The 70,049-nt window shown below is 39.9% G+C and overlaps 9 protein-coding genes across 9 annotated transcripts; 6 read left to right on the forward strand and 3 right to left on the reverse strand.

Moving 5' to 3' along the window:
- The first annotated feature begins 20,226 nt into the window (after window positions 1-20,226).
- K441DRAFT_90724 (uncharacterized protein) lies at window positions 20,227-21,137 on the forward strand. Its single transcript, XM_067654528.1, has 2 exons — window positions 20,227-20,388; window positions 20,521-21,137. The coding sequence occupies exon 2, from the start codon at window positions 20,692-20,694 to the stop codon at window positions 21,127-21,129; it is 438 nt and encodes a 145-aa protein (XP_067504379.1). The 5' UTR covers window positions 20,227-20,388; window positions 20,521-20,691; the 3' UTR covers window positions 21,130-21,137.
- Window positions 21,138-21,279: 142 nt separating this feature from the next.
- On the reverse strand, window positions 21,280-23,549 carry K441DRAFT_659318 (uncharacterized protein). Its single transcript, XM_067648507.1, has 7 exons — window positions 23,157-23,549; window positions 23,054-23,105; window positions 22,950-23,000; window positions 22,412-22,904; window positions 22,057-22,362; window positions 21,852-22,004; window positions 21,280-21,802 (listed from the first exon to the last, which is right to left on the reverse strand). The coding sequence occupies exons 1-7, from the start codon at window positions 23,347-23,349 to the stop codon at window positions 21,599-21,601; spliced, it is 1,452 nt and encodes a 483-aa protein (XP_067504380.1). The 5' UTR covers window positions 23,350-23,549; the 3' UTR covers window positions 21,280-21,598.
- Window positions 23,550-27,685: 4,136 nt separating this feature from the next.
- Window positions 27,686-30,220, reverse strand: K441DRAFT_90733 (uncharacterized protein). Its single transcript, XM_067654529.1, has 8 exons — window positions 29,812-30,220; window positions 29,697-29,757; window positions 29,229-29,645; window positions 29,072-29,170; window positions 28,966-29,022; window positions 28,820-28,919; window positions 28,476-28,772; window positions 27,686-28,421 (listed from the first exon to the last, which is right to left on the reverse strand). The coding sequence occupies exons 1-8, from the start codon at window positions 30,132-30,134 to the stop codon at window positions 27,784-27,786; spliced, it is 1,992 nt and encodes a 663-aa protein (XP_067504381.1). The 5' UTR covers window positions 30,135-30,220; the 3' UTR covers window positions 27,686-27,783.
- A 1,784-nt stretch (window positions 30,221-32,004) lies between these two features.
- On the forward strand, window positions 32,005-33,711 carry K441DRAFT_90749 (uncharacterized protein). The gene is made up of 2 exons (XM_067654530.1): window positions 32,005-33,431; window positions 33,497-33,711. The coding sequence occupies exons 1-2, from the start codon at window positions 32,127-32,129 to the stop codon at window positions 33,515-33,517; spliced, it is 1,326 nt and encodes a 441-aa protein (XP_067504382.1). The 5' UTR covers window positions 32,005-32,126; the 3' UTR covers window positions 33,518-33,711.
- On the forward strand, window positions 33,562-34,205 carry K441DRAFT_659324 (uncharacterized protein). The gene has a single exon (XM_067648508.1). The coding sequence runs from the start codon at window positions 33,657-33,659 to the stop codon at window positions 34,071-34,073; it is 417 nt and encodes a 138-aa protein (XP_067504383.1). The 5' UTR covers window positions 33,562-33,656; the 3' UTR covers window positions 34,074-34,205.
- A 13,105-nt stretch (window positions 34,206-47,310) lies between these two features.
- On the reverse strand, window positions 47,311-48,057 carry K441DRAFT_686943 (DUF1770-domain-containing protein; the record flags this gene model as incomplete). The annotated part of the gene is made up of 4 exons (XM_067652038.1): window positions 47,311-47,349; window positions 47,441-47,461; window positions 47,497-47,634; window positions 47,746-48,057. 4 exons carry the CDS (start codon window positions 48,055-48,057, stop codon window positions 47,311-47,313), a joined length of 510 nt encoding a protein of 169 aa, XP_067504384.1.
- Window positions 48,058-62,716: 14,659 nt separating this feature from the next.
- On the forward strand, window positions 62,717-63,114 carry K441DRAFT_718295 (uncharacterized protein; the record flags this gene model as incomplete). Its single annotated transcript, XM_067654007.1, has 1 exon — window positions 62,717-63,114. A coding segment is annotated over one exon (177 nt), but the record flags the coding sequence as incomplete, so codon positions are not given.
- Window positions 63,115-65,793: 2,679 nt separating this feature from the next.
- K441DRAFT_659327 (EF-hand) lies at window positions 65,794-66,836 on the forward strand. Its single transcript, XM_067648509.1, has 6 exons — window positions 65,794-65,946; window positions 66,024-66,106; window positions 66,156-66,165; window positions 66,205-66,423; window positions 66,527-66,657; window positions 66,683-66,836. Exons 1-5 carry the CDS (start codon window positions 65,895-65,897, stop codon window positions 66,655-66,657), a joined length of 495 nt encoding a protein of 164 aa, XP_067504386.1. The 5' UTR covers window positions 65,794-65,894; the 3' UTR covers window positions 66,683-66,836.
- A 1,762-nt stretch (window positions 66,837-68,598) lies between these two features.
- K441DRAFT_559157 (uncharacterized protein) lies at window positions 68,599-68,751 on the forward strand (the record flags this gene model as incomplete). The annotated part of the gene is made up of 1 exon (XM_067643438.1): window positions 68,599-68,751. A coding segment is annotated over one exon (153 nt), but the record flags the coding sequence as incomplete, so codon positions are not given.
- Between the last annotated feature and the right edge of the window lie 1,298 nt (window positions 68,752-70,049).

Below are 70,049 nucleotides of genomic sequence, written 5' to 3' on the forward strand. Positions count from 1 at the left end.
GAGGTAGAAGACGGTTAAGCGGATAGGGTAGCTAAAGGGGAAGTTAGCTATAAGGGCAGCTGTAGGGGCAGCCGTAGGTATAGGGGAGAAAGCTATAAAGGAGGAAGGGGAGATATAGGACGAGGAGGCCCTAGATGCCCTATTTAACAAAATAGTCCAATACTTGGTTATAAATAGCTACGTCTCCGCTATTACTAAGCTTTATATATAGTAGTTAGAAGGTAAGACCTTACAGCCGCTGCGGGGGGTAAAGCTCTTAGTAGTACTAGATAGCGTCCGCCGCGATAAGGACCAAATTTAACGCGTTAACTTTATTAATTAAGGCCTATTTATAATTACTAGCGGCTATAATATTAAAGGGCTTAAAAAGGCAATTACTTAGTACTAGGAGACAGGCTTTAAGATACTAGGTTTAGTTAAGTCTTACCTTTAAACTACAGCTAAGTATTTATTAGGTTTGTATATACCCTACTTAATCTATATAGCTGCCGTTTTCTAACCCATTTCTTAGGCCATACTACTATTACCCGTAGTAAAAGTAGATAAGATATTTAGCTTACTAACCTTATTTTTATTAAACTAGAGAATAAAGGGCCTAAACTAAATAAGTTAGCGCTGTATATAATTATATTAATAATATAAGGGAAGCAGAATTAGTATGGTAAGGTTAAGTATATAGGCTATATACGGAACGCTAACCCTATCCTCTACCCCCTCTCTATAGTAGCCTTTTACTTCTTTAACCGCTAGGGTAAAGATAGCGCTAAAAGCTTCCTATCCTTTCGGTAGCTGGAGGACTACTATAACCTATACGTCTTCCCTAGTAGTATTAAAGTACCGCAACAGCCGCTAAGCTATTATACGCAGTTTAAATAAAATAAAAAGATGTTCTAAGGGGTAGGAATTTACTTAAAAAAGAAGACCTATAGCGCCCGTAAGCAGAGCGTCCGGTATACTAAGCTTAGCGGCGTTAAGAAGACCTAAATTAGATAGGCCAGATGCTAGAATACGGACGCGATAACGGGAGCCTACCTTAGCTACCTACCCCGTACATTTATATGGTCAATTACCGGCTTCCTAAAGAAAGGAAAGGGCTACTTTCTCTCCCGCGCACGGGAGGTGCTAGAGGAGGCCGTCTGTTTAAAGATATGGCCTAAGACTAATATTTAGCTAAAACGTATAGAGGCCTACTACCTAGGTAGGGCTAATAATAAGGTTATACGGCTTAACCTTACGGGCTTTAAATTTTACGCCTCCTCCATGCGCTTAGGGTAATCCTATTATAGGACTTAGTAATCTTATATAAGCAGTTCCTACTCTACCCCCTATAAAAGGACCCCTTCTTTAGCTGCGAGGAGTACTAGAGGTTCGCTACGTGGGTAGAAAGCTTGCTAGCTAATATAGTTACGCCAAATAAGCTAATAATGCGGAAATACTGGCCTACCTATAAAGCCGTAGCTAAGCTAAAATATAAGGCCGCGATCTCTAAGATAAAGGGGGTTTAATTACACGTATAGACGATTTTAGAGCGCCTTAGCGAAATAGAAAGATTATTAGCATTATTCGCACCTATATAGATTTAGTAAGGGAAGACGGGTATCTAAATAGGGCCTACAGAGTCTATACGTCCACCTTTAGGCAAGCCTACGCCGTCTATTATAACGTCTACTATGTCCGCGCCGCCTGCTTAGCCGTCTATAATATCTATACTGCCCACTTAACCGCCGTTTACAATATCCGCACCATCCGCTTAGCCGTCTACAATATCCGTACTACCTGCTTAGCCGCCGTCTATAATATCCGCACCGTCCGCTTAGCCGTCTATAATATCCACACCGCCCGCTTAGCCGTCTACTATATCCGCATCGCCCCTATTAGCGCAGGCATAAGCTAATACTTAACTATCTCTTCTATTTATCCTTAACCTATAGGCGCCGCTAAGGAAATATAAAATGCTTTAAGGTGGTAATTTAGTCTTCTAGCTCTAGACTAAGTGGACTTTAGGGCTAGCGGGTAGGCCGTTAATTAAAGCTCTTAATTGCTGCTAAGGGGCACGCTAGCGGGTTAACGGCGAGGCTATATTCTATAGCCGTCGCCGTAGGATAATTAAGGATATAAGACGGCGCGTAGAAGGCGGTACGGCAAAAGATAAAAGATAGGCTATTAACTAGCTGGAACAGCTATAAGGTCGGCGTTCTTTAGATTGGCTTTATAAGAATATTTAAGTAGTTATTTTACTGTAGTAACTAAGACGCCTTAATATATAACTGCACTACGGTAACTAAGACGCCTTTATATACGATTGCACTGCAGTAACTAAGACGCCTTAATATACGACTACACTGCAGTAACTAAGACATCTTAATGTAGAACTGTATTAGTAACCAAGACGTCTTAATATAGGACTGCACTACAGTGACCGAGACGCCTTAATATACGACTACACTATAGTAACCAAAACGTCTTAATATAGGACTGTACTGCATTAACTAAGACGCCTTAATGTAGGACTATACTATAGTAACTAAGACGCCTTAATGTAGGAATAGAGCCCGTTTAGGTGTTGTAAATTTAGAGCAACATTACGCGACCGTCCAGAAGTACCGATCTAACACAAATTATGTACCTTTTCGCCCAAAATCGCGTGCGAAAGTACTCGGGGGCGGTCGCTGCGCGACCTCGTGCGGGGTTCGGGCGCGTTATTAGTAGGGGTAGCCCTAACCTTGTATTAACCCGGGTCGTAACCGCGCCAAATCAGCCCCCCTAATATGTGATAGATATTTATCTAACGCTTAGTTAAGAGCCTAGTAGAAAATATAAAACTCTAGCTACTTAATAATCTAGAGTAAAAGGTTTTATATAATAATTAAATTTATAAGAGCCTAGTTAATAACTTCCTTATTAAAGACCTTCTTATAACGGAATCCCCCAAGAGGTACATATCTAATAAGATGGTAGGAGGTTTTATCTATATCCCATCTATATTCTAGAAGATATAGTTAGACAGGTTAGGGGCGAAAGGTTTTACTAGCGTCTTAGAAGAAATATATAGGAAGCTAGTTCCCCTCTAGAGAAGAACTAGCAATTAGTCTCTAAATAAAAGTAGTTAGAAGCATTTATCCTTTAATATATAAAACTTATTCTACCTTTAACTTACTTTTAACTTACCTTCTACTTACCGGTAACACTATTAATTAGATAATTATATATTCTGGTTAAGCTGGCCTCTTATAATTCTAATCGCTTACAATTTGTTAGGAATATACGGCTATTAATTAATAATAACGGACTATACTCCTATACCCTATAAAGCAACGCCCTTACCGTAAGAGGCTTAAAGAGTCTCCCTAAAGGAGCGCATTCCCTCTTCCTATAAAGAAGTTACGGCTGGTTTATCTAACCTTACGAGACCCTTAGGAACGATTACCGCTGGGGAGTTATTAGAGCGGTCGCTATATAAGACCCTATAAAAAATAAAGGAGTTAGAGATATAATTGAGATAAGTATATTAAGACTACTAAGAACAATTATAAGGATAATTAGGGGAAGTATAGATACCTTAGACACGAAGCGGACTTAAAGGGGTAACGCTATACTATACTATAACGTTAGAAAAACCTAAATTCCGTATAAAGGAACCTAATAAGTACTATAGTGATAGTCTTCGGAACTATAATCGTTTTATCCAATAATATAAAACTAAGTTTTGGCTGGATCTAAAATGTTACTCTAATAAGTATAATTAGACACTAATTACTTCTACCTTCCTACGTAGCACTGTTAAGAGTTTATGGATACGCTATAAGAAGAAACTTACTATACCCCTTAAATTTAGCAAACTTAGGACCTAGTTAGTTAATTAGGTCTAAGACCCTACTAATTAAGGAATAAACTATAACTAGTAATACTATAACGCTAAACAACGGAATAGTTAGACTGTGGTCTAGTTTATAAACTACTTAGAAGAACTAGAAGACAATATACCCTATTTAGATCTATAGGATAACGCTATATAACTTTACTAGCTACTCGCTAAGCTATAACCTAAGATTTAATAGGCCATATAAGAGAAGGGCGAAATTCCTACCTCTTAAGAAAAGCTTATCTCTAAAGCTACTCGGATTAAGAGTATTAAAAGAGACTATCTAGGCAAGTGAAAGGAATAAGACGCCAATAATAAAGAGCGTAGGACTAGACCTAGCTTTAATAATAGGGGCAGATTCTGACCTAACCGCTCTACAGAAGGATAACGTAAGTAGGCCTCGCAGCCCTAGAGCAACGCTGGTTAACTTTAAAATAATAATAGGCAGAGACCTAATCCGTAGGAGGGAAACTAGGAGACATATACCTATTATAACTGCGGTAAGAAGGGCTATATAAGCCGCTTCTGCCGGTAAAAGAAGTAAGAGTCAGCCTAATTGGGAAAAGAGATAGCCTAGTAGATCTTTACTCCCTTATACTAGGCTAGTAAGAGAAGGAGGGAGTAAACTACTGCATAGTTATTCCTGTCTCTATTTAAGTTAATGATGAATAGGTGACGCGAGACTGCCTTGTGGACAGCGGCGCGAGTATAGGGTTTATTTCTTAATTAAAAGACGGAAAATAGCATCCTGTGGCGTTTTGGTCAAGGAAAATGACCCCCGTAGAGCAGCGTTACATGACGCACGACTAGGAGCTGCTCGCGATAATCGCAGCAATGAAGCACTGGCGACATTATTGTATGGGAAGCAATTATTCTATTAAAGTCCTCACAGACCACAATAACCTAAAATACTTTATGACTATAAAGGTGTTAAGCGGTTAATAAGCGAGATGGGCAAAGGCACTATTGTAGTATGACTTTAAAATTACGTACCGCATAGGGAAGATAAATCCTGCTAATGGGTTGTTAAGACGTCCGGATTACAAGATAGGAAGGATCTAGGACAGTATAGGGGAAATAATCCTCATATTATAAAATTTGCTTAGAAAGAAAGAAGACTCTTTTTCTAGAACTATAGAATTTCGCGGCAGGGCAGAGGTCCTAATAATGCAGCTGCGAAGCGATATAATTGTAGAGCCATAGGATATAGTTATAGACTAGGTTATAGACTAAGTAGACGTTATAAAGTTGGCGTACCCTAGAATTAGCGAGAATTCTATAGGATATGCTAGAGGTATCGCGGCACCTTTAACTTAACGGCGTATTAGCTATAAGTTTTCGGATCTAAGGGGGATAGGTAAGATGCCTATCCGCAGCGTAGCATACTATATAATAGTAGGAGAATCTACTAGCACTAATAGTTTAAAACGTCTTATGCTATGCCTTAAGTTTATAATAGCGGCAGGTGAAATAGAAGTAAGTAATTTATATAAAACCTTTCCGGACCTTCTTCTTTAAGCTTAATAAAGGGACGCCTTTGCCTCTAGGGAGAGGTAGAAAGATATAGTAGAGACTAACTTAGCTAGAGTTACTAAAAAGCTATAGTAGTAAGACTAAAAGGGTCTGTTGCGCTTTAAGGGTGCTGTATATATACTAAAGGACTATGTAATTTAAGATAAAATTTTAAAGGTCTTCTATAATAACCTTTTTAGGGGTTACTACGGTGCTAATAGAACCCTTAAGGCTGTTTAAAGGAAATACTTTTAGGATAGAATGTCTAAAGAGGTTAAGGACTATATATTAAGGTATAATATATACTAAAGGATATAAATATCTAGGCATCGCCTATATAGTAAGTTATTAGTGCTTCCTATTCCGTAGGGACCTATATTAAAATTAATAATAGATTTTATTATAGGCTTACCCCCTACTAAGACAAGAACTAAAGAGGTTGCTAATGCTATCTTAGTAATCGTTAATAGGTATATAAAGTTTTTAGGATACTTTACTATTATAATAACAATTATAGTAGCAGAACTAGCAGACCTATTTTTAGAATAGTAGCTCTTATTTAGTACACTAAGGGAAATCGTGTTTAATAGAGGTACTATATTTAACAGTGCATTTTAGTCTTTATTCTATCTCTTATTAAAAATACGGTAAAGGATAAGTACTGCCTTTTACCTATAAATAGATGGGTAAATAGAGCATCTAAATACGTTATTAGAACACTACCTTCGCTACTATATTAATTATTAATAGGATAATTAGACATTATAGTTGGCTTTAGTGCAGTATATATATAATATAAGCATTTATAGTAGTATAAAAATGACCCCTTATAAAGCATTGTTTAGGGTAAAAGTAAATAACCCCTAGAACGTTAAGGACATTATTCCTAAAAGAAAGGCACTAGCAGCGTTTAAAAGAATTAAGTAAATAAGAATTCGTAAAAAGGAACTTAAAAAGTACTTACTAGACGCCTAGGCTATATAAAAAAGGTACTATAACGAAAAATATATGCCAAAAGAATTTAAGATAGGAGACGAAGTCTTACTATTTATGAAAAATATCTAAATAAAACGCATTAAGAAGAAGCTGGATTACCGGTAGCTTAGACCCTTTAAGATAGTTAAAAAAAACTAAAGGAAACTAAGCCTATAAATTAGAATTACCGAAATCTTATCTAATATATCCTACATTTTATATTTCCTTACTAGAGCTATACTGGAGAAGAGATAGTACGGAACTGCCCCTACCTAGTAAAATTAATAGGGAACTAGAATAGAATATAGAAGATATTTTAGACTAAAAATAGCGCCAGAAAAAGCGCGAATTTTTAGTTTATTAGAAAGGATACTCTTAGGCGTATAACAGTTAGGAACCTAAGGAGTACCTTTAGCTAGGATATAATACCGTAATTAAAACTTTCCTAAGAACTAAAGGTAAAGACTTAAAAATGGTTCCGGATATACTATAGGTAAAATAATAGGGAAGACCCCATAAATTAAAACTATAGGATTAAGTATAGGCATTAAGAATGGAAATATTTCGCCATTATAATAGGGATCCTAAAATCCTATAAGAGGAAGCCTATAGGGATCTACAGGAGAACTACTAGGGATACTATTTAAAGAAGACGCTATTTAAGAAGAAGTAGTAGTACTATAAGAAGTGGCCTTAGGGATTTAGAAAGATCCCTTAGGGATAAAAGAAGAGTATCTGGCCTAGCACCGGAGATACGCAGTAGAGTTAATAGTATAAAAAGGAGCAAAAGGACAGCCTATAAAGAATTAAAAAATTTAAGGAATTATAAGGCACCTATAGGAATATTACCCGTTTATTATATATAGGGATTATAGTAGTGCATTATATTTATATAGATTGTTACTAAAGCTTAAAATAAAGGCATCCCTAAAGTATAAAGTTAATTCCTAATAATAGGGCATCCTAGAGGTACCCGAGAGGCACTATATAAAGCTATTTTATAAGAAGAAGGAAAGAGCTAGGTAATAACTTAAATACTAGCAGCAGTAATAGGAGCCTCCTCTTCTATCTTAATATTATTATTAACGGTATTATTAGCTCCTCTATCCTTAAAAGCATTAGCACTTCTATTAACATTCTTCTTAAAATAACGGGTACTAGAAGAACTAGTATAGGCGGGAGACTAGCGAGAAGAACGTTTATTTTAACCTTTATTGCTATTCTTAGTATTCCTAGGTTCTAAATTGGCGTCTAAGCAGGGATTAGAGAGATATTAGCTAAAGGAGTTAGTACAGTTCCTAAGCGAGTTACTAGAGAAACTTACCTAGCTAAAGTAGCCCGCGTAAGAGTATAAATGTTATTATTAATAAGGATAAGCTGTTTGCATATACGCTCCTAGACACTATATATCTAAGAATATTGCGTCTTTATAGTAGTGGAAACCCTTATAAAATTAAAGAGTCTATAAGTAAAGGAAGACACCTTCTATCCCCGCCTATTACTATTAGAATATTAGTAGAAATCTTAAATGGCGTATTAGAGCCTATAAGTCTTATACGTATAAACAGCGGGGATTTAGTATAATTAGCGAAATCTAAAATAGGACGGAATGGGAAATACTAGGATATAGGTCTTTCTCCTGCTATAATAATAGGAGCACTTAGATTTATTTTTGCTAGAGTAAGGCATCTTATAAATATAGGAAGGATTCTATGTAAGAGTATAAATGTAGTAATGACAGCATTTTAAGGAAACTACTGTAGAAGTAATAGACGCTATCTAGGGCGTTACCAGGAGATTAACGACACTACCGCCGGTTTGGGGACGCGTAGAAGGACTATAAGCTATTATAAGAGAATACTCTAAGAAGTTAGCATTATTATAAGAGATAAGGTAGGGATCCTATTGCTTATAAACGCGTTAAGAAAAGATAATAAGGTAGTAATAGAAGTACGGCTAAAGATACAGAAGCTAAAAGGCGAGATATAATAAAAACAGCCTATTTAAGAATAAGACGAATAGTGTTATTAATGGAAGGATAAGGAAGAAATAATAACTTATAAATAGAAAGAAATTAAAATAAAAGACGTTATTATTAAGGCCTATTTAGGTAAATGGGAATAATAGTTAGTTAACGCGTCGCACTAGATAACCTCTAGATCTATTTATAATAAATTCCCAAAATTAGAGAGGTAAATCCCACTAAATTTTTATTATTATTATTAAAATCCTATTATAAAAACACTATAAGGAGCTAGGGTAGGAGAAGAGCAGAGGAATAAAAGATAAAGTAAAGTTCCGCGCTAGTAAAGAGCTGGCGATAAGTTGTATTATAGAGTACCTTTCTACTAAGGGTTTCCCTAGTGGTTTTAGCCGGAACTCTATAAAAGCTTAGTAGAGGTAAAGTTTTAGAGGACTAAAACCCTAAAAGGGGAGGTAATTATAACGGAATCCCCTAAGAGGTATATATCCGATAAGACGGTAGGAGGTTTTATCTATATCCTATCTATATTCTAAAAGACACAGTTAAATAGGTTAGGGGCGAAAGGTTTTATTAGCGTTTTAGAAGAAATATATAGGAAGCTAGTTCCCCTCTAGAGAAGAATTAGCAATTAGTCTCTAAATAGAAGTGGTTAGAAGTATTTAATAATAATTCATTGCTTAACGTCTAATTCGGATCCCTATTAGGCCCACGCGGACTACTCCTTATTTACATATGGGGAGAAAACTCTATTTAAGAAAAATGAGAAAACCCCGTGATCTATCTCCCCGCCTTTTAGGACTCGCCTACTTAGCGCCTGTGAGTCGCCTATGGTGCTCTACTACCTTACTGTTTAACCTCCTTAGGAACCACTACTGCCGTAATAAGCCTACGGATGCGCTAGTATTATAAACTATTACTCTACTACTGTAGAGTTACTAGGGGGCACCTGCTGCTTGCCCCCTTGCCTTTTATTACTATTTCCCTTATAACCCAGAACTAATTTAGCACATTTTAACTAATAAGCTACTAGGTAACCGCCTTAAGGCCTTTTTATATTAAGAGCAGTGTATTATAGTTCTCTGTACTAGCTGCTAAGAGTATTATTTCTTAATTAGTGCGTAGGGGGCATAGCAGTATTACGTGTTTTGGTGTCTATCTTAGCCAGCCATATTTGCATCTTAGGCTACCTACTAGGATACCCACCCAGTAAAGCCAATCTTTTAGTCCTATTATTCCTGTTCTTAAGAGTATTACTATTATATTTTCTGCCTTTGTTAGGCCTTCTTAGAGCCCTTAGGTATTTACCCCCTATAGCGTTAACTATGCTATGGCTTAGGTTCGTCTTGCCTAAGTTAGCCTCTATACCTTTAACTCCCATTCGCCTTTTTAGTGTTAGTCCAACCAGTATTATATTGCGGTAGATGGTTTCCTAGCGTTCTTATATATTCTACTTTAGCTCCTTTCTTTGTCTTGCTGTTATCTTTACTAACCTCTTATACGTCTCCCTTCCTCCTCTATATAGGCCTGGGCCCTAAAGCGGTACTATTCTTCTTTTGCTTTCTTTACCTGTTTCTCTAATATCTCTTCCCTACTTTAGGGTTATTGGTTTATTCTCCTATGGGGCACCCTAGGGTCCCTCTATAGTTTACTTAGGCGTGTCTTAATATACTTTATAACATTAGAGTTACGTTTATTTTATATCCTTTATATTATAGCGGCTTTAATATATAACTATAGGGGGGGAATATTAGATTCCTTCTTAAGCAGTACNATNGCCGTTNGCTTNTACCNNCCTNTAATNCTCTANAGGTAGGCTATTTAGACCTTTTAAAGTGGTTTAAGGAGTAATTTAGGGGGGCCCTTTTTAGTTTCTCTAATGGCCCAAATACTGGATCTATATGTCATGGTTGGCCGGACGACTGCTATATATAGTAGGCGTGACCTCTAGAAGTATGGACTCTATGTAGAATTAACAATCCTAAATAAAGTAATGAACTATACTTGGCCTTTACGGGCCGCTTACGCCGCATATGCGCTTTACTAGAGCTTGCTGTCTACCTATACTCCTAATACCCTTAGGCCCTAAACTGGTTAACCCCTAAAGCCTTAGATGCGAATTATATGCTAGAGATCTGTAGATTAGTTACGTTTTCTTATAAAATGGATTAGCTGGTATTTCTCTAGTGAGAATTAAACTCTATAACGTTTTGCCTATTCTATATAAGTGTTATAGGCTTTCTCTAGTGTTCTGTAATTCTCTACGGCTGTTAGCCCGTATGTGATTAGGTTTGTGTTATTAACGAAGCCTATCCCCTAGGTTGCCCCTTTCTTAAAGAAGTTAAGCAGGTTGCTTATAAAGAAAAGAAAGAGTATAGGTAAGAGGGGTGATTTTTGTAGTATTCCTGTTGTAACTGTAATGGGGGGGCTCTAGTACCCGCTAAAGACCAGTGATGTTTCTTTCTGGCCTATAAACCCTTGGATAAATTGTATAATCCATTCTAGGAAGCCCTTTACCCTAAGGATATATAGGAGACGCTCGTAGGGTATATTGTTATAGGCACCACTAATGTCTAGGCTAAGCATTAATACTATAAAGTCCTTTCGCATCGCCCATGCAGATTTAATGGTGGCAGTGAGTAGCGTAAGTGCTGATAGTGTTGAGCGGTTCTTTCTTGCCCCTATTTGGCTTTGTGGTAGTAGGGCGTGTTCCTCTACCGTGTCTGCTATGCGTTCCGCTATTACCCTTTCTAAGATCTTGCTAAGGGTGTTTTCTAAGGCAATAGGGCGGTAGCTTCCTGGGATTAAGTAATCTGCTTTGCCTTCTTTTCGTAGGATAACTGTCGTTATAGATCTTCCGAGTTGCGGGTAGTAGCCTATAGTAAAGTATGCTCTAGCTACATCTACAAGCCAAGGTGCTATAAGTGGCCTATAGGTTTTTAGGGCCTTATTTGGACAGGTAGTTATATAGTAGAGTTTAACGTGCCTGCTTATCTAGGCCTCTACCCCAGTTTTCTAGTATTTATCCTAAACCTAGGCCTAAAGGCCTAGGGGCTTTCTATAAGCAGTTGGCTGCCACTACCTTAACGGGGGGTTTCGCCAGTTCTTTTAGATATCTTATAATAGGTTAGCCCAAGTACTAGTCTGCCCCCCCGCAGTCTATATAAGAGTCTCCTCCTAGAGTTAGTACGCTTTTGTACGGCTTAGGAGCCTTCTATAGCCTCTAGTTTCACACCTTTTCTATTATTTCCGCTAGTATAGGCATAAGCTGCCTTTTCCAGGGGTTGCAACTCCCGTCTTATGTGCCTATTAGCGTAATCCTATAAAGGTGTCGTGGCTGCATCCTACAATATAGAAGCCTTGGGTACCTTCTATAGTTAAGGCCTAGACTAAAAAAGCCTCCCCTGCCTAAGTAACTCCTATTTACTCCTTAAGCGTATCTCACTGGCGTACTACCCTAGAGGCGAACGGTTCTGTCTATTAATATACTAATACGCGCATCCGTTTTCTCGAGCCACGTAGTAGTCTCTCTAGCTAGGGCATAATCCTACCTACCTATTAGGTGCACTAGGGGTCAGAGCCTAGCTAAGGGGTAAGGTCCCTAGAGCTAGCAGTGGCTACTACGCACTACGCCCTATGGGAGGCTAGTAGAAGTATAAGGGCGCAATACCCTATACTACTACTAGTTCCCGTTTTGCGTTGCCTATAAAAGTCTTTTTATAATAGGCCGACCGTGTCTTATAGGAGGGGGGCTATAGAGACGCTAGGTCCCGCACTAGGCGACCTACTCCCCCCCCTCCTACTAACTAAGCTTATGTCCCCTCTTTTTATAAGCTATGCCTATATCTCTAACTATCAAGTCCTCAACCAACTGGCCTGTGTTTCCCCTATAGCCTCCCCTATATATATACATTAGGTCGCGTGTACTATGCCTATTAAGACCCTCCTATAAGTTGCCTTATATATATACGCATTAGGTTACATACATTACGCCTATTAAGACCCTCCTATAAGTCGCCTATAAGTTAACTATAAGTCAACTATGAGTCGACTAAGTCGTACGCCATGGGGCCGTTAAAGCTAGCCTATATTTCCGCTGCCTAGAGCTTTGCCCGTGTTTCTACCTCGTTAAGCCGTCTGGTTGCCGTTGTGTTGCCATCGCGTTGCCGTCGCGTCACTGTCGCTGTACTAGGTCGCGCGCACTATACCTATTAAGACCCTCTTCTAAGTCACCTAGGTGTAACCGGATACTAGATAGACCCTCATAGAGGGGCCTTAATAAGTTCTTTAGGTAGGGCCTTAATAAGTTCTTCGCGGTAGCCTTAGGGCCTTAATAAGTTTTATATAAAGTATCTGCGACGTGTTAACCTTAACAAGTTCTTATAAAAAGAGGATCCCTACGCCCTTATCGCGTATACTTTATAATCTCAGAGCTAGTGCAAGCCTAAGGGTGTCCTGTTATACGCCTAGGACGCATCCACATTAACTAGCTGGATAAGGCCAGTTTCGGGCCTAGCTGCGAGCCAGGTAGTTATATATCGGGCGGTTTTCGTATCCCAGTTTCCCTTAATGGGCCTCCCTAGATAGTAGAATAGGAGCTCCAAGCGGAGGCAGTGAGGCTCCTGGTGTTGTTAAGGGCGATGCTTTGCACGCGTCGCGGGCTCATCACCATAGAGTTGAACGACAGCGCTGCACGCGCTGCGACGGCTCTCTACCATCGCCTCTGCACTTGGCCATTAAGAGGAATAGGATTCCAGATGATGTTTCCACCCGCGGCGACGTGGACGCGTGCAGTAGGGCTTCGCGGGCGGTTAGAAGTATTTATCCTTTAATACGTAAAACTTATTCTACCTTTAATTTACCTTTAACTTACCTTCTACTTACCGGTAACACTGTTAATTAGATAATTATACGTTTTAGTTAAGCTGGCCTCTTACACTTCTTTAGTATATAGGAATTAAAGTTATCCGTCTTATTTTCGGCCGCTGCTTACTTATAGAGTTTCTCTAACTTCTAACTTACTAATGCTTTTATATAACTTTATATTGTCTTAATAATAATTTTATACTTTAACTTTAAGTGGTTTTAAAGGTTAGTCGTTAATATTGCACTATACGCGTAGTATTTATAGTAGATATATTTCCGTTTTTTTAAGTTATATATTAGCTCTCCTTTATCTAGTTTACAAGAGTGCTTATAAATTAGAGATCTTTTCTAACTAGCCTATTTTACGCTAAAAGTATTAATTATACTTATAAGAAGGGAGGAGTCTACTTTAGAAGCTATAGTTTATATAATACTTTATTAAAAGTAGAAAAAAATTTCTAAGTGGGGTATGCTAAGAAATTATTGAAATAAAAGCGATAAATACCGATAAGCGAAAATTATGATAATTTATCTGTTAGGTGACGACAGGGACGAAACGTATATATATTAGTTACCGAGCCCGTCGAACCATTCGGTTCGACACTGTACCTTTTTGGCCAGTTGCGTTCGTTTGGCTCGGTGGGCGATCGTCACATTATCGATCTTATTAGATAAGATTTTATTTTTGCCTACCCTGGGGAATAGATATAACATCGTTTGTTGTATATAAGGTATATGCCAGAATTATAGGCTCGATTATATTGGCGCTCAGGTCATCTAAAACGTGGTCTACGGATAATATTTAGCATATTAAAAATGCGCTTATATATTTGCGAAAGTTAAACAAGATTCTAATAATACAGAACTCAAAATTAGCTAAGTTTAGCGCAAATTTTGTATATCGGCTGTACCAATTTAGCTGAACTCTATCCACTAGTGTTATTAAAGCTTCAATTATCTCTAAAAAGCGCAATAAGTTTAGGAGCTTGGGTAAAGATTTTCTAGTCGGTTGGCGGGAGCCGTCAAAGGTGCGTCTAAGAAGCTTGGAGGCGGCGTAATATGCTAATATTTTTCTTAAGGAGGCTGCGCAGTAGACATAACCGTGTATCGTGCATGGGAAGGTCCGCATCGTGAAGTTAAGCGGTGGTAGTCGCGAGAACTGGTTAAGGTTCCGCAGGCTTCAATTAACTCAGCAACTGCGCCACGCTAAACAGCCAAGCAGCACGCAATAGCGTTGATGAGGACTGCGGCAGTGCTTCACCGCCACCACGCCAGACTTAAGAGTGTTAGTTCCTACGCTAACCAGTTACCCGTTTACTCTATATTCTTAATCTAGAAAAGTACACCCTTAACGTATATATGTATGTATATATATTCTATTATAGCCATACACTATATAGGGTATAGGCCGTTATAGAGCGCTAACTAAATACTTCCTGCCATTAATATGCTTGCTCTAGTTTAGAAGCCAACTATAAGAACTATATATTTATTACCTAATGCTATACTTAACTAAGGAATAAATAAAGGAAAGTAATGTGTTACTATTGAAGAAAGTCGGAGTTTAGAGGTAAGCCTAAGTAAGTAGTTTTTGATGCCTCGTGTCTGTAGGGCTATTCTAGCGTTATACGCTTCTTAATTGGTGATGTACCAGTGGAGGTATGTATAGAGGAGGCTCGTGGTATATTTAGTTAGATAATTAGAGGAGGAATTCTTAAGAGTCTTTGCTTATTAATGTCGGCTTCTATACTCTCTATATCTTATACGCTTAGGTATAAACGTCCGGTCTCCTTTATAAATTTAATTATAGCTTTAACTATACTAATATCTAGCTTCTAGCGCTTAATTGGGCTGTTAATATTCCTGCCTTCTTCTTGTCTGCGTAAGTAGCCTCCTAATGTATATAATAGATCCCCAAATCGATCTCTATATTACTCTCTTAGTTTAATCCTTTGCTACGCCTACCTCCTATAAAAGAAGAGGAAGTACTATATTAACTCTGTAAGCCTATAGTCGCATAACGCCGTCTCTAATATATTAATTTTATAGAGATATTCCTTTAAAAATGACTTACCGGTCTATAGCTGCGTAAGGATGGCAGCTTCTAAGCTAATTAGCTGCTAGTATAATCCTACAGCCTTTCTAAGGTAGAGTGCTGCGTTAATCTTCCTTATAAACTTGCCCGTATTAGATTTTCCTAATAGAAGCGGTTCTATTATTATCTCGGCTCTTTTTAATGCTTACGTTACAAGGTACTATAGGAGGCCGTCTCTCTATAGTAGCTCCTCGCTCTCTAGTCTTATTACTACTTTAGTAAGCTTATTAGCCTTCTTGTTTCCTATAAATCCTAAATAGCCTAGAATCCAGTATAGCGTAATATTATTCAGCTAAAGCTTCTTTAAGATCTCTACAACTATTTCCTAGCAGGCTTTAGCCCTTTAGCTCTATACTAATAGCAACGCTAATTATAAGTCGAAGAATATTCTTATACTAGATGCAGGTATTAGAAAACCTACTTAGTTAATAGCCGTATATATAGGGTCTTACGGCCAGTTAGCTGCCTCGCTAATTACTAGAAGCTCTATAAGGTAGGCGTTAGCCTAATTAGAGCTCGCCACCATTTTCGAAAGCGTTGCTTTAGATGGCGTAGTATATATACTAACTCCTGCCCTACTATTACGCACTAATATATTAATGTATATATTAACCTGCCCTAGCTTATAGTCTTTAATAATAGCTTAAGTATAATCTTCGTCCTTATATATTACCACGTTAGGCTTAGCCACCTACGGCAGGCATATATACGGTTTAACCTCCAGCACTCCATTTACCTAGATATCCTCGTATATCTCTACTATCCTTTAGAGCGGCAATCGGTGCCATCTATAGAGCCTCTATCTTCAAATCATCTAATAAGGATATAATTTGCCTAGTTTATAGATTAACACCTAGAACGCAATAGCCTAGTTACGCAGCCTTTACTTAAGAGGGAGTAAGCCAGCTTTTACTTTTGCTATTAGCAGGGCAACGGAGCGGAACCCCCTAATAATAGCTTATGCCGTAATCCTCTACGCCTACTAGAGGAGCTATATTAACTCTTATATCGTAAGCGGGTACTATATTAGTAACGCGTAATCTACTACTAGTAGGACCGAGCTCTTAGCTAGCTGCTTAACGCTCTTAAACTATAGTCCCTTTAATCTACGCAACGCTAGCGCCACCTTAGTAGCTTTACCTGCCTTATCCGCCAAGTACGCCTTAAACTATAGCTCCTTATTAAGGATTACCCTAAGGATTTTAACTTCCTAAGTTAGGGGGATCCCTTTTCCTTTAAATTAGAGCGGCGTGGTAGTATCCTTACCTGCTTCTTTATATCTAGTAAGGTAGATAAATAACGTTTTCTTTACTTTAAATTGGGCTCTACTAGTCCTCTCCCATTTCTTAAGCATCGGTATAATCTCGCCCTAGATAATCTACGTGTTTTCCTCCGCCGTAGGGCCTATAACCTATGCCAAGTAGTTGTTAATAAAGGCCATAGAGCTGCTATTTCTGGGTGCGCTTTATATAAAATCCGCGTTAAAGAATAAAAAGAGTATTAGGGCTAGTACTAATCCCTACGGGAGACCCGCCTATAGGAGCGCCTGTACCTCTAATATATATCCGTTAACTAGAATATAGGCTTAATAGTTTATATAAAAGTCCTATACCTATTATATAATCGTCTAAGGTATCTAACGCTGCCGTAATCTCCTAATTTCTGGCTCTATAGCCACATTATTATACGCACCCTTAATATTAAATAATACTAGAGATAGCGTTTTCTTTCCTCTTTATACTTTAAATACGTCCTTATAGAGATATAATAGTATATATGTTGTTAACCTTTACTTCCTAGCTCCGAAGTGCGTCTTAGGTAGTAGGCTATATTCCTCTACTAAGTATAATATCCTCTCCGCTACTAGTAATTTGAGTGCTTTTCCTAGCGTTAAGAGGAGGGAGATCGGCCTATAGTTATTTACTACCGTATAGTCCCCCTACTTCGGCTTCTATAGCGGTATAATCTTTACTACCTTCTATTCCTAGGGTACCTTTCCTATCTTAAGTAATTTGGTAAAGAAAGTGGTAATCTTACTACTTAGTACGGGCTATAGCTCTCGCCACACCCTAGCTAGTAGGCCGTCCCTTCTAGAAGCCTTATCTAGGCTAGCCCTAAACACAGCTACCTTAACCTTATATTTAGCGATAGGCTCCTATAGTAATTAGTTATAGCTAGTTATAGCTTCCTCCTCTTATTTGCACGGCGGCGGGACCGGAAAGAATGCCTAGAGTAGTTCTCTTATAATATTATAGTTCTCTGTAATAACTTCTCCCTATCCTCTATCCTTCTTAATTAGCGGTATTTTAGTAAACGCGGATATAGCCTATAGATTAAGGTATTTTAACGCTTTTTATATATTATTACTATTACTAAGGAATTCGTCCTAATAGAGCTTCCTATATTGCCGAATAGTTCTATAGAAGAACTTCTTTACTTTTACTACGACATTATATAGCTTAGGGTTGTCTCTTTCTTACCTCCGCATTACGCTATTCCTATTCCTCTAGTATATATATAACTTCCTTAGCGTTATAAGGTCTTTATTCCACCATCTTTTTATATATAGTAATAGTCTGGCCTGTTAGCAGTATGCTTTAAGGGCTTTATTAACCTACCTATTAAGGTAGTTAACTATTTCATTTATATCTTTTATAGGGAATCCCATCTCTTTCTATTGCTCTACGTCTTCTTATATCTTATCCTAGTTTGTATTTTTAATAAGCAGCCTCTCCTAGCTCTTCTACATACCTATATTAACCCAGAAGCTAGTATAGATAGCTCTATAGTTTAATCCGTACTTATATTTCTAGATAGCGTACTTTACTAGTTCACTCGCTAGGCCCGGGGTTGCAAGTATAAGGTTAATTATTAATATTCGCCCTACGTCACTTTTAAACGTAGGTATTCCTACTAAAAGTAGGCTCTGGAGTAACCGGTCCGCTATAAAGTTAATAATTAGTACGCTTTCTTCCTACGTTAATATAGTACTGATATAACTTCCTCCCTATAGCAGATTGTGCCGATTAAAGTTACCTATAATTACTACCTTGGTATATAGGTCGCGTAATAGTTTACCCTAAATTAGCCTATTAATTATCTCTAGTCTACTAAAGAGCTCCTTTAGGTTCTCTTCCTTAGTTCTCCTTAAACATCTATCTAGAATGTATACTAATATAATTATAAGTCTCCTTTAGCCAACGTGCGCTACTACCGCTGTAATATCTGCTAAATCTACCTATAGCTATGTAGCTGCTAGCTCTTTAGATGCCTAAATATATAACCTAACTAGGGGATACCGCTGCTGCCTGCCTATTAGGACGAACCTTATCTACTAGGGATTTAAGCCAGCTAGTACTACTTCCCTATCTAAAAAAAAGTAGTAAGGCTCTTAGCCTAAAATAAAGTGGAAGTCTACTAGCGCTTCGTTATTATATAGCGCATACTACGCCTCCCTATACTTCTTTATATTCGCCTAGAAGATCCAAAGTTCTCTATTTATAGCACTATCGTATAAAAATCCTGTCTATCTCTTTCCTATATACTAGGCATTTATAGTATAAGGCTTAGTAAGGACCCTAGCAGTTTACGTAGTATAGATTTACCGTCTTATACCGGAGATAGCCTTCCCGCCTATATATTTCGCACGTATTAGGTTATATATAGTCTCTAGCCCTATATCTAAACCTTTTGTATTTATAGCATACTATAGGGGTACGTTACTCCTTAAATGGTAATATAATAATTGCGCCTCCCCTAAATAATACATTATCCGACGTAAGTAGCTTCTCTATATCCTCCTTTATTACTACTTTAATAATCACTAATACGTGCTAGCCGCGCGGCCTTAGTTGTCCTAGCTATCTCATTATATATACCTCTACCCCATTCTCTACCCTAAAGCGCTCTATAGCTAACTTACTTACTTTTCCGCTATTAATATCTATCGCTAAAGGTACTTTAACCTAGTCCGCCTTAACCGTATACTACTTAGGTCTAATAAGCCTTGCCCTAGAGATATGCGGTTTAAGCTATTAAGTAGTTGTCTACCTAAATATAGCTTTTTTATCTTTTTCTACCGAGAATCTAATAATGCTTGCGCTATTGCTTATTCGCTATACGCGGAAGTCCTTAAGTATAGCTCCCGTAAGCCCCTTAATATCCTTTATACCTTACGCAATAGTTTACTTTACTGCTTTAGTAGTAGCTACTCTTTCTATTACCTCTAAACCTACTCGGCTAATGTCTATTACTAGCTGCTAATTAGGTTCCTTAGGGTTCCTAGCGCTTATTATTTATAGTAAGGTTATCTCTAACCTTGCCGTGCCTCTACTAGCCGCTACTAATACCTATAATTGTATTAGAGCTAAGGGAGTGTTTAGTTGCGCTTATAAGGACTAGATAGCCTTTTAGAGTTTAGCGTTTTACTTTTTAAGGCTTTACTATTCCAATTTAATGTCTATAAGGTTATTTCTAATACTCTTAATAATGCTATTCTGGTTTATAATAATATTGCTTTACTATACTATAGTTTCTTTAAGGCTTTTAATAAGTTAATAAAATTTATTATAATTAATACCTCCTCCTTTACGTTTGGGTAAGGTAGAGACTCTTACTATAGGGAATAGAGGCAGTATATACTATATAGCTTATAGTCTGGTTTATAGTGCGGTTATCTGCTGTTTAAACTATACTAATATTTGGGCTCGTGTCCTTAGCGACTGCTGGGCCTCTTACACCTTCGCGCTTAGTTTCTTTGTACGTCTTAGTGGAGCTGCTGGTAGGTCTAGAGGTGGTGTTGCTAATACGCGTTTAGGGGTTGAAGCAGCCATCGGGGCTCTGGGGCTTCGTTCGGTGGGCCGCAGGGGCCGCCTTATAGCGGGAACTAGCTAAACGAAAGACTAGGATTCGATTAAAAGAATGTCCGAGATGAATATCCTCCTCTTTCAAAAGTTTCCTCGCCACCTTACAGTATTCTTCGCAATCCGCGTCGTACACCCTTAACAACCCTGTGGCTGGAGCGGGTCGGCCGCCCTCCCTGCTTGTGGTGGCAAATTTTTACTACAGACCGCTTTCATTTGCCGTCACATATCACACGTAAGCATGCTTGAATTCATCCTCGTCAGCATTTACTAGCATGCATTCTGCATGGCGAAGTAGTATTCAAGTCCATCTCCAAGTCATTGCATCATCACTTAATTAGAGATTCAAGCGATGACTCTTCGCTAGGATCGGCCGTCTTGTTCAGCAGCGTCAGAGAAGATGATCGGCATTGGTGCCGGAACTGGAAGAGTGTAGATATGTGAAGTTCGTCGCTCGAGATCCTGAAGTTTTGCTTCGAGAACAACATCATCCTTTGTCGCTTACTGTCGCACACGTCCCATAAGCTCCAGCTCTGTGATGTCGAAGTCTTTGGCCTTGAAGACTGCATACGGCGAACAGGTTGAAAAGCTGTATCGAGGAGGCGCGAATACAGTCAGCAAGCAGCATTTCACATATCTTTATAGCCGTGCGCGTGAACAGGCGCTTACTTCTCGAAACATCAAGTCCGGCTGGTCCAAGACAGGTTTATATCCGTTCAGCCCACACAGAGTTTTCAAAGATATCCAGAAGCCACTAGCCGAACTGCGCGTTCCAAAGCACAATGAAACGACTGTAGAACCGTGTCCTCATAGCCAGATACTCCAAACTCCGGTGACAGCAGAGGATCTTACCATGCTGCGCAGCCAGATCGAGCAGGATGCTCACTTACTCGACGGTCCAAGTCGACATCGTATGCAGAAATTAGCCAACGCCGCCAAAAAATCCTTCGCTGAGTGTGCTCTTCTTCTCGAATGAAAGCAATTGTCGCAAGTTAGTCAGGTCTACTAAGGTCGGCGAGGCGAAAGTTGTCGAGGCTCAAGCGAAGCGTGATGCGAAGGAAGCAACCGCGCGGAATGGAGGGCAATGCAAGGGCAGGACCAGGCGAGCGACTTCCTCGTCGCTGCAGCCGCTGCAAGGAGACAGGGTATAACTCACGTACGTGCAAAAAGGATGCTGTAGATGCAGTACAATAGTATCTGATCGTTGATTTAATATAATTGTTGTGTTGTTGAGCCGTACGCGCGCAGAAAGTCGCGGAGAGTTGGTGTGTGCCCACTCGCTTATCAAGGACGTTAAACAATGAGCTTGATACCTGAAAGAGTTGGAGTCTTTTGGGTCTCAGATAGCAACAGAACATCAGCACTTGGCCAGGAGGTATCATAGAATCTTACAGCTAGACTGCCGAATCATTCCCTGTCTGAAACGAGCGAATCACTCATACCATTCATACCATCGAATCTTTCTCCTCCAGTCCTGCCTCCTTCTGCCTGCGGTTCCACCATTCCCACACCCACCATGCGAACAGCGTTGCCATCGTCAGCGGTGCCGTCAACGCTAAGTATATCCATAGGGTAGGTTTAGTGGAAACATCCAGCACGCCGTTCGAATTCGCCTTAGTCACATTTACATAGTCCATGCCCAAGAACGTCTACCGGTGTCAGCATTGATTGGGCAAAGTTGAGCGGAAGGGTCCTGACCGCGACAAAAGTAGCAGGCAAATATATAAGCGTCACCAGCGCGATTGCCTTCACTGTTCTTGCTTCCCGATTCGCTTGTAGAGCTAGCTTTCGCATGTTCTTAGCTTCGTTGGCTGCGTGGTGTGATGAACGGAGGGCTATGCAGTCACGTATCTAATACTCGTTAGCAGCCATTGCTGTCCCTACTCATATCTAGTCCTCTTACTGCTTCTGTGATCCGCGTTAACCTGGCCTGGATAAGGTCCAAGTGTCGAACAATCATGTCGAGTTGTCGCTTCACATCCTCAACCGTTGAATCCAAAAGATCGTACTGTTCGTCATGGGCGCCATTCTCGAGACCTCTTCGCTTCTCCGACTCCTTGAATAACGAGTCTAGTATGCGGATGTTGCTTTGTAGCACGTGAGTGGCCCGCATCAACAAATCGTGGTACGTTTGCGTCGCTTGCAGAGTCTTGAAGTTCGCTTCTCCGAGGCTTTGCATAAATGGGTTTGTGAAAGTGGCTGATTTATCCTACCTCTCGTAAGTCATCTGCCTGCTTCAATACTTGAGGGTAGCTTACAATGTCCCAAACTGCCAGATCCAAGAACTTCGCATACTCTGCCCAACCATCGATAAGAGTACTCACTGCCAAAACCGCGAAGTTGGTCCAATGGGGCGGATACCCTGAACTTCCATGAAACAGTTCCTGAATCCTTTTCTTCACCACTGCAGATGCCCGTAATAGCACGACAGACTCCCTGTTTAGATTCGCATCAAAATTCTGATAGAGTAACTGCTGTCGGATACTCCACGGAACGGCACTGGACTTATTTCCATTCAGCTCAACGTACTTCGGCAGCATGCATAACTCAAAAGCCGAATTTCCGGAGCTAGGGTCGATCGACCTGCGAGCGTGGAAATCACTTCTTCCCTCGGAAACTGGTGCATCTCCACCTGCGAATGCCGGAAGAGCGTAGCCGAGTTGCGGAAATGCGTTGATGCGGTCAAGCAGTACATTCATGCCTTCTTCTGTGGTGTCGAGACAGGCTTTTGTGTTTGCTTGGTCGACCAGACTGTGATGTTAGGAACGTATAGAGGTCGTGCAGAGAGAAACTTACAAAAGATGTGTAGTTGGGGTTAGTGAAGGCTTGTCTGTGTGCCAGATGTCTCTAGATCTTGGTCAGTAATCAGCCTCACACAATGAAGCCAACTCTAATCTTACAGATACGAACTCAGCTCATCGAGAGAGAAAATTGGACACGGCTTTAGTTTCTCTGGATCCAAAGGTCAGCGAGCTGTATTCTGAATAGCCTCTCCTCACGCACCTTTCTCACCCCACCGACAAGCCAACACTTCCACCGTCTCATCCTGCCTGAACAACTGCTTCCGAACTGCTGCAATCCCCCTCCTTATGCCCTCATAATTATATATGTTGATTAGATTCCGCGATCTCCCATTTGCAGCCTTGTGACACGGCCATAGCGATGTGATGGATTTCGTGGGTGATGGTACACCCATTCTCGATTAGTTATACTAGGAGCTCATGGTGGTGGATCCATGGTGCAGCATATGGTGTTGTCATATGATATCGCACTAGGATGTGCAAGGACAAAGGGAGGTCAAAACGAGGTTAGGTATACAAAATTGTTGAGAGTTGTTGTTCGTCGTTTTTTCTTGGGGGGTCTACCCCGCAGATATGAAGTACACAGCTTGATTATTAATACAGATGTTCCCAACCATGCTGGCCGTGCGACATATGACAACCGGTGAGAAGGCAAGTGAGGCTGGTGTTCCTCACGAGCCTCAGGCGGGGAAGAACGCATTTCCGGCGTACCGGTTACGGGATAGGCGGACTGCGCAAGGATGCCCCGAGATGTTTTCAATGTAGGCAGAGTCACTCGGGTTATGGTCTAAGCAGCTTCGTTCAGGTTCAAGGAACGGACGTCATGAAGTCTGCCTATGGTATACGATGAATGCACGGATGTGAGGTAACGTTACAAGCAAAGAGTGTTTACACAATCCACGAAAGCCAAAGCCAAAGCCGCCAACAACCAAACCAAAACTCCTACCTCGCCTAGCGATACACTCGCATACTTAAAATATTCTCCTGAACCCCCCTCCTCCCATCATTCAACCGATACAACTCCTTCTTCTCCTCCTGCCTCTTCATCAGCCTACCAATCGCTCAGCCAACTACACTCCAGGCAGCAGACTCACCTCCGTGATCACAGCCGGCGCCCAGACGCGAAAAGCACCTGTGTTATCGGTCTGCATAAGTCAGCCTTGCATAGCCACAGCCACATGCGAATCGGATTAGGGCATGCATATCGCGTAGGCTGAATCGTAGCGGGTTAGTGGGGGAGGGGAAGAAAGAAACGGCGGACTGACTCTTATCTCCCAAGGTTTCGGCTGCTCAGTAGTTGCTGGGAAGCGCCGTCGCAATAGCGCTTCTAGGTCGTCTTGGTGGCAGTAATTCGTTATATCAGATATTATAAAAGGACCGTATCCGTAAGCGCTGCTCGCAGCCATCGTCTTAATCCTCTGAAATCGCGACGTGAAAAAGCAAAGATAGCCGATACCGATACGGTCGTAAAGAAGCGCAGCGGGAGCGGATGACGGAATTTGAGCGATTGGGAGGCCGCACGGCAACTAATTCTTAAGCCTTGGTATCAGCCTAGGCGAAATCGCGTGCTTTTATGAGTTGCGCAATGCGTGCGGCTCGGACGCATTATGAGTTGGCATGACCTAAGACTTTACGGGTTGCGCGCAGGCTGCGGCTAAATCGCGTGGGGAAGCTGGCTTGCAGCCTCTGCTTGTTGCACGCAGCTCGCTTCCGAGGTGCAGCTGAAGGCTGCCTATTAAATCGCAATATTGAGGCTTGTTAGTTCGATTAATTGTTTCCAAATGTGTTACCTTACTACAATGGATTGTGCAACGTCACAGCTTGTTGGAACTTTTCTGGAATATGTCATGGACATTCTGGTTAGGCAAGTCAACGGCGCCAACTCCATTTTTTTTATTTTTTTTATATCCATTGTATTGTACTACGTACAATACTGCGCGTGCAGCCTCTGGGCTATGGCGCTATCCCTTAACCCGCTGATTCGGGCGCCATGTTATCGATAAGGCTCGGCCAATAGGAGGCTCTAATTTCACCCTTCGTGATGAGAACTACAGTAGTAGGAAGCTGTTCGAAATGCTTATAATTAGCTATCTAGGTCTAGTCCTTGGAGTTGAGTTTTGCTAGATGCGTGTTCCAACAAGCTGAGCGCGTGCAGAATGGAATTCTACAGACTATACAACCAAAGGTTGTCCTTAAGGCCCTCGTCCTACGCTTCCAGCCTTGACTATCCTCTCTTGCCTTCCTTGTGGTGTTGATAGATAGATCTGCAAGTGCTTTTCGACCTCCACGACGTGGTGTAGGTGTAGGCCGCCTTGCCTCTGCACAGGCTGCACAAGAGACCTGCTTCTCAAATAGCTTTCCAAGCCTATGCTCCTTGACCGGCTGCCATACTATGTCCATTATTCCTTTTATTTTCGTCGTAGTAGGTCGCTTGCGGATGCGAATAGATAGATGGAAGAGGGCATCTCGTAGGTTACGGCGGAATTGAGCATGAGAATATCGTCATAGAGTTCGCTCGCCAACCATCCTATAGGTAGACAGCTGATAACAATTGCCGACTACTATATCTAATAGGAAAGAGAATAGAGGCTTCCATGTCTTCCTGTGAGTCCTCTCAATGTTATAGTAAGACTTTAATTAGTCGGCTACGTCAACGCCGCACATAAAGAGGTTATACTCATCTATGAAGTCTGGAATTTCTAGCCAAGCTCGAGGCTCGTTGCCAAACATCTTAACTGTCTGCCTATAGCCTGTAGCTGTTATAGCAGGCCGCTTGCGGTACTTTGCGATGTAGTTCTGACCTAGTAATGTATGACGTCAGCGACTCTACAACACGGTGTTGAGGTAGTTCGACTTACCATCGTGGACTATAGACAGGAAAAGAACCATTATAGCGTCCTTCCAAGCAAACTCCATTACCTTATGATTTTTAGATAACTCTCCATAGAGCGTACCCCAAGGAATCTGCTTATCATGGCTTAATTTAAGGTCCGAGAGCAAGGTAGAGAATTGCTCTGCCGGCACCTTAATTTTAGCCTTAGTCGTCCTCTGTGAGCCTACATTATGCTCAATAGCCACGTCCTTAATACTGTGTTCCTCCTCGCCCATTTCCTCTCGCTTTATACGTGTAGTCCTTACAGTTCCTGCCGCTCCAATACCAAGAGATCGTAGTCGTTCAAATAGCTTTATGCTGCTGAAGAGATTGTCTAGCCAGACAATGTGCTTATCAGGCGGATATAAGCATTCATTAGTGCCCGGGCGACACTGTATAAGGAGGTCAAGGACAACAGCTTGAGTCTTTATAAAGCCCTCATCAAGGAAGGATTCATCTAGATCTACTGGCCCTTTGTTATCGCCTTTAGCATGCCATAGCCAGTCAAGAACATAGCCCTAATTTGCTAAGACCCATATCTTAAAGCCCTCAGGCGTAGGCTTCGTAGGTATATTAACAATCTCAGACGCTCTGCCCATGAACCTCTATATAGTCTCATCAACAGCTAGGTGCGAGCCTAGGCGCCAGAACTGCCGGCAGCGGACTCGTAGATACTCAGAGAGCTCATCTACACGGTCAAATATACTGTGGAAACCGTCCTCAGGCATAGGACTGCACCGAATATAGCGCTCTAGCTGCTCAAACCGGTTCTTCAATATATAGCCGGTCACCTTATGAGCGGCTCCCTTCAATATAGGCCCCCAGTAGTCCTCTACTGCTAGCTCTATCGTAATTCCCATATGAATAATGACTCCAAAATATGCATAGAGCTCCTGCCTACACGTAGGCAGCCAAGGCCGTGCTCTACCCTTAGGTGCATCCTCCTCCGACACAGAATTTGCTGCTACATAAGTGTTTGTCCACTCCGCTATCTTATCCAGCATCTCGTCAGTAAAGAACAGGCTAAATAGAGCCATAGGATCGCGGCGGTCGGTGCCAGGGGGGACAGCAGCTTCGCCGGGGTCGTAATAGTCGTTGATTTGTAGAGGCTCGAAGGGAGGGAGAGCCCACGGCTCTGGGGGTGGCGTTTTGGAGGTTTTCGTGCGAAGATCCTTCCATTTCACATAGTCGATGTCATTTGATGCTCGAGGCATTCTGTAGCATTGGTTTGGGCCCAGGGAACTAGCTAATTCATTTGTTTACATGCTCTGCTGATGCCTCGCGTATAGCTCAGCACGGTGTTCCTGCACGGGCCTGAAAACTGGCCCGAGCGTTGCACCTCAGCGGGTTAAGGGATAGTTCTATATACGTGAATCCTTTCTAGGCAGCTTAACATGTACTAGTAGCTATGTCCTAGTAGTTTATAAACCTCTAGACTAGAGGTTTACCGCTCCCTAGTAAAATACTAGGTTACGACAACTATTAGGTAGTATTAAAACAGTAGAAAAACGGTAAAAGAAACGGTAAAAGAATCCTAACGCCTGCCCCTGTACATTTTATAGTTTATTTCTGTCCTTTTGCTCACTACTGTCTATTTACTAGAAGTCTAGTAGGAGTTACCTCCTTCTAAAGCTTCTGCTTCCATTAGCCACTTTCTAGTAGCTATTTTTGTCTTACTTAGGAATAGGAAAAGCGCCCTTCTTCCTTTCTCTGTACAAAAGAGCTTCTCTAGGGAGAGAGAAGAGCTTAGTTGTCTTTGCATTTCTTTTCTCTCTTCCCAGTATAGTCTGCATTCTAGTAATAGGTGCTTAGGAGTCTGTATAGCTCTACAGTCCTTAAAGCATCTACCTTCTTTATCCTTCCCTATTGTCTTAGAGAAGGATTTAAAGGCGCCAACTCCATCGACGGAAAGGGTATCAACAGTCTTACAAGAAAACTTGTAATGATGCGAGGGAGGTCATCGCCTGAGACGAAGAATCGCTCTCCGCATCCCACTCCAAACCCAGTAAAAGCCGGTTCTGATCATACCCTTGCCCTTCACCACATACTCGTCCAAGTGCAAATCGGGGTAGTGATGCTCCTTTGGTCCTCCAAACAACCAATACAACACATTCCTGCCCTGATTTTTCTGTGGAAAGTTATAATCATTGTAGTAGAGATATCCATCCCTCGCATGCCGATGCGCTACACCGGGTGCATAAGCTTTACAGAAATCACACTGGCGCATGATATTCCGGTTATCATCATCACCGTGTCGCCGTCTGTGCATATTCACGCCGGCCATGGAGGCGCCATTGGAATTTTCGCTCGCGATGAAGATGAGGTAGTAGACGACCGAGAAGCCGAGGAGGCCGAAGGTTATGACTGGGAACCACCATCCTTTGACCGAGCGCTGGGAGCCGTCGGCGTTTTTGTAGGGCCCAAGTGCGGAGAGAACGAGGATGACTATGCTGCCCGCGGCGTAGAGCCAACCAAGGGCGAATTGGGAAACGCTGGGATTAAGCCAGCGGGGTGGCGGGCTGGGGTTCCAGCCGCGTGCGTCGGGTAGGTCGTATTCTACTCTAGAGAGTACCGGGAAGAAGAGGCCTATGGCAACTATGAAGTCGTTGTTAGCAAAGTTGGAAGTAAAGAAGATGCGGCGAAACTGACCTCCCCATATCGCATGACCATAGGTCAGAAGCAGACCGGAGAATGAGATGGCCTCCGTAACTACCGGAATCGCGGATGACACGCAGATGTAGAAGACGCATGCAACCCAATGGAGTGCGATGCCACCTTGAGGTGCGCCCGTTCGCAGCACGGGGGCTGGTTCATCGTCATCAGCCGGATGTGGCATGAGGTGTTGCAACTCCATCGCGTCCGTTGGGTCCTTGACTCTAACTGGTGCGGATGTGCGCCAGAAGGTCGACCATGGAAGGATGTTGCTCCATGCGATGGTTTGTTTAACTTCTGCAGTGAGCTTCGAGCAACAGCTTGTGTGAAGGCCGACGTACCTCGAACGCATGTGTATGTGACACTAATCATGCTGCCAACTGCGGAGAAGGCAGCCAATACATTCCATACTGTCTGTGCGCGCTCGCTATTCCCAAAGAACTGTGGATTTGTCAGCGATACCCCTAATGTATACAGTCTTTCTTACCAGAGGAACGTATTGTAGCTCAAGCTTGCCATCAGGACCCCATGGAACAGCATAGCACTATAATTAGTTAGTCGCCAAGCAAGCATCGAAGAGGAAGGTCACATACGTAGACAATGTTGATCAGCATGTACAAGATCCCCACGATCCAAACACCTCGAATGAAGCCTTTCCTCAAGGTCTTAAGATCTGGAATTTCGCCAGCGACCTAATGCAGCAAATCAGTAATTGTGAAATTGTGCACGTAAGAGTAGCATCAAGCCTACCAGAGTCGCATTCTCCCACCCCTGGTAGGCATACAACACCTGGAGGAGAGCAATAGCAGAATTCGATTGGGCTGATTTGAATTTCCAGTTGATGTCATGTGCAGGGCCTTTGCCAGCTTTGACGCCACCTGCGATGAAAATGATGATCATCAGTCCAATCTTTAGCCAGGCTAAGTACCGATTCAGCTTGCGGCCGGTAGCAGTCGAGAAGTACAACAGCAGACATATGAGGCTCATAATGACGACTGCGATGAGCCTCATCACGCGCTGATCGGGGATATCATCGCTCTTGGTTGCTGCCATGATGACCTGGCGTGCGAATTGCATGGAATTGGTCGCTGTTGTGTAGAGACAAACGAAGTATAGTGAATAGCAGGTGTATGTTAGTAAAATTGGGCGAGGGAGGATTTTATCGAGCTGCAGATGGGTTAGGTGCTAAATATCTTCAATATTCTGACGATGTCTTACATAGACTAGCTCTCCGCCAGTGTAGGGGAGTTTTCTTGAAAACTCCAGATAGACCGTCATGCTAGCAAAGCTATTAGAGGAGAGGCATCGCGATCATCACCCAGCCGGAGCTTACCTCAAGAGCGTGTATACCAACCCAGCAGCCCAGAGCCATAGCGCATTACTTTTCTTGCCTGTGTATGACAAGATCACGGGCGGTCCAGTAAAGATACCGGTGCCGATCATTTTGTTGATGATGAGCGCGGACACATCCCACCACGTGAGCTTGCGATGGACCTCAATCTTGACCAACCGCGTCGCTGTAATTGGTGACGGAGGAGCATCATCGTCTCCATCTCCAGAAGGCGGAGGTCGGTCCGACCTCAAGGTTAGTATTGATAGGGCTGAACGACTGGAGTGATGAGACTGTGCTGGCGAAGGTGGGCGAACAGGTGCCATGACCAGCCTGATGCGGTATTGTGATTCAAGGTAATCAGGAGTTTAGGATGATTTCTCTGAAGCTTCCTCGGTCAGGAACTAAGGCATGTCGGACATTGAAAAGGAAGGCTCGACAGGAAGGAAGAAGGCTGGAGTACGGCCGCGGCTCTGCTCGAAGGGCCTCGTATCAGCTATCAGCCTGCTGCGCATGTGTGACGCTGGAGCATGGCGCCCAATATTATGGTGTGGGTGGGGATTGGCGAACTATCGTCTCGTCCAAACGAAACAGGGCGAGGCAACGGGGCGCAGGGCACACCTAGGGGTAGTACGTATGGCGTATGATGATCAGTCAATAGGAGGGCTTTTCTACCGACGAGGTGAAACGAAGGTGATTAGCCCCTTTTTGGGTCTAGCGCATGACGAAATTTTCTGACATACAGTAAAATCTCTTTAGTACGATACCGTTTGTTCGGCCGAGCATATCGTAATACCAATAGGTAGGGGAAAAAAGAGTAATATATCTAAAAAGGCTTAGGATGTCTACCTCGCGGGCTAAATAAGGCCCTCTCCCATATAAATTCTCTACTGGTTATATCGATATTAGTAGTAGGTACTTAACGATATTGCCAAAAGTCAGATTATCGTAATATTACACCAAAAAAGGCTTGATCAAAGGGTGTAGATCGTAATGTAGACGTTATCGTTATACACCCCATATCGTATTAAGGAGATTTTACTGTACTAGATTACCCGGCAGCGGCCTGCCTTCTGCCTCGTTGCCTCCTGCTTCTGGCCCGCTGTCGCGCTCGTGGCAGTGCGGCAACGCAATAATTGTCGCTGAAATGGGCACAGCCCTCGCCCTTCCTTGGTGGGCTGCTTGGCGGCTTTATCGCTCATCCCTCAAAACAATGACAACCACGGGGATCAGCCTGCCACCTTCCCCAGGCACCGAAAGTCCTTCGAAGTATTACTTTACTCCTTTGACCTGACTACGCTGCCCAACAGTATCCTTCTCAACAACGCCCATTGGAGGTCTTGGAGGGGCACCGCGATACCTACCCGGAATATGCCCGTCGCGAATGCGCCGAGGCTCTCTCTGCACGACATCCTTCCGCGATGCCGGAGCCAGAGCGAGTATTCGATTTCCTTAAGAATGCCGAGCGTTTGAAGTGTATGTCAAGAAGTGTGAGGCACACGCTGCTCAAGGACCCAGAGACGAAGAACAATGAACCAGATGGAGACCGAAAGGTGGACCGGAACGTGCTATTCACCAAGCGTGTATTAGAGAAGGTCTTTACGGAGAACAATGTAGTCAAGGTGCTGAGATGTCCTTGTCAGGTCTGCGAGCCAATCACCCGACAAACACCTCCTGATGAGGATGATCGGCTGGCCAACGATATATCCAAAGACCCTAACTATCAAATGCTGTTGGCAACTCTCGCATTCATGGGCGGGACATTCGCGGTGCGACAGCTGGACGAGCACACGTGCGACACCATTGAGAAGACGCTAGACCGAATGCCAAAGCTCCAATATCTGCGTGAGAACCTCTTTCAACCCTTTCGAGCTTATTGGAATCACTGCCCACACGATGAGCAACACCTCGTCAGTCGAGAACCCGATTCCCTTATATGTTTGGAAAGGCAGTTCCTCGCCCAACTACGGTCAGCTTGTTGGATTGTTAGGGTACCGTCTTTCCAAGCTGATAATCTACTGCGACGTTTTGGAGAGAGGCATAACATGCCCTTCGTCAATCAGATCCAACTGAACAATGGTGATCCAGACAGAGGACGCAGCTTCTACAAGTTCGAGATTCATCAGGATTACTGCGATGAGAAATTGAGGGTACGTAGAAAACCTACCATAGGGAAAAGGTGAAGTCGGGCGAGGACGTGAGGGATTCCGCTCCTTATCAACGTCTGTCCTTCGAAGGACCTGCCGCATCCCTGCATATTGACCGGAACGCTGACCGATCCAACGAAGGGTCGCCTCCTGTTCCGCAAGCAGCTCGCCATGAGCTCAGAAAAAGCACGGCAAGAGATCGACCGCGAAAGTGCGATCCTTCGGTATCTAAAGGACGTCGGCAACCCCAATATCGCTGAAGTGCTCTTTGCCTTCCAGGAAGAGTATCCGCCAAGCTTCAGTCTAGTTTTCGACTACCATCCCACCGATCTGCGGCAGATCCTATATGAGCAGACGCTCAATAGGCCTGAATTTGATCCAACGAACAAGCCTCCGAACCACTTTGTTGGGTCATGTCTGGATCACTGGCTGTGGGTTGGCGTCCTCGGCGTTTTCGATGCCGTTGCGGCGGTGCACGAACCCCAAAGACACACCCAAGCAATTCCCGAAACTGCAACTACAAGATTCCTGGGTGGCCATTTTGACATCAAGCCGGCGAACATCCTTATCGATGAGAGCGGACGTTTCCTTCTCACTGACTTCGGTCAGGCATATTTCAAGAAAGTGAAGATCGGCCAGGAGGCACACTTCACGGTTGGCGCACAGACCCAAAACTATATACCTCCGCCGAGCTATTCGAAGCTCAAGGTTGATGGCGCGCACAATGTTGAGGGGAAGAGGTGGTGGACGCAGGAATATGACCTGTGGGGCTTGGCATGTGTGTGCGCCGAAGTGTTGGCATATATTGTTGAAGGTAAAGATGCGCCCACTAAATTCCATGAGGACCGTGTGCAGGAAGACCCTACTGGAGTCGCAAGCTTCTGGAAGGCAGTAAATGGCCGAGATGTGATAAAGAAGTGCGTCTACACCCGCCTATCATTGTATAAACGGAAAGGAGATGAATACCTTACCAGAGTCTTGTCTCAAGTTGAAGAGATGTTCCGTATCCAAAGAGACAAGCCTATGTCAGTCAAGGCTTGCCACCAAGAGCTCTCAGCCAGCGTGAAGGTCGACCGCTATCTGTTCAAAAGCAGGGACGATAAGGAAATCGCTGGCGAGGGAACATATGTGTGTCTGAAACGTATGCGGACCTCGTTCTCCACCGAACGCGTCTCTCAAATGCGCTGCTCACTGTACCTCTGGGCGAACACCATCCGCAACAAGACCACACTTACTCTTGAGTTCTTCGGCTCAGAGAGCCAGTGCATAGTCACGCCAGGCACAACCAAAAACGCCAATGACGAAATCATACCCATTTCTATGTTCGACACCAACACACTTTTCGAAGCGAACCGCTTTCGCACCAACGGACCTTTCCTCCAATGCGCATTTCGCACCATGCACGATGGGGTAACCTTCCACTTTGCGAAGCGACGCGACTTCAATCACTTCTTCGGCGCAGTCACGCATCAGCATGTACGTACTGGCTCGGAATTCCGCCTGCGTGGATGCCAAGTAGACGTGGGCTCAAATTGGAGTAGCAAGACATTCGAAACCACTGATGCTCATCTCCAGATCTGGGAGGATCTGCGTCCCGACGACTACGCCAGCCGCTATATCAACCCGACCATACCCACAATAACGGCTGACGATGCCTTCATTCCAAAATCGCCCACATCAGACGACCGATCAAGCACAAACATGAGCGTACGAACAAGGGGCAAGAAGCCGGAAAAACAAGACGTCGTATACTTCCGCCTCGTCCTTTACCTCAAGACACCTTGCGCACTCGTTATCCTCGTGATCTCCCTCAACCACAACACCTTCTACGAGATCTTCGACGAGAACAACGGCAAGGCGCGCATGATCTTGGAGCGCCGATCAGGCCAAAAGAAGATCTTTGCAGCTGTCTACGAGCGCGAGGTCGCAGCACCGGGTGTGCCCAGCGACTTAGGCGCTCCGCCTCAAGCGGACGACTATCCGGGTATACCTCTGGATACGAAGGTGTTGGCGGAAGATGTGGAGAAGGATAGTGGGTTGAAGAGGGTGAAGATGGACTTTTGGGGAAGTGGAGGTCTGGAAAGATTCAAGAAGTATTATGCGCAGTTGAAGAAATAGGGTTGTTGCGGGCGTATCGGAGTGAGAAGGGATAGCGGAGAATAGGATACCCTGGGCATGTATACTATAGCGCTTCATCCTAGTTTCTGTACACTATGTTAAGCATAATCCAAAGCATACTTGAGCACGCAGTCTGATAAGAAAAACAATTCCTCCACGAGTCAGCGAGTTCACGCCAAGTCTGAACGAAAGATAAATCGTCCCCGATGGTAAAAGTATATCCCTCGCATTGAAAAGCTTAAGACGTATATCGGTATATAGTCCCAATCTGGCACTATTTCCTACATCACGCTTTCTCCGGTCGGTCTATTATTCATGATTAGATGTGCACGTGCGTACTTCCCATCCCAGGTAGGGCAAAAAGGATATTCATCACGTGACGTCTCCATTCACTCGAACCGCACACACGTTACCTCAGCGAGCTCAGACGTGATTTTTTTGGCTAGCGTCGGAATAACAGCTACGCCGTCTCCTTCTTGCAAAATCACGTCTAAGAGCCTTTGGCGAGATTTATTAAAAACGTAAGCAAAATCCGTAAAACGGATATTGCGGATATCTAATTCATTTATTTACACAACGCGTTATTATTACCAAAAGTTAATATAATATTTTTAAGACTTAGGGCTTCTAAATAGTATAAATTTTATAATATAGCTATCGCTTAGTCCTAATATTAATTTTGTTAAAGTTAAAAAACGCGTTATTAAAAGCGTAAGCATATATTATATCTTATTAAATAGTCTACTAATATATACATAACTATACAGATATATAGATATCTATTACTTAAAGCTATTATAACACCTAATAGGTGCTATAGTTAGGTCCTTCCTTAAAAATATCCTCCCTTAGCCTAGACTGCCTTTATTACTGCTAGGCGTTATATCAATATAGAAAACCTACTATAGCTTAAAAGAAAAGCACTAGTTATTAGGGTTAGAAGACTATAGTTAAATAGGAACGCTAGTAGGTCTCACAAAGCTTATAGGAGCTAAATAATCGTATATAGGAGGATCTTACGTCCCTAGTAGAGAGGCAGTTATAGAACGTATAAGATAAGCTTTTAGCCTTATAGGAGGTAAGCAAAGATAAACAGTTAATCGTAATAGATAGAGCTATTAAGCTTCTATATCCGTATAGCGGATAACCTAGTTAAATTAAGGTATTAAAACGGGTAATATATAGGCAGAGGGACTTATTTCTAGCGGCGAAGATATTATAGGGTAAAAGTATAATAATATAGGCAATTCTATTACTAATTTAAGCTTCTGTTACTATTATTATATTACCTCTAAATATAATTAGAGAGGAGTAGCTATTAAAGATACGGGCTATCCCAGAAGCAAATCCTATATTTATATATGCGGAGGTAATAAAAGTATATACGGATATCCTAAAACATATTAAGGCGGGTTAGTTTACGCATATTCTAGTATTACTAGAGTTGCTATTAAGTAAACAGTTCCACTATATCCTTACTTAGCCCGCTTTTCGCTNNNATATTTCCTTAGTTATAATTAATAAGTATTATCTAGTTACTAACTAGGGTAAAAGCTTCTGGCCCTATTACGTATAGCTCTTTAAGGTTTAATTACTACTTAGTCTAATAGTGCCGTAGTTTATATATACTATAATACTTAATAAGGAGATATATATAAAGGTAATAAAGCTAGCGGAGTTTTATTAGAGTATAATAGATCTTAAATAAATAGATATTAATTAGCCTGACCTATCCATTATTAGGGGCTATATTAAGAGGAGGGATAAGAATAATTATAAGGCACTATTCTTTGTTATTAAAGAGGCATTTAAGAAGGCGGTAGTAGAGGAGGATTATACATCCGCGACCCTTAGCTAGATATCCGTAGTATCTAGTAAGATATCCATATTATTTAGCTAAACGCCTATAGCGCCTAGTAGGATATCCGCATCTTCTAGTTAAATATCCACTACCTTTATTTATTAATTAGTTGGGCGGATCTAAAATCTGGTAGAAGGTACTATATAGCTAAAGGGACAAAAGGTTCTAAGTCCCAAATTAATTCCTAAAACAATTATCTTTCTTTATACTAAAAATTATATCCATAGGTATATAAATACTATCCATTTATAGCTTATAACTAAGGGCTATACTATTAAGTAGGCTAAAATAGCAATATGGAGTTATTATGCGATATTATCTAAATATAATAAGAGTAGGGAGTATTAAAATTTCTATATAGAAGACTTACCTACCCGTATTCTTATTATGTTGGACGCCCTAGCCTATAGTACGGATATTCTAGATATTATCCGTTTTATTATATACGGTTATTATTCTAATAAAAGCCTAAATATAATACTATAGCAATTTAGACGGGCCGCCTAACGCGATAGTATTACTAGATATATAATTTTCCTTATTAAAGACTAGTATAAGGGCGCTCTTACAGATATTATACCGCTAAAGCAAAAGTCTTAAAAACCTACAGCCCCTCTATCTACCCAACTTGGTTATAACTTTATTACTGCTAGGATAGCAATATAGGAGGATAGGGTAGTGGATTTCGCTAGTAATCTAGCTTTATTTATTATAATTAATAGTAATATTATCTTATAGGTATCTGCTCGGGAGGAGGAAGATTAAATACTTAATAAGAATATAATATTATTAGCCCTATTAATTAAGTATATAGAAAAACAGAAGAGGGTAAAGACTAATATAGAGAAACGGGTGGTACTTTTAGATATATTATACGAGCTTGTAAATAAAGCTACTAGATATCTACGCAATATTCTACTTAAGCCATATAAGGAGACAAGTCCGCTATCTAGAGGTCCACGCTATTGCTTTAATTATAATAATTTATTGTAGGCTTATAAGGAGTATAATATTATTATATTATATATTAGGGATATTACAAAGAGCAAGTACTTAAAGGATCTATTTATAAGTATTAAGAAGTAGATTAAAGGATGGCTTAATATAATATACTAGGATATAGTTTAGAGTCTAATTTCCAGTTATATTATATTTAACGATTAAATCTATATACTTTATATCTAACCTTCGCTAACCTATAAGGGCCTTAAGCGGATATTACCTAAATAGGATTATAGCTTCCTAGGAGATAAAGTAGACGCGCTTATCCGCTTTATTTATAAGAAAGAAACGTAATACTTTAGCTATAGTGTCTTATAGGCTGCGTCACAATCTAGTAGACATATTGCTATATCTAGAGGTACTAGGAGTACTGGCCTTAATTAACCGTTATAAACTAAAGTATTATAGCCCTTATAGCGCAGTATTAGCTCTTAGCTCTTAGAGCAATCTAAATATTAAAGCTTATAGTATAGCATTAAATTTAAATCCTTAGGGCAGTCTAAGTATTAGAGCGTATAGTATAATACTAAGTCTTAACTTTTAGATAAGCCTAAGGTTTAATATTTGTAACATAGTACTAGATCTCTAATTATAAAAAATTCTAAAGTTTAAGATCTATAGTATAGCACTAGTTCCTAGGTAGTAGGAAATCTGGAAATTTAGAATTTATAATATAGTATTAGATCTCCGCTCCTAGAGAATCCTAAGGCTTAAGATTTAAGTTATAATACTAAATCTCCGCTCCTAGAAAACTCTAAGGCTTAGGGTTTATAGGCTAATACTTAATCTCCACCCTCTAAACTAGGCGCAGTTCAGAATTCGCGTACTAGTACTCAATCCCCGCCTTCTAAATTGGGTGCGGCTTAGAATTTATAGTCTAATATTCGATCTCCGCTCTTTAAACTAGGTATAGCTTAGAACCTACGGCCTAGTACTTAATCTTCGCCCTCGGTTTTAAATATAACGCAGCTTTAGTAGGTTAGTATTTAATATTCCTTAGCATTCTACTTATTTATTAACTTAACTAAGACTAAAGTAGAGCTCTAATTAATATCTAGGTATTAAGTGTCAATCTTTATATATGCATTTAAATAGTTCATTAGATTCTTATTTAAAAAAAAATACTAGGGTTTATACTAAAAGCTCCTAAAACCTATAGAACCTATATTATATTAGCCATTTAGTTTAAGTATCTTATAATCCTCTTAACTAGATATTATCTATTCTTCTTAGGCTACTATACCTTAAGCCTCTTAGCCAATATTAGATCCACCTCACAGTAAGAAAAAATAAAGGGACGTATCTACGCACTTTAAAAGTAAGAAATCCACTTACTAAGTAAACCTAATATCCACTTATAACCCTCCTCCAGCACCTTAATTAAGCGGTAATTCTATATTAATATTACTTCGTAAGTTAACTAGACGGCGCCCACTTACTTTAATTAGTAGTAACTTAACTATAAAGGATTTGCGCGTTACAAATAAGCATATATAAAGTAGTTAATATTTACTAAGGTAAGTCACTATAATAGTGATTATTTATTAGTAAGCTAATTCGATAAAATCTACAGCACGGATATTTACCTTTAATTAACCTCCGTACCTTCTACCTCACAGCATTACACCATAAACTTTATCATTATTATTTTATCTACTGTCCATTAGCATACTACTATCTACAATATCTTCTTTTATACCTCTAAATACGTTTAACAGCTATTTAGTTAAGGAACTTAATATACGCGACGTTAACAATAAAATAATTAAGGACGCTTTTAAGGACACTCTTTCTTTCACTAATCCTTTAAAATCTCTATTTAGAAAGTAAGCTTTCTAATACTAAATTATGCCTACAGCTAATATAATTTAAAAATATATATACTAAAGCACTCTTTGTTAGATCTAGCAGAGCACTATAATAAGGTTATTACAAAATCTATTAGAAATCCACTTACCTCTTTACTGCCTACCTCTTTGCCACCTACTTCTTTACCACTTACCTCTTCGCCGCCTACCTTTAAGCCGCTTATTTCTTCGTCGCCTACTACTTCTAAGAAGTTTAATCCTTATTATACTTCTACTTCTCTTAAGAGGCAGGCTAATAGAATTACTACGCAAAATTTTTAGTATAAGATAGCCTTTAAATTATATATATTAACTATACCCTTTTAGTATCTTATCTACTAATTTACCTCTTATAGTAACCTAATAGAAATTTTAGAAATTTTAGATAACAATAAAGAGAATAATTTTAATAACGCCGACTCTCCTAAAAGCCCTCCTTTATCCTCTTATAATCTCCATAGCCCTTATAAGCTCCACAGCATATAAACGGCCTAAGCTATAACGTTAGATATTAACATAAATAAGCGCCTTCCTATTTAAGTGCCGTTAGTAAATAAATAGTATACCTTAAAAGCTAGTGCTTGGGAGAATATAAAGAAAGCTCGCTAGCGGATATATACCCATATCTAGAATATTAAGGGTAGCTCTAGTATGCTATATAATCCGCTATACGCTTTATATATTAAGTAAGACTATAAATGTCGCGTTTATAAGCAGAACTCTGGGCTATATTTTAAAGGTACATACTTAAAATATTAATTAAGTAGTAGGTCGTGTAAAAAGGTATATACTAATAGTATACTATTATTCTATTAGCTAACACGTATATAAAATAGTTTACTAAGACTAGAGCCGGTTACACCTTAGCGTAAAAAACGTACGCAATTAGCTTCTACCAGTAGTCCAGCTAGAACACCTACTAAGAAGATATAATATCCATATCTTAATAATACGGATATTGCTAATATCCGTATAGCTTTATACCCGTACTATCCCCCCTCTAAAAACCTCCCCTTTCCCTAAAACTCTTACTTATAGTAATATACGCAGCTATAGGGGCACCTGTTCTACCGCTACTCCTCCTACTCTTTTATAAATTCCTAGCACGCCTAGTGCTACTTTTAGTACTACTACCGCTCCCATTAGCACGGAAAATATTAGGGTGTATTTAGTAATTACTATTTCCGTACGCATTAATATAGTTTATAAATAGGTAACTAAGATAGCAAAAAATATTCAGGCTATAGATCGCCGGTTAAGTAAGCTTAAAGATTCTCTAAGTAAGATAAAGGATGGGCTTACGTTTATAAGGTGTAGTATTATAGCACTTATACGCAACGCCGGGTTACTAGATATAGAATTTAAGTAAATATAGGTTAGCTATTACTGCGGGTTAGCTATTATTATAGGTTAACTATTATTACGGGTCTAGAGTAATAAAATAGTAGCTCTTACCTCTCTACTACTATATATATAGGAATTAAGTCTTTACCTTATATTTTATAGATATAATTAATATTATAATATCCGTATAAGCTAAGATAAAGATATTTATATATCCGCACCATTAATAATTACTAAGGTAAGTTACTATAGTAGCAATTATTTATTAGTGAGCTAATTTAATAAAATAGGTAGCGTAGATATTTACCTTTAATTAACCTCCGCACCTCTTCTTCCTCTACTAACCTTTTACCTTACAGCACCGCACCGTAAAATTTATTATTATTATTCTATCTACTATCCCTTAGCATTCTTCTATCTATAATGCCTTTATTTATACCTGTAAACAATATTAATGCGAATAATAGTAGCTAGGTAGTTAAGGAGCTTAATATACGCGAAATAAACGAGGATACTATTAAGTACGCCATAGCTACTCTTATTAAGCCTTTAGACTTTATTCCTAAAAAGTAAGCTTCCTAATACTAAATTGTGCCTATAGCTAATATAATTATAGAAAATATATACCAAAGCGCTCTTTATAGGATTTAGTAGATGATAAAAATATAGATAGAACGAAATCCACTAAAAATCCGCGTACCTTTTTGCTGCCTGCCTTTCTGTTACCTACATCTTTGCTATAGGCCACTTTACCGTCCGCTTCTTTACTATTTGCCTCTCTACTACCGCTACCTAATACTTTCAAAAGGAGGCTTAATAAGGCTCATTTATCTTCTTTTTTTAAAAAGTAGGCTAAAAAGGCTGCTAATATAAATCTAAAGGCTAAGATAGCTATTAAATCGTATATATTAATTATACTGTTTTAATATCTTATCTATTAATTTACCTCTTATAGTAGCCTAGACGTTTATAAGGTTTCTTTAAATAGCGAATCTTTAAATAGCAGCAAAGATAAAGATCTTAATAACGCCGACTCTTATAATCTCCGCAGCCCTTATAATCTCCACAGCCCTTATATTCTCTATAGTACTATAAATATAAATAAGCGCCTTCCTATCTAAGTGCCGTTAGCGAATAAATAGTATACTCTAAAAGCTAGTATTTAGGAGAATATAAAGAAAAGTCGCTAGTGGATATTAACACACGTCTAGAATATTAAGGGTAGCTTTAGTAAGCTGCGTAACCCGCTATATACTTTATATAAGAAGTATAGCCACAAGTATCGCGTTTATAAGAAGGACTCTAGGTCTTATTTTAGGGGTGCGTGCTTAAGATATTATATAGGTGGTAGGTTATACGGAAAGGTACATACTAATAGTATATTATTATTCTGTCAGCTAATATATATATAGAAAAGTTTACTAAATCCAGAGCCGGCTATACCTTAGCGTAAAAAACGTGCGAAGTTAGCTTCTGCTAATAGTCCACCTAAAACGCCTACTAAGAAGGTATAATATCCGCGTATTAATAATACGGATATTACTAATATCCGCATAGCTTCGTTCTCACACCATCCCCGCCTATACTACTACACCTCCCCCTACTAAGACCTCCCCTCCTATTAAGACTCCTACTTATAGTAGTATACGCAGTTATAGAGGCACCCGCTTTACTGCTGCTCCTTCTACTCTTTTACTAATTACTAGCACGCTAGGTGCTGCTATTACTGCTATTGCTTCTGCTAGCACGGAATCTATTAGAGTATATTTAGCAATTACTATTTCTACGCGTATTAATATAGTTTATAAACGGGTAACTAATATAGCAAAAGATATTCGAGCTGTGGACCGCCGGTTAAACGAGTTTAGAGATTCTCTAAGTGAGATAAAGGATAAGCTTGCGTTCCTAAGGCGTGGTATTATTACACTTATATGTAATACTGGGCTACTAAATATCGAATAAGTAGATATAAGTTAGCTGTTACTATAGGTTAGCTATTATTGCGGATTTATAATAATAAAATAGTAGCTCTTACCTTTTTGCTACTATATACGTAGGAATTAAGTCTCCGCCTTATATTTAATAGATATACTTAATTAATATTATAATATCTATATAAGCTAAGGTAAATATATCCGCACAAGCTAAGATAAAGATATTTATATATCCGCACTATAAAATAGCTAACTGCTACGTTATATACTACGCACTAAGAAGATTATACGCTAGCTAGAATTAATATTAATAAAAAGAACTCGCTTAATATATTAAGATAGAAACGTACTATAAGCCCAAGCATTTAAAAGTCCTCTAGTATATTATCTATAGCCTTATTAAATCCGTCCTTATAAGGGTTATATAGTAAACCGTTAATATAAGACATCCATATATTAAAATTAGTAATACCGCCCTATAAGAGCCGCTCTAATCTAAGTTAAAAAATAGTAGATGCCTTAAACCTAATATCCCGTATACGCTAACGCATAATAGAAGTATATCCGCAATTAAAATAATATATTACTGTTACTCTTAGCATTTATTAAGTAACTTATACACCGACTATTATATATATTAGTAGAGGTATAGGCGTAACATTAGGACAATAAACTATGTAAATATATTTAGCAGCTTCTTCTAGTACCTTTATATTCTTATTAGCGTTACTAAAGCTATATATAAGGGGATTAAGTGGCAAACCAGCTGCAGTTAATAGAAAGGCGTTAAATATATTTACGCCGTCCTTTATAAGTTTCTTATATTCGCGCTATAGAAGCAAAGGAGCCTTAAAATCCGCTAAGCGCCGCGTATATTATATAATTAAATCCTTTCTAATCTAATCTGCAAGATAGCGGATATCTAGCGCTAGAGACTTAGTTGTATATTTGCTATTTATATGCTTACTAAATATATACTTAAAAATATCACGGAGCGGGCTAGTATAACTTATTATAAGAACACTCTACTTAAACAGCTCGTCTATACTAAACGTCAAATTCCTATATATTTAGATTAACTCCTTAAGTTAAAGATTTAGCAGTTTATTAAGGTAATCCGTCTTAAAGAAGCTATCTAGCCGCCCTTAGAGGTTGACTAAACTATTGGCAAGGATAGCCCATTAAAGTACTAGATTGTAAGCGCTTATTTTAACTAGTTGCTATAGGATTAGTATATTATATATATAGTTCTTTAATAAGCTTCTAGTAAAGTATAAGTAAAGGCGGGGGATTATACGCTTTAGTAGTCCGATATCCGCATGCTTAATAGCGTATTTTAAAAGCTTATAAGTATTAATAACCTATAGGAACCGGATATAATTAAAGAACTCTATATTATAGTTATTAGCGGCGGAGCTTAATATATCCGCAGAGGATAACGTTGCTGCTAGCTAATATACGTTAGCAGATAGCTCTAAATAATTAGACATGCACTAATTTATATCACGGCATACATCTCTTAAAAAAGCCGTTATGCGGATATCCTTAATATGCTCTAGAAATTGCTGCGGAGATAGGTTTTATATATATCGCTCGGCCTTACCGTCTACCTTAATATTGCACTTTTTATAGATATAGAGTAGAAACAGCGCAATAATACAAGCGTTAAAGCTTTGGAGGATTAGCTCTTCCATATAATAAAATAGGGCCTTTTCCCTAGGAATATTACACCGCCTTAGGTGGTTTATATAGGTATAAAGCGCTAAAAACTGCTACGCGGCTTCCTTACCCCTATAGAACGTACGCATAACTATATATAGGAAGTTTAATTGTATATACTATAGCTCTAGAATAGGCAATACCTACTTATAGCTATTATATGCACCTTCTACCTTAACCCGCTCCTCTTTATATAATTAAATAAGCTTTATAGTTTTCTAATCTCTATATACTAGGATAAGCCAGTTATTAAAAGCGGTTTTATAATTATACTATAGTTATTCTAAAAAGATATTCTCTATTACGTAATAGTTACCATTAATAGAAGCCTCGCTATTTAGAATAGGTCCTAGAGTTATATACTCTGTCCTTCTATAAGGGAGAATATTAACTACTGGTATACGCGGATATCTAATATCCGCGTTAGAGTTAAATATACCATTAACCGCAGTAGAATACGCGTATTAGATGGCGTCCGTAATAAAACTTATAAATATCCGTTTTTAGAGGTTATTAAACCTATTCCTAGCTATATTAATAACCTTATCTAGGTTAAGTTAATAGGTGTTATTTAATATTAACTGCTTAAGGCCCCCTTTAGGCATGCATACTTCGCGTAAAATCTTTCCTGTAGTATATAAAGTAAACTTACCAGTCTTGCCAATAACCTAATATTAAGTCTTTTAGCAATAGTTAAAGTTATTATAGATAATATAGACATTATTATAAATAGATAGAGACTTAATTAGTTTCTTAATGGTTATTAGCGCTAGAAGGGCTAGTAGAATTAATAGGACCTTCCTTAGAACATTTGGCTAGCTTAAGCTTTTTAGCGTTAAGAGCCTTATAACTATTAATTAGACTAAGGCTATATAAGAAAGATAGCATATAGCGCTTTATACTAAGCGCCTAAAAATATAGACTAAGTAGATGGGTAAAACCATTTATGGAGTTCTAGGCGAACCCTAGGAGGAATATAAAGGCAACTATAACTATACGTCTACCGTATAGATCTTAACTACGTTCCTTTTTATTTAGTGCGGATATCCCCTTAATAAGCCGGAATAGTAGCGGACCGTACTACTAAACAAACTTAGCCGCATTCTTAAGGTTAATATCCTAAAACTCTATATCTAGAGTCCATATGTTAAAGGGGCCGTGCTATAATTATAGTTGGCAGAGCTCTTTCTAGATATAGCGGATAGTATAGGTTATTAGCATTATATAAATATCAGCCCTATTAATAAGTTCTTCTTATATTTCCTTATTCTCTAGTAAAGGAATAAGCAGGTCCCCTACTTTCTTCTTCTTCCTATTACCTTTATGCCTATTCTCGCTTTCTAAGTACTTAGAGACTAGCCTGTGAAAAGACCAGCCCTATTAACGTAAAAGGTCCTTAACGATATTAACCTTCTCTTTCTTTAATATCTTTATCTAACTAGTAGATAGAATATCCGCTAGAATATCCGCTGGAATATCCGCTGGCTATAGAGAGGGCTAGCGGCGTAGGCGTAAGCGTTTAGCGTTGGTGTTTACTACGCAACTTAGGAGTGCGGGGGTAGAATTAGGGCCTTAACGGCGACAAATTCCTTTTAACGTCGCGCGTGTATAAGGGGCTAAAGATCTTATAACTTATAGAGTAGGCTTTTCTCTATAATTTAGTGTAATTTTTATATTAACAGGTATTATGGGAGGGTAGATCAATTTCGTTAAAGTTAAGGAGGTCTTCTTATATAAATAGTGTTTAGGTTTTCTACAAATCTCGCTAAAGGGCCTCAGACTAAGAAAACGATTACCGTCCTAAATTAGCTTAGCGGACGGTGCGGATATTTCTATATCCGCAATCGATTTCTTAGTCTGAGCTTTTAAGGTAAGTGCGTAAGAGTACAGGGCTCTCCTATAGAGGCCCCTACGGTAGGGTTCTATAATAGATAAAGTAGATAAAGCGCTAAAGGAAGATAAGGAGTAATTCTTTAGATAAGCTTATTAGTGTGTTTAGTTAACTAGAACGTAGATTAATAGTAAACTTAGTAGGTAGATTAATCTACTATATTCTTTTAGTCGGACCGTACGCGAATACTAGAATTAAAAATATGTGTATAGTTACGGAGCTTTAATCCTATTAATTCTATTGGCTAGCTCTTATTAATAACTATAGGATTAAATTTACTAACTAAAGGGGTAAGCTCTTTAACCTCTACTTTAGTAAAGCGGGTAAAGAACTTAAAATACTTATTATTTAGGCTTTCTTCCTCTTCTAGCGCCTATATATTAAGAAGCTTTTATATAGGACTAGGCCTCTTTAAAGGCTTCTACGCCTATACTAGTTCAGCTTTATTAGACAGCTATAGCGGCATTAAGTACATTAACGTTATCTATCTATAGTAGCTAAGCTATAGCAGCAAAGAACATATAACGTTTAGGCCCGTCTATAGTACTACTAAGAAGAATATTAATATAGTGATAAGGCGACAGTAGTGGGTTCGGTAAAATTAACTATTTAATTCGTTTCTATAAGGGATATTATTGCGGTCACCTCGAGTTTCCCTTAGGATAACCGCCAGACACCCCTTGGACAGCCGTCGGTCACGTGCCCGTAGTATATAGTCTCCGCGATCCCAGAGGCCTCACCTCCTTAAGGATTCGTCTCCTCCACAATCTATCCTGTTCCTACAATCGTGCCTTATAGCCCCCTGTCTACAAAGTTCCCTCACAGTTTCTTATTAAAACCCCTTTTAGCTAAAGCGTTAATTAATTACGCTTGACGTAAGAGTAAGCGCTAATACGCATTGAATTATAGTTATATCTTCCAACAGATACCTTTTAACGGTTTATCGAAACCCCTATTGAACACTACGTAATGTTTGATCACCAGATCGAAAGGGGTTACCCCCTATATGAATGAAACAGACATTCCCGGAAACCAGTGATGTAGGGGTGGACTGGAAGGAATCTGTTTCGACGGCGCTGGAAACTAAGACTGACTAAAACCTGACGTGGTTACAGATAGAACCAGGGTTCCCCACACCTCAACCGTGGACGGGTGGGGGAGATTAGTAAAATGGAGACCCTTTCGGAACCGCCAAGGCCGTTCGGACCTGTCGGACAGGTGTTCCGGTGCTATATCCATTTTCTCCTTCAAGGGTTTTCTGATAATATGAGAGTTCAGTGGCACGATTCAAAGCGGGGACATACTTTAGTAAGCTGAAACCGGTCTCCTTGTTTTAGTGAGTATGTAGGGCCCAAAGCCAACTTCGTTTGTCAAATCGTGGCACTGTTGCAGATCTTCTGAAGAATACTGTTTCCTCTAGGCAAATTTGGAGAAGTCCTCGCTGGGAAAGTTGTATCACCTTTCTTTGTGTCGCAAGAGTAGGTTGAGCATACTAAACCTCATCAACGTTAGCAAACAGCGTGCCCACCATCTGTTACTTTGTCTATGAAGAAACCAAAAGACCGCAGGTTCTATGCACTCTGGAAACTCCTGAACGCCAGAAATGTTTGTTATTTGTACAAATTACTCTGAGCGGATCTTAGTCTTGTGCAGCGCTTGAAAATTCTCCTTTATAGTACTAAAAACCAATGTTAGTTCAAATTCATTTGTGTTATATATAGCTCCGACATGCCAAAAGGCCATCAGACCCCAACAAAATCCTTACTCACATCCTGCACGTCTTTTACTAACTTCAAATTGTTCACGCCTTGTCTTCCAGCACTACCCAGTTGTTGACACCCCACCACCACCTCCGAATACGTCCACCGACACTGTGACCGCTGAATTGCGAGGAGCGATTCCAGTACCGCCAACCAGAGAGTAGGAGGGTCCAAATGGCACCTTGCGTTAGAGCAAGCAGAACCTAGAGGGGAGAGTGTCGGGTTAGTGATTGCAAGAAATCTTGTCAAATCCGAGAAATAATGAAGAGTTTGAGAGCCTTTGTAGACCACGGAGAGTATGAAAGGGAAGATACCTGATCTCTAAATGTGATCCATAGTACACCCTTCCAACTCTTGGCTCCTTCGATACTCTTCAGATAACTCTGTTCAAAGCGTAGGTCTGGCAACGGTGGCATAGTAGTCCGCCTGGGCATAGGACGAAGGACAGAAAGAGGGATTTCGTCTTCGGCGACATCGGATTCGGCGGGAGAGCAGGCGATTGTGACAGGTTGTTTCTGACTTGCTGCGGTTGATGGATTGAGATCGAGTCTTGGGGAGGGGTGGCGGTTTATTGAAGCTGACTGGATTGCCGATGCAATCTCCATTGGAACATTTGACCCAGCCATTATGACGGCGCTCTCTGCGGTTATGGATAACCTCGGATGTTACTTGCTGAATGTCTCAATGATGAAGCTTCTCGACGTGTAGATCTCACTGACGTCTTAGCGAGCCACCCAAGATGACACTAAAGTTAGCCAACTTTACATGCTAGTAAATTTACTACTACTTAATAAATATTTATAAAATTGGATATTTAAAATATTTTAGTTAATACACAAGTTTTTAATATTAAAAACTTATTTATTTAACTTTTAATTGTTATTTTATTTTTAAATAGTAAAGTATAACGTAAGTGACAGAGTTATGACGGCGATAGGGTTATGACGGTCGGCTAGTACCGCCTTCCTAATTGAGTTTACCGCCTTCCTAATGTAGTATATTGCCGGTTCCAAAATTAAAATAGCAGCAACTTCATCTTATTTTAAATGCTTGCGACCAAATTAAAAAATCTTTTACCAACACTATAATGCCCCGCTAGCTCCTACAACCTAGCAGGGAAGAGAAAATATAGAGCGCTATTATTACCTGGCATTCTAGGCTCTATAAAGACCGGGAAACTTATACAAATTCCTATAAGGTAGATCCACAGACATTATAACGCCGTCTTAATAGAAAGCAACAGCCCCATAAAGTCGCCTATACCAACTAGAATCGTATTACCGTTACTAGCAAAGATTTACCTCAGCGAGCTCAGACGCGATTTTTTAGCTAGCATCGGAATAACCTAAGCCGTCTTCCGAATTGCAAAATCACGTCTGAGAGGCTTTGGCGAGTTTTGTTAAAAGCATAAGCAAAATCCGCAAAATGGATATTACGGATATCTAATTTATTTATTTACACAACGCGTTATTATTACCAAAAGTTAATACAATATTTTTAAGAACTAGGGCTTCTAAATGGTATAAATTTTATAATACGGCTATTGCTTNGTCCTGACATTAATTTCGTTAAAGTTAAAAAACGCGTTGTTAAAAGCATAAGCATATATTNTATCTTATTAAATAGTATACTAATATAGATAAAACTATACAGATATATAGATATCTACTACTTAAAGCTATTGCAACACTTAGAAGGTGCTATAGTTAGGTCCTTCCTTGAAAATATCCTCCCTTGGCCCGGAGTGCCTCTGCTACTACTAGGGGTAAGCTTTGGGCAGAGCCTCGTGCAGAGCTTCGTGCGGAGCCTCAGTAGAGCTTTGTGCAGAGCTTCGTGTAGAGCCTTAGTAGAGCTTCGTGTAGAGCTTCGCGCAGAGCTTCGTGTAGAGCTTCGCGCAGAGCTCCGTGCAGAGCTTCGTGTAGAGCTTGGTGTAGGGCTTCGTGCAGAGCTTCGTGCAGAGCTTCGTGTAGAGCCTGATGTAGAGCTTCGTGCAGAGCTTCGTGCAGAGCTTCGTGCAGAGCTTCGTGCGGGCGTGCAGACGTGTAGATGTGCAGACGGTAGACGTTCGTCGGGCGATCAATTGCAGAGACGTTTGTAGGGACAATTGTATGGGCAATTGATCAATTGATTGTATGGGCGTTCGTACGATTGTAGAACCTTCCTAGTATATTAGTGCTGCGTGTTAGTAGAGCTTTAGAGCTCTATATAGGCTTCGAGCAAGGCTTCGAGTAGAGCTTTTACAGAGCTTCGTACGGAGCTTCGAGCAAAGCTTCGAGCAGAGCTTCGAGCAGAGCTTCGAGCAGAGCTTCGAGCAGAGCTTCGTGCGGAGCTTCGAGCAAAGCTTCGTGCGGAGCTTCGAGCAAAGCTTCGAGCAAAGCTTCGAGCAAAGCTTCGAGCAGGACTTTGAGCAGAGCTTCGAGCAGGGCTTCGAGCAGAGCTTCGTGCGGAGCCTCGTGCAGAGCTTCGTGCAGAGCTTCGTGCAGAACTTCGTGCAGAGCTTCGTGCAGAACTTCGTGCAGAGCTTCGTGCAGAACTTCGTGCAGAGCTTCGTGCAGAGCTTCGTGCAGAGCTTCGTGCAGAGTTTCGTGCAGAGCTTTTGCAGAGCTTTAGTGGAGCTTCCTGCAGGTCTCCCCCTGANCTTCGTTCCGCAGAGCTCTCGCAAAGCTCCACAGCTCTACGCAGAGGGCTGGTGGCGTGGGCGTAAGCGTTCAGCGTTGGTGTTTACTGCGCGGCTCGGCGAGGTAGAATTNGGGCCTCTACCGCNACGAATTCCTCTTAACGTCGCGCGCGTATAAGGAGCTAAAGATCTCATAACTTATAGAGTAGGCTTTTCTCTATAATTTAGTGTAATTTTTATGTTGATAGGTATTATGGAAGGGTAGATTAATTTCGTTAAAGTTAATGAGGTCTTCTCATATAAACCGTGTTTAGGTTTTCTGCAAAGCTCGCCAAAGTGCCTCAGACCAAGAAAACAATTACCGTCCTAAATCAGCTTAGCGGACGGTGCGGATATTCCTATATCCGCATAATCAATTTCTTGGTATTAACTGCCCAGCTAATCCTCGGTCAGCCGAAAAATCACGTGTTCAGCCAGCCACCTAGGTCAGATTCAAAGATCTCCTCAGCGCCACCAGCGCCAAGCTGAGGAGATTCGCGTATCTAGGGCCACCTACTGATCGAGCCGCTGATTAACGCCGACCGTAGGGTAATTAGGGCCATTAAGGCCCCAAGTATATATAAAAAAGTCCTCCCTACCTATCCTCAATCGCGGCAGCATATCTGCTATTATACCTATTATATAAGATAGCGCTAACTAACCGCGTAGAGATTAATATCGCTAATAATGCCAAATTACGCGCTAACGTGTAGTATATTCTTACCCTTACGTATGCCATAAGGCCTAAGAATATATCTTTAACGTATAATCTAAAGTAGAAGGAGTTTAAGGTAATACCTCCCCCCCTTTTAAAAGTATCGCGGCCTATAGCTAACGTATTATCTAGCTCTAGGCCTTCTATAAACGAAAGTAATACTATAATAATAATACCGTTATAAAAGATAAGCTACTTCTCTTCCTTATTAAGGAGGTTGTAAGCTAGCCCTTAAAAGGGAAGAGCTATAAAGCCAATATTAACATACCCTAAGAGGAAACGCGGCTCTCGTGGCGGTTAGTTTATAGCTATATTACCGCTTTAATAGACCTCTATTAGATATAGAAAGCTATAAAAATAAATAGCTACCTATCTCTGTAGGAGGACAGCGTTAGGGAGTACCTAAAGACGTTATAGCGGAGGGATGCGCAGTGCGAGAAAGAGCAGTTTGCTAATAAGGGCAGAGATACCCTCCTTAACGGCTATACTAAGGATAAGTTCTAGAGTATTTACTATAAGCTCTGGGCTAGGGGCGCCGCCTTATCCCTAAAGTGCTACTTCTATACGCTTATTAATATCCTACTAGGCCACTATATACTTACCTATGGCGGCAATAAATACTCCGCTAAGATCTTAGTGTTAAAATAGGTATAGTTTGATGAAGATTTTTATTAAGCATATATATTTAAGAGGGTGGGGAAGCGATAATTATATAGAAGAGTGTTAGAGGTTCTACCCGATAAGAAGCAATACACGCTAACTGGAACCCACTTTAATAGCCCCCCTTGAGCTAAATATAGGTAACAATATAAAGGTTATAAGAGACGTTAATATCTCTCTAAACCTAAAGTATCTCTAAATATATAGAATGCATCTTTTGGTAGCGCCTTAGTAAAACTATCAGCTATTTATCAACTTATTTATATATATTCTAGTTTAATATCTCCGTCTATAACCTTCTCCCAAATAAAGTAATGTCAGAGAGTAATATACTTAGTTTAAGCGTAAAACTTAGGGTCTTTTATAAGAGCAATAGCACCTTAATTGTTGGCGTAAATAATCGTTGCGTAAGGGGATTCGTTAGTCGGAGATAGTTCTTAAAGGAGTTGTTATAACCAAATGGCTTCTTTTGCTGTAACTGTCTATGCTATATACTCTACTTCGCAGGTTAAGAGTGCCACCGTAGGTTGGCGCTTCAAGGACTAGCTAATCGCACCGCTTCTAATATTAAACACAAATCCCGACATTAATTTTCGAGTTTTTAAGTCATCTACCCAGCTAGAGTCTATAAACCCCCAAAGTGCTTATATCTCTCCTTAGAGGACAAGTTAGAGGTTAAGTGTGCCGCGTAAGTAGAAAAGTATTCGAAGAACGGCTTACATATAAGACTTATTGGGATTAAAAGTAAAGTAACTAACAAGGGAGACGGCGAAGGCGATATTAGGTTAAGTACCAAGTATAGCGTACATTAGGGTACTAACTAGTAATTAGTATTAAGTCTTAAACGTAGAGTTAGCCTAATAATTTACCGCCGCCGGTTAAAGACGAGAGGTTCCTATTAGCGTAAGGTAAAGGGAATAGTTCTAAAGACCAGCGCTACAAATAGCCTCTTTAAGGTAAGAGAATTGGCTAAGCCGTAGTTTACGGAGTTGTTAATCTTAAGTTACTTTTATACTAAGGTAATAAGTAATAGGGCCTAGATTAGTTATACTAAAGCGTCCGCTAAGTTAAGCTTTAACGATTTTAATGTTAATAATATCTGGTCTAATAAGTAGGAGGTTATTAACGTAGACTACAATATATATAGAACCTTTGGTAAAGACTAAAGAGTTAGAGTTAAGGGGTTTAAAACTAGCATCTATAAGGAACTCTAAGAGCGTTTAATACTAAACTTAAGGCAACTATTTAAGACCATAAAGTGCTTTATTTAGATAATAAACCCATTTAGTTCCATTATTAAAACCTTTAGGTTAATTAACGTAGATCTCCTCCTTAACGCTTCTATAAAGGAAAGCGGTCTTAACATCTATTTATTTAATCTTAAGGTCTTATACAGCTATAATGGCAAAGAGCGCTTTATAGCTTATGGGTTTTATAACGGACGCGAAGGTCTTATTAAAGTTAACCCTAGCTTATTATTCGTAACCCTTTACTACCCACCTTGCCTTATATTATATAATTCTTCCTTTACTATCCCGCTTGTACTTAAAAACCCATTAAGCGTTAAGAACTTTATAATTAAGAGGTTAGTTAATAAGTGTCTAGGTATTATTTGCTTTATAAGAGCTAATTTTATCTTTACTAGCGGAGTACTATTTATTATTATTAACGTTAAGAGTAGATTGTTTCTATAACCTTGGCTTATAAGGTTTAGCTATAGGGGAGTTACTAAGCATAGCGTAGAGGTATTTAAAGGAAGGGGTTAAGAAGTAGGCAAGCGCTAAGAATGCTGCAATAGGTGGGTTTTCTCTAATGTTAACAGAATTGCGATACTTAAGAGGTAGTTAAGGCCTATTAGTAGCTGCTAGACGTTTTAACTTCTGTAGGGGTGTCTTATTAGTAGCAAGGCGCTTTAATTTTTGAGCTTTCTTAAAGAGCTATTTCTCTTCTTAATGCTGTTTACGTCGGGTAGCGTAATTAGGTGAAGCTTCTTCTCCCTTAAACTAAGCGTTAATATCTAGAGTATTGGAGTTATATTTAACATATTATTCTTAAATTCAACGCTTATTGCTACCGGGAACTATTAAAATAGTCTCTTAGAAGTGGACAGCTAAGGCACGTATAAGCCGTCCTATCTCTTTATCTTAAATTTAAATAATATGTTTACCCTTAAAGCCGACAAGGTTCCCTAATCTTGCCTTCTTATCTACGTAAAAGCTAAACTTCTTCTAACTACCGGCCCTGTACCAGACATCGCACCTAAAGGTGCGAATCTAGGAGTAATTAAAGACTTCGCCTTGCTCTATTTTGTAGGGGGTCTATATTTCCAATGATTTAATAGGGAGGATATTTTATATAAAGTTAGCGTGCTTAACTGCTTCTAGCTAGAAGTTCTTAGGAAGTAAGTAATTATTTATAAAGGTAAAGGCTTAGTTATATATTATGCAATTAAGTCGTTCTAAGGCTCTATTTTATTATTAACTCTCTAGGGTTAAGTATAAGAACTGAATTCCCTCGTTCGCAAGTTCTAGCTAAAAAGCATATCTAAGATATTCTCCTTCGCCATTACTATATAGCCGTAAAATAAGACTTCCTTGTTGTTTAACCTTTACTTAATATTATTAAAAATAGAACAGGACTTCAGCCTTATACTTTATTAGGTAGACTTTACTTATTTTATTAACTCTATCTTAAAAAGTAATAAAATATCTTAATCTATTATAGCCAGCTACTTTTATAGGTCCTTTAATATTAGAGAATATGACTTTATAAGGCTTAGTATTGTAATTAATAAGAGAATCCCAATATATAACATCGTGTATTCTACCACGTAGGCAGGCTTTATAGATACAGTTATAAAGGTCTAGTGAGTAAATAAGGTCTATCCCTTTTGATATTCTTTAGAGCTTTTATAAGTTCTAGGGGCTAATATAACCGAGCCTTTCGTGCTATAACCTCTTGGCTAGGTTTTGTGAGCTGCTGTATGATATATAGCTGGTTTAATAGCCAACTGCAAAGGCTATAAGCCCTTCTTAATAGTCGGCCTAAGTATAGAGAAAGAAGAGGCCGGACTTACGAAACGCGTAAGCTATAAGCTTTAAGTTATAGAGAAAATCGCATCTAAGATTAGATAGATAAAGATAAACTTAATTATTAATAAGCTGTAAACTAGATACTAGGTTGGCTTATAAATCAGGGACATAAAGGACGTTAGTAAGAATAAGCTCTCTCTCAACTCCCAGAACTGTAAGCCTTAGGCACACATCTCCCTTTCCTATTAACTAGAGACACGTTTCTCTAATTCCGGAGATAATAATCTTCTTATTAGCTTAAAGATCTTAATAGGTAATAAACAGCTCTCTTAACTAAAATATATACTAAGTATACCTAGTATTAATAATAATTGCAGAGGAGAGGTTAATATTTAGTTTGGCTATAAAATAAAGTTGTCTAGTAAGCTTAGAGGCGTAGGAGTAAGGAGGAATGCGAATAATATAGGGAACCTGCCACCGATAGGCAATAAGGCATAGTCGGCGAAGTAGGTTATATGTAAAGTAGCGTAAGTTCTTCTACAAATTATGTACGTAGGCTAATAGTTTCTATACTAATAGTAAAGGTTAAAGGGCGATCTGTATAAGCAGCAAAAGACTATAAAAGAAGAATAGCATGCCGGCTGTAAAAAGTCTAAAGGGAATAAATAAAAGATAATATAAGAGTGAATGGATCTATAGTAAAGAACGTCTAATATAATCGGAAATACGGGAGTTTTAGCCACGATTATTAAGGTGCAATTATAGCCTAGTTAGCTTGCTATAAAGTTAAAGCTTTTATAGCTACCTTATTCGTTACTAAACTATAGTTAATTAAATAGCCATTCCTATATATTGCCTCAACTTAGTAAGAGGCTTGCTATTTATTATTGTCGCTAATAGTACTATAGGTGATAATGCAGATCCTAATAAGGAGTTACTCTAATGGGCTCTTTGTTATTTTCTAAAGTCCCTTCTATAAGCAGAGCGCGTATCCATCTCTGCGGCTTTCTTAGGGTTTTCCTTTCGCCAGATCTCCTTTAAGTGGGGTTAAAGGATCTAGCATCTGTCTTCCTAGTAGCTAGCGCATTTGCATAGCCTGTAATACGGTCTATTATATTATTATTAGCCTTGCTAATTATAATGCTGCTAGCGGTAAGAGGCTTAATTTGTGTATGCTTAGAAAGCTATTAGTTGACTTTGGAGCATAAGTTGCTCTTATATATAGGCAAGGCCCTAAACTTTTAAGAGAGTAAGGGTCTCGTTAGTAAGGGAGTATATAAGGTAGAACGATTCTTACTAGCCGTTAAAAGTAGGACTGAGACCATTAATAAACTTAGAGAGTAGGTCTATTCGGTCTATAGTATAGTTTTAGGTCTTAAGGTCTAAGTATATCTCCTTAAATTTAATAACGTATTCTTTAACATTCTTACAGTTTACGAGAGTAAGGTTTCACCATTTAGCGCATATTTTAGCGTGTGTTACATCTCCTTTTGGCTTAAATTCCGCGTATAAGATTTCTATTACATCCTTAATTTTAATACAGTCTTCAATAAGGTTCTATCCGCAAGTACTATAGGTTATAGAGATGTAGTTTACTCCCTTAAGTTGCTTTCTCTTTTAAGCTTTAAGATCTGCCTAATAAGTTTTAACAAGTTTATTATAAGCGTCTCTCTTAACCTAAGGTTAGTTTATGGCTGGTCCGGCTCCTAGATTAACTAGAGCGTCTAAATTAAAGTTATTCTTAATTAGCCACTACCTAGTACCTTTCTTCTACTTCTTGTAGTCTATAGGGCTTTTAAGTGTCTAAATATCAGAGAGATTAATATTGGACTTAGAGTATTTAATCACCATAATAACTTGTAAGAGAGAAGTAAGTGTTTTTAGTAAAAAGGTGGGAAACAATGTTCTTTAGCTTGTATACTATTACCTTTTTAGTATTTAGTGTAGTGCTAAGGATTTAACGACTGATGATAATAATAATAATAATGATAATAGCACTAGGAATAGTAATAGTGATAAGCAACTAAGATATTAATAGAAAACCTGATTTAAGGTTAATAGACAGTAATAGGTAATTAAGATATAATAAGAAAAGCCGATTTTAATTAATAGGATATCTAAAATTTCTAGAGTGCGTATGTCTAAGTTAGAGTGCGTATATCCGAATGTCTAAAATATCTAGAGTGTGTATGTCTAAGGTGTCTAGAGTGCGTATATCTAAAATATCTAAAGTGTAAAGTATCTAAAGTGCGCATGTCTAAAATATCTAGAGTGCGTATATCCGAAGTGTCTAAAGTGTAAAGTATCTAGAGTGCGCATGTCTAAAAAGTCTAGAGTGCGTATATCCGAAGTATCTAGAGTGTAAAGTGTCTAGAGTGCGCATGTTTAAAATATCTAGAGTGCGTATATCTAAGGTGTATCTTAAGACGTAGTATATAGGTCGCTGCGCGATAGAAGTGTCTTTGGGCTTATAACCTATTAAAATAGGTATAGTTTAATAAAGATTTTTATTAAGCATATATATCTAAGAGGGTAGGGAAGCGATAATTATATAGAAGAGTGTTAGAGGTTTTACCCGACAAGAAGTAATACACGCTAACTAGAACCCACTTTAACACTTAGATCTATTTACCTTTAAGTTTAAAGGTAAAGGCCCTACGTACTATATGCCCTTAATATTTACTATACGCGTAGGTAAGTAAAACCAGTATAGCTGCCTTAAGACTATTAGGGCCCTACGGAACAGGAAGCCGCTTATTTATATACTTAGTAGGCTAGCTTTTTATCTCCTATACCGCTAGGATTTTAGTATAAAGCCGTTTTTAAACTTTAGTAGGCGCTTAGTATAGTACAATATACGCCTAATTAAGGGCGGTAGGGACTATAAGGCGGCCCTCTTATATAACTTATAGCGAGATTAGGTCGTAAAGGCCTTTTAGTATATTAGCGTCTTCTTAGAGAAGAAGACGTATATTAGGCAAAGCGCTAGTACCAAGACAGCGGAGCTAAAGGGGGTTAGCGAGGACTAGATTTAGCGCGCTAGGAGGTAAAACCAAGAGTAAATAGTAGGCTATTACTTAAACTCTCTCCCGTAAGAGTTTATAAGGTTAATAGTAGGGCACCCCTTATAGATGGGCTGCTTTAAAATCCACTATATGGGTATTATACCGCCTAATGTACTACTATTAATAATATAGCCCGAACTAAATAAATAAAAGGGCCGTTTTAGCCCGCAGCTATACTAAATTAATGACCTTGCCGCTGCGGGGGTTATAAACCTTCTCTTTTACCTCCGCGAGGTCATTCTATAGGACTTAATAGCCCTCTATAAGATATTCCTAAGCTATCTAGTATAGAGCTACCCTATCTTCTAGTATAAGGCGTATAAGGCCTTTATATAGGATCTAGAGCCCTACCTATAGAAAGAGGGAAGCCTAAATTAGCTGTTAGTTCTCTACTAGGCTATACTACTCCTTACTAACTAACTAAAGGCTTTACGCGCCAAATATAAGTAGACAGCTAATAAGGTTAAGGGCTTATTAGACTATCTAGATAAGTCCTAGTAGGCCTAGTCTTTATAGCTTTAATTGCTAACGTCCGGAGGCCTTATATTTTAACTAAAAGCCCCTTTAGCTATAGCTGCGATAGTAGCTACGGTATAGCCTTAGGGCCGGTCTACTAACCCCCCGCGTCCGCCTATAAAAGCGGCCCCTTTAGCTCTATCTGTTATGGGATCTAGTAGATATATATTTACCTAAGTAAGCGCTATAGGCTCTCCTTTCTGTATAGCTTTACTACCACCACTACTATAATAGCCGCAGCTATAGCTGTAGCTAAAGCCTAGGTTTAGGTCTCTACTTATATACTATATAAGCCGCGCGGTAAACTTTATACGGGCCCTTTGGCGTAAGTAGACTAAAGGGCTAGGAAGTAATCCTTCTATAGTAGCGCTAGATTCTAAATAGGGCAGTAGATAGCGGGCCGGCCGGTAAAAGGAGGTTTAATAGTACTCCCTACGGCTTAAGGTTATTAAGGAGATTAAGCGGGTCATATAGGTCTAGAAGGTTAGCGAGAAAGCGGCTATATAGTAGGTTAATCTACGGTAGGAGCAGATATAGTACTTACTAAATTAGCTTTGTAAACGGCTTTAAGTAGGTAAAAAGGCTTTAAAATAGTTATATATATGACTTCTAATAAGATACTAAGAGGTCCTCTATTAAAACCTTCGTCTATAGCCCCCTAGGGGCTTATTTTAGTGCCGTATAAGTTTAATAGGGTGCTTTAGGGTGGTGGCGCGCAACTTAAAACGCGAATATCTTTATTAACCTATAGCCGATTCTTACTATTCTAGTGCGAGTAAAAAGCGCTCAGCAGGCTCTTCGCATAGCGCTTAATAGGTGTTAAGAGTATAGCATTACTGGTGATTAAAAATCGACTATAGATATAGGGTAACATCTATAGTCGCTAAACGCACGGACCTCCTCACCCGCGTAATTGTAACTTAGCCGCTGATTTAGCTATACAAATATACCTATGGATATACTATTAGTATTAACTGCCTAGCTAATCCTCAGTTAGCCGAAAAATCACGTATTTAGCCAGCCACCTAGGTCAGATTTGAGGATCTCCTTAGCGCCACTAGCGCCAAGCTGAGGAGATTTACGTATCTAGGGCTACCTGCTAATTAAGCCGCTAATTAACGCCAACCGTAGGGTAATTAGGGCTATTAAGGCCCTAAGTATATATAAAAAAGTCCTCCCTACCTATCCTTAATCGCGGTAGCATGTCTGCTATTATACCTACTATATAAGATAGCGCTAACTAACCGCGTAGAGATTAATATCGCTAATAATGCCAAATTACGCGCTAACGCGTAGTATATCCTTACCCTTACGCGTGCTATAAGGCCTAAGAATATATCTTTAACGTATAATCTAAAGCAGAAGGAGTTTAAGGTAATACCCCCCCCCTTCTAAAAGTATTACGGCCCGTGGCTAATATATTATCTAGCTTTAGGCCTTCTATAAACGGAAGTAGTACTATAATAGTAATACCGTTATAAAGGATAAGCTACTTCTCTTCCTTATTAAGGAGGTTATAAGCCGGCCCTTAAAAGGGAAGAGCTGTAAAGCTAATATTAACGTACCCTAAGAGGAAACGCGGCTCTTATGGCAGTTAGTTTATAGCTATATTACTACTCTAATAGACCTCTATTAGATGCAGAAAGCTATAAAAATAAATAGCTACCTATTTCCGCGGGAGGATAGCGTTAGGAAGTACCTAAAGACGTTATAGTAGAGGGACGCGTAGCGTAAGAAAGAGTAGTTTGCTAATAAGGGTAGAGATACCCTCCTTAACGGCTATACTAAGGATAAGTTCTAGAGCATCTGCTGTAAGCTCTAGGCTAGGGGCGCCGCCTTATCCCCAAAGTACTACTTCCGCACGCTTATTAATATCCTACTAGGCTACTATATGCTTACCCGCGGCGGCGATAGATACTCTACTAAGATCTTAAATCTATTTACCTTTAAGTTTAAGGGTAAAGGCCCTACGTACTATATACCCTTAATATTTACTATACGCGTAGGTAAGTAAAACCAGTATAGCCGCCTTAAGACTATTAGGGCCCTATAGAACAGGAAGCCGCTTATTTATATACTTAGTAGGCTAGCTTTCTATCTCCTATACCGCTAGGATCTTAGTACGGAGCCGTTTCCAAACTTTAGTAGGCGCTTAGTATAGTATAATATACGCCTAATTAAGGGCGGTAGGGACCGTAAGGCGGCCCTCTTATATAACTCGCAGCAAGATTAGGTTGCAAAGGCCTTCTAGTATATTAGCGTCTTTTTAAAGAAGAAGACGCATATTAGGCGGAGCGCCGGCGCCAAAACAGCGGAGCTAAAGGGGGTTAGCGAGGACCAGATTTGGTATACTAGGAGGTAAAACCAAGAGTAGATAGTAGGCTGTTACTTAAACTCTCTCCCATAAGAGTTTATAAGGTTAATAGTAGGGCACCCCTTATAGATAAGCTGCTTTAAAATCCACTGTGTGGGTATTACGCCGCCTAATATACTACTATTAATAATATAGCCCAAACTAGATAAATAAAAGGGCCGTTTTAGCCCGTAGCTATACTAAATTAATAACCTTACCGCTGCGGGGGTTACAAACCTTCTCTTTTACCTCCGTAAGGTCATTCTATAGGATTTAGTAGCCCTTTATAAGATGTTCCTAAGCTATCTAGTATAGAGCTACCCTATCTTCTAGTATAAGGCGTATAAGGCCTTTACGTAGGATCTAGAGCCCTACCTATAGGAAGAGGGAAGCCTAAATTAGCTGTTAATTCTCTACTAGGCTATACTACTTCTTACTAACTAATTAAAGGCTTTACGCGCTAAATATAAGTAGACAGCTAGTGAGGTTAAGGGCTTATTAGACTATTTAGATAAGTCCTAGTAGGCCTAGTCTTTATAGCTTTAATTACTAACGTCTAAAGGCCTTACATTTTAACTAGAAGCCCCTTTAGCTATAGCTGCGGCAGTAGCTGCGGTATAGCCTTAGGGCCGGTCTACTGACCCCCTACATCCGCCTATAAAAGCGGCCCCTTTAGCTCTATTTGTTACGGGATCTAGTAAATATATATCCACCCAGGCAAGCGCTATAGGCTCTCCTTTCTATATAGCTTCGCTACTACCGCTGCTATAACAGCCGCAGCCGTAGCCGCAGCTAGAGCCTGGGTTTAGGTCTCTACCTATATACTATATAAGCCGCGCGGTAAACTCCGTATGGGCCCTTTAGCGTAAATAGACTAAAGGGCTAGAAGGTAATCCTTCTATAGTAGCGCTAGATTCTAAATAGGGCAGTAAATAGCGGGCCGGCTGGTAAAAGGAGGTTTAATAGTACTCCCTATAGCTTAAGGTTATTAAGGAGATTAAGCGGGTCGTGTAGGTCTAGAAGGTTAGCGAGGAAGCAGCTATATAGTAGGTTAATCTATAGCAGGAGCAGATATAGTGCTTACTAAATTAGCTTTATAAACGGCTTTAAGCAAGTAAAAAGGCTTTAAAATAGTTATATATATGACTTCTAATAAGATACTAAAAGGTCCTCTATTAAAACCTTCGTCTATAGCCCCCTAGGGGCTTATTTTAGTGCCATACAAGTTTAATAGGGTGCTTTAGGGTAGTGGCGCGTAACTTAAAACGCGAATATCTTTATTAACCTATGGCCGATTCTTACTATTCTAGTGCGAGTAGAAAGCGCTCAGCAGGCTCTACGCATAGCGCTCGACAGGTGTTAAGAGTATGGCGTTGCTGGCGATTAAAAATCAACTGTAGATATAGGGTAACATCCACAGTCGCTAAACGCACGGACCTCCTCGCCCGCGTAATTGTGACTCAGCCGCTGATTCAGCCATACAAATGTACCTGTGGATATACTATTGGTCTGAGCTTCTGAGGTAAAGCAAAGATGTAATTATTTAACACCTTATATATCTTATAAACGCCGGATTTCCATGTCGGCAGCATACCGTTTGATTAATTGCTATAGTAGTCCTTTACTAGGAGTACGCTAACCTTCCTTAATATATCTATATCGACCCTCTTGGTATAAAGTGGGTGTATAACTTCCTAAAACGGCAGAATGAGCTTCGTTATTGCTATATACGTTTAATTAATTAAGAACGAGCTCTCGCAAATAATAATCCCGGCCTTATTTAGAGATTCTTTACTAACTACACTAACGCTATTACCTAATACAATATTAGCGAATTTAATAGGTGGAATATAGATAAGATGGGCTATGTAATAGGACTAGCTTTTTCTATAAAAGTAGTTATACTAAGAGGCAGAATTATTAACTTTAAGACGATTAATGGCAATAGGGAGTGGGTCACCTAAATTAACTCAATTAGCATGCATAGACAGATAATTCCACCGTTTATCATTTTTAAAGGAAAGCAGCATATAAATATACTATGGGAAACAGCAGAGAAAGCTATAGGCGAGTGCTTAATTGGAATAATGGAGAATGGCTAGTTAAATAAAGAAATGGGCCTTAAGTGGCTTTAATATTTTAAGCGTTATACTTAACAAACAGAGGCATAGGAGGCCTCTAAAATTAATATACTAAATATTGAATACTATAGCTACCGATTGCTTATTATAGATAGGCATATCTCTTATACTAATATTAAGTTTATAAAGTTCTGCTAGAAGTATAAGATTATTCCTATATATCTTCCACCTTACTTAACCCACTTTTTACAGCCTCTAGATCTTATTATCTTTTCGGTGGTTAAGCGCCTATATTTAGCTAAAGTTGATAAATACTTAGCTTGCGGTATTACTGGTATTAATAGAGACTACTTTCTACAGATCCTGGGCGAGATTAGGCCTTAAATATATATACCCGAACTCATTAATAGTGCATTTAAAGCTGCAGGCCTTCTTCCTTTTAACCCTAATTAAGTCCTTTAACGCCTTATAGGGCAACCTTCCTATGCGCGACTATATACACCTTAGCCCTTAAATAAACTAACGCTTTTATCCTTACCTCTATATCTAAAGACTCTAAAAAGCCACTCTAATTGAGCTTGGTACAGCTATATAATCCATTATTTAAATACTATTACCGAAGTAATTAACGTTATTATTAGGAAGCTTATAAGCTATATAGATATAATAGATAAAGGTATAGAAATACTACGGCTAGAAAACATAGAGCTTTATAATGGTGCTGCAGATAGGAGAGCTAAGAAAAAAAAGAAGCGGGTAGTATTTTCTACTAAATCGGTCCTTACTACCGAATAGGCTAAAGCACTTATTGACGCTAGGGAGGCTGTAGAGGAGGCTAGGCAGAGGACTAAGAATACTAGACAGTAGCGTAGAAAGGAGAAAAAGGAAATAGCTATAATTGCTTAGGCATAAGTTTAAAAAAGGAAGGAGGCTTGGGCTACTACTATAAAGGCTAAAAAGGCTGCAGATTAATATAAGAAGGACTTAGGAGAGGCTAATTAAGCTATAAAAAGAGCGTAGAAGGCGTTAGTAACTACGGGCAATATATTAAATAGAAAGAAGACTATAGAAGCTTATATAGCAGCTGCTTAAGCAGTAGAGGAGGCGAAATCTAAAGCAGAAGCCTTAGCAATACTATAGAAGCAATAGAAGGACTCCTTCGCAGCAGCTATAGAGGCTATAGCTCGCTCTAAGGCTCTATAAGACGCTATAAAGAAGGCAAAAGAGGCCTCTTAGTAGTCTATATAGGCAGATAAGGAAGTGGACGATAAGGAAGTAGATAATAAGGAAGTAGACGATAATAAAGTAGACGATAAGCTAGGTAGATTAAGTAACAATAAGGTGTCGGATATAGATAAAGATATTAGTTAGTACTAAAAACACTAAAAGATATTAATATAGGGCCTCTATTATATTAAATTAAGGCTTTATAAAATCTTAGTAATATTATAATGCTATGCGATGCCTTTTACTAGTATTTTACCTATAATTATTATTATTATTGATTCTTAATTAACGTCTGATGCGGTCCCAATTAAGGTCCATGCAGACTGTAGCCGTGATGTAGGTATAAAAAACCTCCAAGGGAGACGTGAGAGGTAATACAGCATGTACCCCTCCAGGTAGCACGCCCGTACTACGTCAACGGGAGGAAAAATACCCTTTGGTCTCTGCTCTGACACTAGTCTCCTAATAAGACTTAGTCTCCTGATTGCCTTGCTTGCCCTATCTGCCGCTTATGCCATGCTTTCTGATATTATTGTTATAGGTTGCCATTAGGTATTGTGTCTTGCCTGCCCCTAGCTCCTTACTGCCCTATATACCCCCCACCTGCGGTCCTCCTGCTTATAGCATGAATCCAGTCCTGTATAACCTTCCTAGCGGAATAGCGGGGTAAACTAGGTGTCCTAGGGCCCAAACCTAGGTCCCTACTATCTCCCAGCCAAAAGATGTAGAGAGAAAACCGCGTATACTTAGTAAACCCAGGCTAAACGGGTAGGGTAAGGCGGGTGGTTAAGAGGCTCGTCACAGGCCTTCCGCCTGTGAGGTGTATATGTAGGTGCCGTACGGTATATTGTGCTATACCGCATAAGAAGAAGGGGGACGCCGTAGGTTGTGCTGCCGTGGATTAAGTGTACTAGACGTGTACATAAGGTCGTAGTAGTTATGCTTGTAGTCCTCTGCTAGGGCTCACCCTCCTAGCAAGAAGATTCTTCCCATCGCTACTACGTCGCAGCGCCGGCGCTGCGCAGCCGTACACACGTCTCTGCGTTTGCTCTAGTAGTCTATTGGCACGGTCCAGATGGAACGCCAATAGCTGCATACTAGGTTCCCGGGCTCCACCGCGTGGAGGTGCAGAGGCCGATTTTTTGGAGTCGTCTTGCCCGTATTGTTGACTAGGTCTTAGCGCCAAGACCCGCGAAAACTCTGCTGTTCTGACGGCGTCGAGGGCGACGCATTCGAAAGCGCCCTGTAGCCACGACGTAACGCCGCTGCATCAGTAACAGACGAGATCCTCACTCTCAGCTTGACCGTACGGACAAGATGAGACGGAAAAGAACCCCCATAGGACAGTATGGGTCGGATCTCGATTTTGGTGTTCCTCTTCTTTTACCTATAATTGGGCATTCGGCAGTATTTTAATATTCGTAAGCCCACTTAGGAAGGCAGTACTAGCCGACCGTTATAACCCTATCGCCGTCATAACTCTGTCACTTACGTTAACTTTAATAAAAATTATATTAGTAGTAAAAGTATATAACGTATTCTACTATCGAGCCGGCAGAACCATCGAGCCGGCAAGTCCATTTCCCTACTAAAAATTATAAAAATCATAATATAATATCTTAACAACCACTTAATAATAAATTCTAATAATTTAGATTTAGACTTTTATATACACTCTACAGCTTCTATTAAAGTTGCATAGTAAATAGTTTAGTAGTTTTTAAGGTATTAAAATTTGGGGGCCAAAATATAGCCAAATTACTATATCTTAAAAACTACTAAACTATTTACTATGCAACTTTAATAGAAGCTGTAGAGTGTATATAAAAGTCTAAATCTAAATTATTAGAATTTATTATTAAGTGGTTGTTAAGATATTATATTGTGATTTTTATAATTTTTGGTAGGGAAATGGACTTGCCGGCTCGATGGTTCTGCCGGCTCGATGGTGGAATACGTTAATTTTATTTATTTATTTAAATTTTACACCTATATATTAAGTAGTAGTGGAGTTATTAATATATAAAGTTAGCTGATTTTTGGCTTACTAAGATATTACTTCCGCTGTCGCTAGCCAGCGCTAACGTGGAGGGACCGTGAAAAGGAACCCTATATACCCAAGGACAACCTAAACGCTGTAATTATTACTACTGTAACTATGGGAAACGCTAACTCTGCCATATTAGATAATATTGCGTTAGGGTTAAACTGTATATGTCTTTATGCTCGAACCTACACTTGTCGCGTGCTTTAAGTTATTGAATATTTAAGCCCTAATAGGTTACAGTTAATCGAGATAAAGTAAATAGGCTGTGTAAGCGGTTTATAAAGCTAGATAAGATATATTTATTTCTTCTAAGGTGTCTTATAGTCTATTTTAAGCGATATAGTTATCTAACCTTAAATATTTTCTGTGTAGGATAATTCTGGTATAATTAAGCGCGATGAGTTCCTTACTTTGCCTTAAGTTTCATCTAACCCCCTTATAACCCGTATAATTGCCATATTTAATAAGGATGGCGGTAGCGATGTTAATTTCCAAGAATTTATATCTGGCCTTAGCGCGTTTAGCTTAAAGGGCAATAAAGAGGAGAAGCTAAGGTTTGCCTTTAAAGTCTATAATATTAATTGCGATAGCTATATTAGCAACGGAGAATTATTTATTGTGCTTAAGATAATAGTTAGAAGTAATTTAAAGGATTAATAGTTATAATAGGTATATCCGGGATAATAGAAGAACGTTGGTAAGCTAAGCGTATTATACTGATAACAAATTATATCTGTAGATAGTGGATAAAATAATTATAGAAGCAGACCTTAACCGTAACGGAAAGATTAGTTTTAAGGAGTTTACGAAAATGGTTAAGAATACGGATGTGTTAATAAGCATAACCCTAGGTAAGGGTTACTATGAACCGTAAATTAAGTCCGCTAATATACATGCAGATTAGTTTTAATTGTTCACCCTTATTATATCCCGTTTTGGCTTAGCAGCATAGAGTTTATAGTTAGGGTTGGGAATTCCTTATTACTTATTTCCTTAAAACACATCAGCTATTACTAAGTAACTCTACCTATCCCAAATTTACGCAACTGTGCATCCTTGTAACACTATAAATAGCTTAGAAAGTCATAGGCGTTGGTAATAGTGTATAGTAATAACCCATGATACCAGCTTGGTCAGATAGACTTATGTATATAATTATTATATTTGTTTTAGTTCTCGGGTATCTCCAAAGGAGAGGGCCGCTAATTAAAGACTACTAAAAATAAATTGCTTGCGGCTCTAGGTTCCTTAAAATAACGGCTAATAATAAGATAAATAGTATATAAATGTATTAATGCGGTTAAGTAGAGTCTAATTAAGGCTGGATCTTGGGAAGCTATCTCCGCATGCTCGGAGTTTACCACAATTAATAGGAGTCAAATTTTAAGCACTTTTCTTACGGTCACGAGTTTTCCCCTACGCTATTTCGGAATTATCACTCAAAATTTAGTCTTTGCGTGTGGCCAAGCAGCCGGGCTGCGGAAAAGTTTTCAGTTCTTGCCTCTAATTATTAATTTGCTTTCCGTAAAAATGCCTTCCTTGCCGTCTTTACACTTCACCAGCTTAGAAAGACCTTATAGGATTTCGGCAAATAAAATAGGGTACTGCTTTCTATTTAAATCTGTTACTATTATATACAATAAAACCCAACTCTAAGACTACTACTATAAGTAATGAGAATTCTCCTAAACGAAAGAAGGAGTTATTAATCTTAGAGCTAGGTGTTTCTAGTTAGTAATATAACTAGTTTAGGGCTTTAATTAGCTTATATCTAGTTGGTTTTAGAAGCTTTTAATTAACTAAGTAACTAGCTAAACCAGTACGTCAGGAAAACGGGGAGTGGCGTAGGAAATTTAGTACTGCTAAGAGTTTATTTGGGGCCCAGGGCTAGCTTTCCGCCATATCCGCCAAAGCCTAAAAGGGCGTGTTCGGTTGCAGCTCCAGATTGAATCTGGTCAATCTGGCGACTTTTTGATCTGGAGCTCCTTCAGATCGGCAACCGCGTCAAATTCGCACGCTTTACCGTATATAGTAGTTGAACTTGAGCTCTTGGCGTCAGATCAATCTAGAGCTTTTTTCTCCAGATTAATCGTCAAGTTAAATCTGGAGCTCTGCTCGTGCCTTTGCCCACCATGCCCCCACCGCCACCACCCTTACCGATGATAGATTACTACTGCAGCTGCAAGCCCTATACGATGTCCTCTTAATTAATTCTTATTGTCGCCGTTCAGATCCGACCAAGCAGAAGACGTCGCTAATCCTAAGCCCCATCTAAGGCCTTTTTATTAGAACGATCAACCGAACAGTTGGCTTTATTTCAGATTGAGTACGACCACCAGATTAAGCGCCACTACGGAGGTCGGTAACAATGCCAACTGCACCTTCCTAATTAGGAAGTTTGGCTTACCGCCCGCTGACCGCCCTAATATACTGACGGCAGAAAGCAACTGCAGCCTTATCACCTCAATCACACCAACACTAACGCCACCGGATCCCCTTAATTCGCTCCAAAACTGCTGGTAAGGACTCTCCCAGCTTAGTACTAACCATGGGGTTCTTTCAGCTCGCAACTAGGGCTTAGGCCCTGGCTATGAAGGCTATAGGAGCAACTCTTAAGCGCATCGAAAGCATCACTTAAATAAAGCGCCGATCGCTGCAATATCTCTTTAAAAAAGCCCTTGATTGTAGCTGGCACCCTAAAACCAATCCTCTTATCCTTAATGGCTACCTTATTAACGCTCCTCGCGCTGGTAAAAAGCTTAAAGTTACCCGTAAGTTTGAACAGTGAATCCTCAAAAAAGTCACTACCAATTGATTTGGCAGAGAGAAGTCCTGCGCCTATATTACTGCTGAGTGCGGCTGTTCTGCACAAACCGTCTGGCGCGTTTTACAACGTCATGAATATCGGAAAACAAAGCCGACAAAGAAGCCTTGCCTTACAAAAGCGATAAAGGAAGCTCGCCTTTAGTTTGCTATGCAATATAAGGACTAGATAATTGATAATTAGAAGAACGTTATCTGGAGTGACGAAACGGGCGTTGTTCTATACTATAGAAGAGGTAGATATAAGCTCTGGCGTTTGGCTTAGGAGAATATAAAGAAATCGTCTATTCGTCCTTGATTTAAAAAGGCGACTGAGTTTATATTTTAGGGCGCTTTTTTATGCAACCGGAAGTCTCCCTGCCTTATATGGAGACCAGAGACTACAGCTAAGAAAAAGGCCTCTAAAATTAAGCTTTAAAAAATTAATGAGGCAATTAAGCCAGAGCTTCGTAAGGCGTGGGAGCTCACCACCGGTATAAGATGAATGGGCCTTTGCAATAAGCCAGGAAAGAAGCCTTAGTTTTAAATAACGGAAGAGAATGGTGCCATTAAGCATACAGCAAAGAACGGCGGTATTAATTAGTATTGCTACCTTACTAAGTGCCTTCTACCGATCCTTATTCCTTTTGCAATTAAGTGCTAAATTAATCGTCCGAATACGATTATCCAAGAGGATAAAGCTCCCGCATACTCATCTAAGCACCAAAAGATCTATTTTGACGCCGCAGGCCTTTAACGGCTGCTTTGGCCTGGCAACTCACCTAATTTAAATATAATTGAACCCTACTAGTACTACCTTAAACGAGCCACTATAAAGAAGGGAGTACTAAAGAATTGAGCAGAAGCTAAGCGAGTATGGCAGAAGGCATAGAACGAGCTTAAGCAGTAGCGAATCCAAGCTTAGATTAAACGAATTCCACGTCATATACAAGAGGTTATCCGTCTTAAAGGAGGCAACGAGTATTATAAAGGCGCTGCTGATTCGGCAAGAGACTAAAAGGCACTTAAAAAGATAGACCAATATCACCACCAGGTGGTTAATTATATGCGACAGCAGGTGCTTTTAAGCCTTAATCGAGCGAACCCAAATAAGCCTCTGCTTAGAAAGCCTCAGCCGCTAGAGCTTCCGCAGCTCATGCAAATGGGCCCTTATCTACTAGATAAACTTATAGACTTGGAGCCTTTACACCACAATTATAATCCAAAGCTTCGCCGCCAACGTCGCCCTAAATGGGAGGTTCTCAAGTCTACTAAACCGAAAGCTTCCTCCTATAAGCCTCTTAAGCCCCTACCACCTATTAAGCCTCCTCTATAACCGCAATTGATTTAGAACCGACCGAATATAAAGGCAAGAAACTGGAAGAAGGTAGAGTTTAAAGTGAGCTTTATAGAGCCTTAAATCGGATAGCAGCAGCAGGAGCAACGGCAGGAGCAGCGGCAGGA

The sequence above is a fragment of the Cenococcum geophilum genome, assembly GCF_001692895.1.
Source record: "Cenococcum geophilum 1.58 unplaced genomic scaffold K441scaffold_19, whole genome shotgun sequence".
Classification (NCBI taxonomy): domain Eukaryota; kingdom Fungi; phylum Ascomycota; class Dothideomycetes; order Gloniales; family Gloniaceae; genus Cenococcum; species Cenococcum geophilum.

Excerpts from the sequence above, each read along its gene's own strand:
- K441DRAFT_90724 (XM_067654528.1), top strand. The coding sequence starts at position 20,692 with ATGTCGAAGTCTTTGGCCTTGAAGACTGCATACGGCGAACAGGTTGAA.
- K441DRAFT_659318 (XM_067648507.1), bottom strand. The coding sequence starts at position 23,349 with ATGGGTGTACCATCACCCACGAAATCCATCACATCGCTATGGCCGTGT. Across the intron at positions 23,106-23,156 it reads TTGTCGGTGGGGTGAGAAAG|AGAAACTAAAGCCGTGTCCA; the intron begins GTGCGTGAGGAG and ends CTTTGGATCCAG. Across the intron at positions 22,005-22,056 it reads TAACGCGGATCACAGAAGCA|ATACGTGACTGCATAGCCCT; the intron begins GTAAGAGGACTA and ends AACGAGTATTAG.
- K441DRAFT_90733 (XM_067654529.1), bottom strand. The coding sequence starts at position 30,134 with ATGGCACCTGTTCGCCCACCTTCGCCAGCACAGTCTCATCACTCCAGT. Across the intron at positions 29,646-29,696 it reads CTGGCGGAGAGCTAGTCTAT|CTCGATAAAATCCTCCCTCG; the intron begins GTAAGACATCGT and ends ACCCATCTGCAG. Across the intron at positions 28,773-28,819 it reads CACATACACATGCGTTCGAG|TTAAACAAACCATCGCATGG; the intron begins GTACGTCGGCCT and ends TCACTGCAGAAG.
- K441DRAFT_90749 (XM_067654530.1), top strand. The coding sequence starts at position 32,127 with ATGAGCTCAGAAAAAGCACGGCAAGAGATCGACCGCGAAAGTGCGATC. Across the intron at positions 33,432-33,496 it reads GCGCAGTCACGCATCAGCAT|CAAGACATTCGAAACCACTG; the intron begins GTACGTACTGGC and ends AAATTGGAGTAG.
- K441DRAFT_659324 (XM_067648508.1), top strand. The coding sequence starts at position 33,657 with ATGAGCGTACGAACAAGGGGCAAGAAGCCGGAAAAACAAGACGTCGTA.
- K441DRAFT_659327 (XM_067648509.1), top strand. The coding sequence starts at position 65,895 with ATGGGAAACGCTAACTCTGCCATATTAGATAATATTGCGTTAGGGTTA. Across the intron at positions 65,947-66,023 it reads TATTGCGTTAGGGTTAAACT|TTAATCGAGATAAAGTAAAT; the intron begins GTATATGTCTTT and ends AATAGGTTACAG. Across the intron at positions 66,424-66,526 it reads GCTTAAGATAATAGTTAGAA|TGGATAAAATAATTATAGAA; the intron begins GTAATTTAAAGG and ends ATCTGTAGATAG.